General features: G+C 37.3%; 1 protein-coding gene across 4 annotated transcripts; it reads right to left on the reverse strand.

The window, feature by feature from the left end:
* Nucleotides 1-5,486: 5,486 nt before the first annotated feature.
* On the reverse strand, nucleotides 5,487-58,025 carry LOC129060838 (carbonic anhydrase 1-like). 4 transcript variants are annotated; one of them, XM_063726635.1, is made up of 9 exons: nucleotides 57,902-58,006; nucleotides 32,979-33,061; nucleotides 18,806-18,866; nucleotides 15,435-15,632; nucleotides 14,129-14,247; nucleotides 10,704-10,799; nucleotides 9,675-9,737; nucleotides 6,871-7,026; nucleotides 5,487-5,934 (listed from the first exon to the last, which is right to left on the reverse strand). In XM_063726635.1, the coding sequence occupies exons 3-9, from the start codon at nucleotides 18,840-18,842 to the stop codon at nucleotides 5,818-5,820; spliced, it is 786 nt and encodes a 261-aa protein (XP_063582705.1). In that variant the 5' UTR covers nucleotides 18,843-18,866; nucleotides 32,979-33,061; nucleotides 57,902-58,006; the 3' UTR covers nucleotides 5,487-5,817. The 4 variants fall into 4 exon arrangements, with proteins under 4 accessions (XP_063582705.1, XP_063582706.1, XP_063582704.1 ...); XM_063726636.1 differs by lacking the exons at nucleotides 32,979-33,061; nucleotides 57,902-58,006 and adding exons at nucleotides 28,877-28,930; nucleotides 32,088-32,176; XM_063726634.1 differs by lacking the exon at nucleotides 32,979-33,061 and having other exon boundaries at nucleotides 57,902-58,025.
* Between the last annotated feature and the right edge of the window lie 14,064 nt (nucleotides 58,026-72,089).

Consider the following 72,089-nt stretch of genomic DNA (forward strand, 5'->3'; position numbering starts at 1 on the left):
AAAGATTGATAGAGCATTATTTTAATCTGTACTTCTTTAAGTTGGGTCATTTAAAAATGTATTTATTTATTATTTGTATTTCTTCTTTACTAAATTGCCTCTTTATGTCTTCTTGACATTTTCTCTTGGAAATTCAATTTTTATGTTAAAACTTGTGAAAGCTTTTTACATAGTGAGGACATTGTTCCTGTAGATGCCATTTATATTGAAACATTATTCCCAGTTGTCATTTTCCTTTTTATTGAATTTTTTTATTGTTGCTGCTTTTACCAACATATTTAATTTTTCACAGTTCAATCAATTATTCTGCCATTTCCTGGGTTTGCCTTTGGTGTTTTTGAATAAAATTCTCCTACCAGATATTATTTAAATATTTATGTATTTTCTAGCATATTAATGATTTCCTTGAAAAATTTAACCCGTCTTGGACATATTTTGATATATGAGATCAGGTTCTAACTATTTTTTTTAAGTAGATAAATGTTATTCTAGCAGAGTATGATTCTGTTATGCATGTTTGCTTCTGCTGGTGATTTAGATAATCTAATAACATAGTAGAAGGTAACATACCCAAATAGCATAACATGCTTCTACCTGTAAGGGGTATTAAAATATTTATTAATGACTTGGGATAGATATACTCTAGTTTTTGAGAGAAAAAAATAAAGCCATTTAAAGTTTGTTCCTCTGTAACATAACTGCTATTTCTGTCTTCTCATAGTTAGGGGATTAGCATACAAGATGCCATTGTGAGAAAACTCTAGTTATTGGGGGAACCTGCCCCCAATATTTCAACGTAGGTTCTTTCTATTTTCCATAAGTGTCAGCTGGCTGAGAAACAAAGAGAAAGAGTACAAAGAGAGGAATTTTAGAGCTGGGCTGCTGGAGGTGACATCACATATTGGTAGGACTGCAATGCCCACCTGAGCCTCAAACCAGCAAGTTTTTTTATTAAGGGTTTCAAAAGGGGAGGGGATGTAAGAACAGGTAGTAGGTACAAAGATCACATGCTTCAAAGGGCAAAAAGCAGAACTACTAATAAAGGTCTAACAAAGATCACAGGCTTCTGAGGGAACGGGACAAAGGGCAAAAGCACTGATAAGGGTCCAACAAAGATCACAAGGCAAAGGGCAAAAGCAGAACTACTGTTAAGGGTCTATGTTCAGCGGTGCACATATTGTCTTGATAAACATCTTAAACAACAGAAAATAGGGTTTGAGAGAAGAGAACCGGTCTGACCACAAATTTACCAGGGTGGAGATTTTCCCCACCCTAGTAAGCCTGAGGGTACTGCAGTATCTCAGTCCTTATCTCAACTGCACAAGACAGACATTCCCAGAGTGGTCATTTATAGACCTCCCTCCAGGAATGCATTCCTTTCCCAGGGTATTAATATTAATATTCTTTGCTAGGAAAATAGTTTTACGATACCTTCCCTACTTGCACGTCCATTTATAGGCTGTCTGCAAGAAGAAAAATATGGCTCTTTTTGCCCGATCCTGCAGGCAGTCAGACCTTATGGTTGTCTTCCCTTGTTCCCTAAAAATCGCTGTTATTCTGTTCTTTTTCAAGGTGCACGGATTTCATATTGTTCAAACACACATGTTTTACAATCAGTTTGTACAGTTAACACAATTATCACAGTGGTCATGAGGTGATGTACATCCTCAGTTTATGAAGATAACAGGATTAAGAGATTAAAGTAAAACAAGCGTAAGAAATTATAAAAGTATTATTTGGGAACTGATAAATGTCTGTATTAAAATGAAATTTTCACAATTTATGTTCCTCTGTCATGGCTCCAGCTGGTCCCTCCGTTCGGGGTCCCTGACTTCCCACAACATCTAGGAAGTGCACCTGTGATCTGAGAATTCTAAAGTCTTCAAACACAATCCCTTTGTTCACCAGTTCACTGTTTTGGTACATGGTGATAGTGTGCACATATTTTTAAGACTCTAAGGTTACTCCTTATAACTTACTTCTTTATTGAAAGCAAGATTTTGTACAAGAATCCTATGGCTACTTCACATTTCTTTCAAGCATGTTATATTTCTATTAAAATATTTTTTATTCTGTTTATTTTTTTCCTTAGCTTTAAGTCTAGGAACACAAAATCAGCTACCTTTTGTTAATTGGTTAAATACCTACATCCATAGTTCCATTTTGCTGAAGTAGATATACTCATGTATACAGTAGCTATGTCTGTCTGTCTGCCTATCTCTTTGTGTATCTACTGAGATTAAGAATTGGTAAATCTATTAAGAGTAATAAGAAAATCTGTGCAGTGTCTCATGAAGATGAGTGGGTAAATAAACATTTGGGGTTTACAGATAATCAAGAAGATAATGCTTATAAAATAAGTATTTCCTTATGCTTTCATGGTCTTGGATGCAGAGAATATTGATGGCTTTTAAAATGATTTTGGCCCTTTATTTATCCAATGATATCTTCCTCAATCAAACTTTCTCTTCTATGCCCTTTTATTCTCATTTGTAATCTTTTATTACCTACTAATAAACAATTCACTAAGGTTTGGGTTCTCTTTCTGAAAAAAATCTTTTTATATCTCTTCTACAATGAAACCTTATATTAACCCAAAGTAATATTTTTAGAGGAGAAAGAAAAAAAAAGATAATTCATGAATGATATCAGAAATATACTGTCACTCCATTTGTAGGTATGTGTTATGAAGGATGACACAGAAAAGCAAAAATAAATATTACACTAGGATGCAAGATCAAGAGAGACTTGGAGTCCATTTTTAACTTTTTAAATAGTTTAGAGCAGGTGTCTTTTCCTGAGGTCCAGGAATGACTTTGTGATGGGGAAGGAAGCAAAAGGCTGAGTTTCTAAACATTCTAAGACTCAGTGCAAAATTTTGGCTATATTTGATTATGTAACATTTTTGGTAAGGGAGAGAAGTTTCATAGCTTTAATCACATATTGGTAGGAATCTGCCACCACAAAACAGAGAAGGACCAAGGATAGGGAGTTCCTAGAGTTATAATAAATAGATATCTGCTCTTTTGAGTCATGTAAGGAAATTAAATTTAATGAAAATATTTCTTTTTCTTTCTTTCCTTTGCCCTAATTCCTATTATGATGAATTTAATGTATTTTGAGTCATTTTGCTAAACTTTACTTAAATGAACAAAGTAGAAAATATTTTGGTCTACTTGGACTCACAATTCAGCAGAAGGGTGCCATAGTGATAAGGGTACATTAGGGTGTTTCTGAAGGGCAAGTGAAAAGACAGAAAACAGCATGGAGTAGGAGCACTCTTTATCCTTGAGCCCACGCTGGGCCTCACCAGCTGGCTTATCATTCTAGATGCCAATAGATGTGGTATAAAGAAGGTCAGCTGCCAAACATCATGGAAAAACCAGAGAATCCTTGCAGGATGTTTAAATTCTTTACGTAAGTTGAGAAAGGATGAGGACATACAAGAGGAGGGTGAGTCAGTGACACATATGAGTTACACTCTCAGATGATCCAGTGCCTAGTTTTCATACCTTCTCTCAAGAGCTGTTTTTATCAGCTACTTCAGAGAAATTAATAATGCATCTCATGAGTTCTGCCAAATATATGAAATTCTGGCAGAGGCAGTAAGGAGAAACATGCTCCCCATTTGGCATTTGCGTTAGGGATAATGTTTGATGGTCATCATGTATTTTTTGTCACATCTTTGCCCTGTCCATAATAAGACTTACAGACTTATATCTAAATGCTGGAATCCATTTTAACCTTCTTAAAAAATATATGGACCATCAGGTCAATTGTTTTTCAGATCCTTCCTGTGAAACTTATTTCTAAATTGTTTAATTTCTTTTCAGAAAATGTTTTCAAATGAACATCTTTTGCAAATGTGTTTCTCAACTTCAGCTCATATCTCTCTTTCTTTGGGTCTCACCTTTTGAGAGACTTTTATAACTTTGTAATTAAAATCCTATCAATACAACTCATGTGAAGTAATAGGATCCTAGGCCAGGTATAAGTGTTGCAGGCTTTCTCAGTATTTGACAATTACAGAGTATCATACACAGTTGGATTCCTTTGCAAATAAAGTATTTTATATTTAGAGATTGCATTTGGGGGCAGAGCTAACGTGTTAGTTGACTCCATTATATTTGTATTTATTTTTTTCAATTAATAAATTCTAAATTTCCCATCTTTGTGTAGAAAAACAAATCAATTTTGATTAAAAATAAAATAAAAACAAATTACATTTTAATAAAGAGGATTCACCTAAATTCTAGGCCCCAAGTCAAATATTTCAAAAGAAGTCTCTTAGTATGGTTTTTAGGTGTAAAACAAACACAGCCTTTGCAGAAAGGCTTATTAGGGCAGTGAAGAATCTGCTTAATGTTTTTAAAGTAATTTTACTAAAACGTACAGAAATGAACAACTGGGCTTGGTCTCTACTAGTTCAAATGAGATAACTAAAGTAAATCACAAGATTAAACACCGGACACAGGATTTGTAGAATTCTGGATGTAGATACGGCTTCGGCAAAATAGGAGGAATAAGTTCTAGTGTTTTACAGCATAATAGGGTGACTATAATAAACAATACTTTATTGTATATTTTAAAATAGCTGGAGGAAAGGATTTTGAATATTCTCAACACAAAGAAATGATAAATGTTTAAGGTGATGGATATGCTAATTACCCTGATTTGATCATTACACATTGTATACATGAATCAAAATATCACACTTCTAGCCTGGGCAACATAGAGAGACCATGTCTCTACAAAAAACATTTAAAAATTAGGCTGGCATGGTGACATGCATCTCTAGTCCCAGCTACTCAAGAGGCTGAGGTGAGAGGATCCCTTGAGCCCAGGGGTTTGAGGCTGCAGTGAGCTATGATCCCACCATCGCATTCCCCCTGACTGGCAGAGTGAGACCTTGTCTCAAAAAACAAACAAACAAAAAACACCACACTGTACTCCATAAACATGTACAATTATTGTGTGTCAATTAAAGATAAAAATAGCATAAGGTGAAGTGCACATCTGACTAAAAGATTGCATGATGTTTCTATAGGATTCTAAGCACAAATGACTTCTTTAGCATTTTTATAAACCATTCACTTGTGACTTTTCTTCCAATTTTAAAGTAAGGATTCTCCATGCAATCTAACTAGTTGTAATAATGGCAGAGAAGCATTGTCCTTGCTAACGTGGGGAGAAGAAGTGAAAGCAATATCTAGAAGCATCATCTTCCTATATAAAAGATAATCATTTTGATCACAGACAACACAAATGGTGGCAATGTTGGGCCAGCATAACGATATTAAATCCAGTTGTCATCTCAGCTGTATTTTTGTCTTCAGGAGTAAGCAAACTAATTTCTCAATATTTCATCTCCAGCTGCTCCTAGGTTGTTATATTTGAGGCAAAATACTCTTGCAAGTAAAGAATTTAAGATTTTTGAATGTAAATGGAGTAGAAACTTAAAGGTTTTAGAAACTGCACAATAGAAAGAAAGAGATAAAATTATTTTATTGGTTCAAATAAACTGGAAAAAATAGACATACAAATCACTTAGTTGTAATTTTAAAGAATTCCTCAAACTAAACTTGAATTTAAGAATAAGCTTATGCTTACAGATTACTATTTGCTAGCTTACTAATTATTATTTGAATTAAGCAGTAAGAACTAAAATTTAAGTTTCTTAGTTTTACAGATTGATTTGAAGGCATGCTGTCTTGCTAATATTGAAATAAATTTATTTCTTAAAAATTATTATTTTACTGGATTATGTCAGAAGCAGGGCTGTGTTCTTGAGGAAGGACAAGCTTCTTCTCAGACTCATCAAAATGAAGCTCTCACTGTTCTGCCCTTCAGAGGTTGGGTTGGGCGGTTGTTGTGCTGAATGGGGACAGCGTTATCACCTTCAATATTTGATAGAAGACTGCGGAATTGTGCCAGCTGGAAGGATAAAATATTTTTAAAATACAAAGTTTTTAAAGTTACATAAAGCATTTTATTTACAGGATTACCAACCACTGATATTTAGAAAACTGAGTTAGAAATTGCAGTAATATCACTAATAGGAAGAGAGTAAGCCCCAAATCCTTTATATTCATTCCTTTGAACCAGGCATTTTGCTTTAATTATTGATAACTGGGTTAAAGTATCAACTTTTCAATTTCAGCTGGGGGTACATTGGGTGAGTGACTTATTAGCTTGGTACCTTAGTTTCCATATAGTACTTACTTCACTGTGTTGTTGTGAAGATTAAATGGGTTAATACACGCAAAGCCCTTAGAATGTTGCTTGACATATAGCATGTGCTCATTAAATGTCAGTTAGCAACAGGCTGCAATGCTTGTCCTGTAGGTTTGTTATGAGAATCGGCTAATAAAATATATGTAAGGCACCTAATAAACGTGGTTGAGCAATGAATGATACTATAATCACCATTATAAACAACAGTTAATGAGATATTTTGTTGAATATTTAAAAGTTTAAACTCCACAAAAGGAATCAAAATATTTTGCCAACTATCAAGGTATGCCAGCTGGGAGCCACAATTCCCCAAAGTCTTATTGAAATGTCCAGTCACAGTTTTTCCTTTATTTCTGAAATGCTTAAGAAGATATTTAACAAGGTTGGACTTTTCCTTATTAAGGAGGAAAGAGTGGTGGGAGTCATTTTTTTTTTCTGCCAAAGGCAAAAAAAAGTATTATAATGCATTTTTGGATAGTTTAATAAACCTATGTCCCCAAATTAATATTTTTAAGTTGGGAGGAAAAATGAACTTCTCACAAAGCTGACTGAAATAATAATCTCTCTCACTGATACTATCAATTAAAGTAATATTCCTGCTACGCATTCCCAGTTCCCATTCATTCATAGCTCTACCTGCTCTGAGCTGGCACTGATGCTCTCCTTAAAGATGATCCAAGTTACACTCTCATAAAGAGGAGGATGAGTCAGAGAGCCAGGGTAGGTCCAGAAATCCAGGGATGAAGGAAGGAGAGTAGAGGGGTCAAAATTTGTGAATGGGGCTCGTTTGCCCTGGAAGAAAAGAATACATCATTACAGCATGATATAAAATACTTAATATGAATATATGTGACATATATATGCTACATTATCTTGTTATACATTATTTAGAGATTTTAGCTAAGAGTCATTGATTTTTCTACTATTTAGTATTTAATGACTGGTGTGTTTGTGGATATAAACAACAATATCAACAGAAGAAAAAAAGATGAAAAATGTGTTATATGTAAGTTTTTGACCAAGACGTTTCCTTCTTCATTTGGTTGCAGATAAACAAAGATTCAAAAACCTTTTTTACAATCTATATCTTTAAAACATATTTAATTTCTAGTATAAAGCTTTTGTTTTTTCTCTAGGAATGATGCCAGATTCTATTTCAATGGCAAAAATCTTTATTGACATGCATATTGGTTGTTTTAGTTTTATTCTATTTATTCCTATCATCTTTTCTGATTATTACTGGTGTATAGGAAATATACTGATATTTGTATGCTAATCTTTTATGCATTCTGTATTTTAGATGATTCTTCTGGAGTTTTCAGGTGGATGTTAGTGATGATATCAACTGCACACAATGATAGTTTTTTTTTGCTATTTCAATATCTATCATAATATGTACTCTTTCATTATTTTGTTGCACTGACTAGGACCCTTATTATAATTTTCAATTGTGATGGTCACAGTGGCACCTTGGTCTTGTCCCTGATTGAAATGAAAATGCTTCAAGTGTTTCACTATGAAGTTAAATGTTGATACAAGTTTCTAGGTAAATTCTTTATCAAATTCAATAAGTTTTCAGACAGTTTTCTTTCATTTTGTTTCATCCTAAAGAAAGGGCATTAACATTTATCAAATGATTTTAAGCATTTAACAAGTTGATCATGAGGTTTTCTTCATCTTTAACTAGTTAATATAATGAATTAATTTAAGATTTTCTAATATTGAGTCATTCTTGTATTTTCCCAAAAATACTAGTTCAGAAACTCTACGAGTTCAGAAACTACTCTTTTAATACACTGTTGAATTTGATTTGTTATAATAAATTTTAGGATTTCCTTTAGCTACATTCCTAAGAAAGTTTATCCTATGTTTTTTGTTTTGTTTGTCTGTTTTGTAGTTTTCATACCCGGTTTTGGTATCAGATTCCATTAAATTGATGGGAAGTTTTCTGTCTGTTCCTTCATCTGGGCAGTTTAGTTAACACTGGCATGATTGTTTCTTAAAAGTTGAGTAACCCTTTTCCATGAAGTGGTCTGGGCCTAGTCTTTTTGTTTAATAGATACATTTTGACTACTGTTTAAATTTACTTTTAGGTTCTCAGTCTATTTAGGTATTCTAACTCCTTTTGAGTCAATGCCTTTACTTCACATTTTCTTGGAAAATTATCCATTTTATCTAAATTTTAAAATTTACTGCCATAATGTTATAAAAAATTTTGTCTCTTAAAATTCTCTTCTATATCTTTAGTCACAACCTATTTATTTCTAATAATGTTTCATATGTACTGCTTTTTTTCTCTTTATCCAGCTTCCCCAAAGTCTGACTTTTTTGTTGTTCTTCCAAAGAATCAACTTTTCAATTTATTGATAAAATTTTACCCCTTACTTAGTCATCATTTTTCTTTTTAAAATTTATTTATTTATTTATTTAAGATGAAGTCTTACTCTGTTACCCAGGCTGGAGTGCAGTGGCACAATCTTGGCCCACTGCAACCTCCACCTCCTGGGTTCAAGCGATTCTCCTGCCTCAATCTCCTGAGTAGCTAGGACTACATGTGTGCACCACCATGCCCAGCGAATTTTTTGTATTTTTAGTAGAGACAGGATTTCACTATGTTGGCCAGGCTGGTCTTGAGCTCCTGACCTCAAGCAATCTACCCGCCTCGGCCTCCCAAAGTGCAGGGATTACAGGCATGAGCCACCACACCCAGCCATCATTTTTCTTTCTTATTTTATTCTTTTCTGCTTTTATCTTCACTAATTATTTCCTTATATTTTCTTTTCATTTTTTTTTGATAACTCTTGAGTTGAGGGCTTATTTTTTATCTTCTGTCATTTATACTTTATAAGACACTCATTTAAGTTTAATCTTTTCTAGAATCAGCATAAATCAGATTTATTTTACACAAATATATGACAGTTCTCCATGCTGCAAAACATGACAAATCTCTGATTTATGGTTTAACTGCTTACCATTAAAACAATAAAGCTGTTTGTGTATATCAAAAAATCCATGTTTTTTTGAGTTGACAAGACTTACGGTTATCAAAGATTGTATATCAATCATATCTCAAAAGAATGTCCTTTACTTCTGAATTTTTGTACTGCTAAAAAACTAGAGATATCTTTATTTATGAAATGGAAAATTACAATTTTGTTAGATATAGTTTTTCAAGCAAATTTAAATGGCTATGTAATCTGGTTTTCTACAGGCCATATTCTGCTGAAATAAATAAACCATAACTATGAAAAACAAAAAACCAAAACAATTCCCTGCATTAGAGACTTTCTCAGAGGTAGGCAGTATTGAAGTAGCACCTTGATTTTCAGCTGGTAGCTTTTGCTATGGCCTTCCTACTCCCCAGTTTTAATACTTCATTAAATGATTTCCATAGATCTGTAAATTCTTGATCTCTGATTTAAACTACTTAGTGTGTTTACCTTGGTTTTAATTGCTTGGAGGGCATCAAGTACTTTCTGCAGCTTTGGGTTGGCCTCACCAACCTGGAGATTTAAGAAAATAAAGTATGCGATAAAGATTATTATCAATCGAACACTGCTTAACTAAGTTTTGAATTTTTTTTCAATTAACAACTGACAAGAGGTAAGGTATTTTCTCTCTGCTTTAGAAGGGGAAATTTTTCAAGCTGTATGTCTTTGAGGGCCTTTGTACTCTATAAATTGTTTATAATATGTACCTACAGATAAAGTAGCAAACTAAAAGCTTGATTTAAACTGAATTATTGGCAATATGTTCAAAGTTATACAGGGCAAAATCTAGTAATTTATCAAAACTGACACAAAAACAAATCTCTTATTTTGGTCTGTTATATTAGTTTTCATTACTACAGTATTTGGCATATTGTAAGTGCTCAGTAAAGGTTAAGTAGAGGTGCTATAATTTCAAGAGTTACTTGGTTACCCAGGCATACCCAATTTAATAATAACTTTTTCGTGGAACTTTTCAGGGATTCTTCTATAGAGGATTTGAACAACATCTGCCATTTAAAAAATCAATTGAATGTTCTTTGCAAGAAAAAATTCTCTTACTATTTCTTTCCTAATGAGATATTAAATTGTTAAATTTCTGAATCTATGATTTCAGGTTTCCTTATTAATATTTAATAATATTTCTTTCCTGATGAGATATTAAATTAATAAATTTCAGAATATACGATGTAGGAAGTTTAGAGGAAGAGGAATTTGGAAGAGATGGAAAATAGAAATTCCTTTTTCCCTATGAACACCGTTCTATCTCACCTCCACCTGAAACTCATTTCTCTCTTTAAGAGGGCAGAGATAAAACCAAGCAATAAAATACTAGGGAACTATTTGTTCACCTGTAGTCATCAGTTAAATGGAAACTTTAAAATAAGAAATTCTAAAATATATGTTACCTTATATCCTTCTATTTTGAGGTCTAATTGGTAAGACAGTGGAAGCAGAGCTGTGTAATTATCTGTAACTCACCTTCATCAAAACACCAATAACTGCCAAACCATCAGCCTTTGAGACAGCTTCAGCAAGGCTGGAGTACTTTGCAGAATTCCAGTGAGCTACGTGAAGCTAAAAATGATACTATGGTTAATTAATTATTTATACCAGTGTGATGAAAAAAGGTAAGTTATAAGTTAACTTGTTACCATATGATGATGTATCTTGGCTTAGACACATAAAACTTATGTGAACCTTTATCCAGTGGATTAGAAGAGTTATGTTCTCACTCGTAGGAAGGGTTATCTGTGTGCCAAGTAGAGATTACAAAACCTGGAAGCAGTAAGCAAAATGTCCTTTCCTATGATACTGTTATTGGATATTACGCCTTTAAATGTATCTCTCTTTGTTATGAAAAGATCAGGAAATATGACTAACTAGTTTTTGAGAAAATAATTGAAGTAATTTTCTCTCACATGAGGTACTTTATAGTAAATTTATGAGAAAGGGTTCCTGGAGTACCTGGGAGTCTTGGCCAAGAACAGATTCTTTCGGGCACATTAGTGCCCTTTCCAAACACCTCTCAAATAAATATCTCCAGCTTAATGTCTCTGCAAACTCTAGATTTGTACATCCAAGTATGTATATACGTATTCTTGATTTATTCTTGATATATCTACATGGATGTCTAATAGATATTTCAGACTTAATCTGGCCAAAATAGAACTCTAGATTTTCTTCTTGCCATACCTGCTTAATTTTACCTTCTTAGGATAAGGTTTTTAAATTGCTCAATCAATAAGTACAACAATTATCATTCATTTCTTACTTTCCCCACCTATTAACATTCACATCTTACAGATTATACTTCGTCACATGTTCACAACTTTGAGCCTTTGCATTAGCTTCTAACTTTCTCTGGAATTTCCTTCCCCATGATCTTCAAATGGCAGACTTTTGTCTTGAATTAGGGTTGAACTCAAATGCCACTCCTTAATTCCTTTCTGATCATCCAATATAAAGTAACCACCACAAATAAAAACAGTTCTATCCATATCACTTATTTAATCTCTCTCCTTCCTGTTCTCCTTCCTCCCTTCCTCCCTCCCTCCCTTCCTTCCTCCCTCCTTCCCTTTCTTCCTCCCTTACTTCCTTCCTCCCTCCCTCCCTTCTTTCCTGCCTTCCTGCCTCTGAAATTTTTATTTTCCCTATCAAATGCAAGTTCTGATAGCAAGTACTTTTTAAAAACAGTATCTCCCGCCTGTAATTCCAGCACTGTGGGAGGCCGAGGCGGGCAGATTATGAGGTCAGGAGTTTGAGATCAGCCTGACCAACGTGGTGAAACTCCATCTCTACTAAAAATACAAAATTAGCCGGGTGTGGTGGCACATGCCTGTAATCTCAGCTACTCAGGAGGCCGAGGTAGGAGAATCACTTGAACCTGAGAAGAGGAGGTTGCAGTGAGCCGAGATCGTGCCTCTGGACTCCAGCCTGGGCAAGAGAGCAAGACTCTTTCTCAAAAATAAATAAATAAATAACAACAAAAAATAAATAAAGACGGTATCTGGCATATTGCAGGTGTTCAATGAATATCTGATGAATGAAAAAAGAATGATTAAGACAGTATATTAAGAGGGATCACTTATTGCAATTTCCTCTGACCATGCCAGTGTAGATTCTGTCCCTTCTTGTAATTAATTATTCTTACATCTGTATTCCCATGCTTCTTTGTGAATAGTCATACTGCCATTTACTGCTATATTTAATCACAATAATTTATGCCTATACTTCCCTGCTTGAAAAGCGTTTGCTTGTGTCTCTATGGAAATGTTAAGTAACATTATTCAGCACATGCAACATGAAAGGTGCTGGTCTAAGTGTGCTCTGTATGGGTTGACTCTTTTCATGCTGTCAACAATTATTAAGATAGATACTAATGCTATATTATCTAGATTCTCTATATAGGAATATTGGAGTGTAGAGTGATTTATTCGAAGTTGTACAGCTAGTAAGTGGTCGAGCTTTGATTCAAACCCTGGCAGTCAGCTGGGTACTTGCATTCTTAAGCAACAGGCTGCACTGCCACTCAAACCTATTGTCTTATAGGTATCCCAAGAGGGTTTATTGAACTGAATTTAATCATATGCTAAACTTTGTGGCTGTCTCTCATATCTAGCATGGATTATATTGATTTTTCTCAATTTAGATGAGAGAGTCACTAATTTAATTTTCTTGGATACTACCAACAATCCTTCCAAAAAGATAATACTAATTTAGGCTCTTAGTCCATTTCATTTTAATCTGCATTCAATTTTATGGAGGGGAAAACCCAATTAACAGATTTCTGTGCATTGAAAGGTGTTAGTCATGCTTTACAACACAAGGTAAAGCAAGTTTTATTTGTATACAATCTGCTGATATTCTATCATAATAAAAGATACACATACTTTGTAACGTAGCAGTCTTCCCTGTAAAAATCTATCCTACATAATTACTTTCACTAGTGCACAAGATATATGTACCGATATATTCACTGAAGCATTTTTAAATAAAAGCAAAAGAAACCAATATAACAAAAATCATATGTTGTGATTGTTCATCAATAGAAGGCAGTTAAATAAATTCTGATGCATTCACCCAAATGAAATACTATGGTGACAGTAAAAAAGGTGGAATTCAATCTTCTGATTTTTAAAAATTGTCATGATAATTGAGTAAATAGAAAAAAAGCAGATTGCAAAATTATATATATTATAGAATTCATCTGATGAAAATAAAACTAAAAAGTCAACCTGCATATATGGGTACACATGTATTATATAATTCATACATCTAAAGTAAAGAGCAAAATTTCTCCCATTTTAATCTCCCAGACCCTCTGTTGACAGTTTGGTGTACATGTCTCCATTTTTCTTTGGATATACTGATAATAATGTCCTGAAATAAATCACAAGCTTCCATGTGAGAGCAAGTTAAGAGCCAGGGAAGCTCAGACCCTCATCTAGGTGTATGCTGTTCGGTGACCATTGCTATGACCATTGCTCTTAGTAGAGTCTCATTGAATTGTCCTGGCTTGGCCACAACGATACTGCTGGTGTATCCAAACTTGAACATTTAAATAAAGAGGAAATGGTGGTGTGTTCCATTTGGGGTTACAGCTTTAAAGGAGAGCAGTGCCACCCTTTGAAGCTAGCTTTGATATCAAGGTAACAGTTTTTGAGGCATTCTCAGGGAAAGGTGAATCTTGGGCTCAGTAGTTTAGCTGCCTCTTTCCACATGAAAATTTTCCCTCTCTTGCCAAACATTATGTGTCTGTGCTTGATTTTAATGGAACCTGGGAGTTCCTTACTGGAATACCCATTCCTTTGGAGTCATTATGATGTTGTCTTAGAAGAGAAGGGAGAAGCTGCTTCTGGGAGTACTCTCAGGGTAATTATCTCTCACTTACTAAATTACATTACCTCGGCAGAATATTTGACTCCATCCACTGTATGTTCTGAACCATGCTCATTTGTACTGCCCCAGTGAAAATGGAACTGAAAAAGCCTATAGCTGTCGGAGAGAGGTCCACCTTTCAGCACTGGAAGAAAAGGGAACCGATTGTTAGCCTGATGCTCCACAAACTCTAGCTTATCTTTGCATTTAATATAAACTAACACTAAATTGTGTTGAGTAGAAGTGAAAACAAACATTAGTGCCTAGACTTTCATCTTGTTTTCCCCCACATCCATGAGGATGACAGTCATATGTATGGTGCACCCTTGACTGTGGCATTGATGAGATATTCCATGAATTATACACATTTCCCAGCACACGAGCTACAATTTTACCTGTTTCTAACTCCTAGAAAGCATATTGCCATGTGAGTGAATTACATCATTACAGGGCTGTCCTTGAATCTCCTTTAATTTGCAAGTTTATTCCTTCATTCTTTCAACAAAGACAGTATGCATCAAAAATCTTTAGTAGTTTATTTTGAGTAATGAACCATTCATCACCTACTATGTAACTGGTGAAGACACAACAGTATATCTTGACAGCTTTGTTGAGAATCCCTGCCCAGGGACCAAGAGAGAGTACCAGTGGGGCAGTGGGGCACTTATAAAACTTTGTTTGGAGAGACTATCCAATGATAATATTAGTTAAATGCACATAATACCAGACCTAATCTAATATTAATAATGGACATAGCCCCAAGGTGCCTAAAATATAGGCCTCAGAAACTAGTAAAAATATTTAGCATTTTAAATCTGTAGAACTCTTTTATGGAATTGTCATTTAATAAAATATTCAATAAAACTTCGTGAAAAGCTAACTCTGTAGCAAAATTTGTTCCAGATTCTGGAGTATAAGGATAATTCAGTTACTGCTTTGTTTTTCTTTTCTACTGTGCTCATTCATACTCATCCCAATTAGAAAATATTTTTCTTTTTAGTTGTTCTTTTTGTAATGACTGGTTCACAAGACCTTTCTGGATAAATGCTGTTTATTCAGAGACAGTGAAGTGAGCATACAGATACTGGAATGACGAGAAGAGACGTGATGGTGACTTTGAAAAGAAAGACTGAAAATAGAGAGCTGGGAGTTCCAAAAATTTTCTTTACCACCTGGGAGTTTTCCAGAAGTCCAAGATGCCTCAGTAGATTACAGAATGCTGCACACAAGCACAAAAGACTTAGAATGGGTGTCATATTTTTCGAGTACTGTTTTTTAAATTTCCCCAGTAGACTGTAAGAAAAAAAATATCAGAAGGGTCCTTCAGCTCACCTGATCGGTTGTCGTTGTCCTCAAAATTTACATGGAAGGAATGTCCCACATTGATAATTTCTTTGGCTGTGGCTGGGTTGTAGGAGAAACTAATAGGTTTCAGAGAGGTGTCATGTTTGGCTTCACTGGTTTTAATGTCAACAGGGGACTGGTTATTTCCATTGGCAATGGGATACAGCTTGCTCCATTGTTCAGGACCTACCAGGACAAACACGTGTAAAATCAATGCTTTATCAAATGCTTGATTCCAAGTTTTAGGAGTATAGTTACCTGTTTCCTTATTAGATTAGGGTTTATTTAAGTGTATTAAATGATATTCTCTTAAGATTAATAGAAATTCTGTGTTTGAAAATGTCCCGTTTCTTTCTTTCTTACTCTCTCTCTTTTTCTCTTTCTTTCTTTTGCTTTCTTTCTTTCTTTCTTTTCTTTCTTTCTTTCTCTCTCTCTCTTTCTTTCATTCTTTCTTTCTTTCTTTCTCTCTCTCTCTTTCTTTTTTTTTTTTTGACAGAGCCTTGCTCTGTCACCCAGGCTGGAGTGCAGTGATGCACTCTCGGCTCACTGCAACCTCCGCCTCCCAAGCTCAAGCGATTCTCATGCCTCAGTTTTCCAAGTAGCTGGGATTACAGGCACATGCCACCATGCCTGGCCATTTTTTTTTGTATTTTTAGTAGAAATGGGATTTCATTAAGTTTTCCAGGCTTGTCTTGAATTCCTGACTTCAAGTGATCCACCTGCCTCGGTCTCCCAAAGTGCTGGGATTACAAGCATGAGCCACTGCACCAGGCCCCTTTTCTATGTTGTACTATAAAATAGTGTATTTGTCAATACTACTAATATAGATGTATACTTATAGTCTATAGAATCAGACCATACATATTTTATTATTAGCAATAGATTTCTAATACAAGCTTACCTCATTTTGTTGCACTTCACTTTATTGTGCTTTGCAGATATTGCATTTTTTACAAACTGAAGATTTGTAGCAACCTTGCATCAAGCAAGCTTATTAGGGGCATATTTTCAACAGCATGTGTTTATTTCATGTCTCTGTGTCACATTTTGTAATTCTCGCAATATTTTAAACTTTTTAATTGTTCATACATCTATCATGGAGATCTTTGATGTTACTATTATAATAGTGTTGTGGCACCATAAACCATGTCCAAGTAAGATGATGAACTTAATCTGTAAATGTTGTGTGTGTTTTAACTACTTTACTGACTGGCTATTCCCCATCTATCTCCCTCTCTATAAGTCTCCCTATTCCCTGAGACAAGAATATGGAAATTAATCTGTTTAATAACCCTACAAAGACCTGTAAGTAAGTACTCCAGTGAGAGGAAGAGTCACATGTTTCTCACTTTAAATCAAAAGCTAGAAATGATTAAGCTCAGTGAGGAAGGCATGTCAAGAGTTGAGACACGCCAAAAACTAGACCTCTTGTGCCAGTTAGCCAAGTCATGAATGCAAAAGAAAAGTTCTTGGAGAAAATTAAAGGTGCTACACCAGTGCACACACAAATGATAAGAAAGCAAAGCAGCATTATTGCTGATATAGAGAAAGTTTGAGTAGTTTGGATAGAAGATCAAACCAACAACCACATTCCCTTAAGCCAAATCCTAATCAGAGCAAGGCTATAGCTCTCTTTAATTCTGTGAAGACTGAGAAAGGCAAAGAAGCTGCAGAAGAAAAGTTAGAAGCTAGTGGAGGTTGGTTCATGAGATTTAAAGAAAAATGCCATCTCCATAACATGAAAGTGTGAGGTGATGTGGCAAGTGCTGATACAGAAGCCACAGACAGTTATACAGAAGATCTAGCTAAGATAACCAATGAAGGTGACTACACTAAACAACAGGTTTTCAGAGTAGAAAAAACAGCCTTCTTTTGGAAAAAGATAGCATCTAGGACTTTCATAGCTAGAGAGGAGAAGTCAATGCATGGTTTCAAAATTTTTAAAAACAGCCTGACTCTTTTGTTAGGGTCAAATGCAGCTGTTGACTTTAAGTTGAAGCCAACACTCATTTAACATTCTGAAAATCCTAGGACCCTTAAGAATTATGCTCAATCTACTCTGCCTGTGCTCTATAAAAGGAACAACAAAGCCTGAATGACAGCACATCTGTTTACAGCCTGGTTTACTGACTATTTTCAAGTCCACTGTTGAGCTCTACTCCTCAGTAAAAGAAGATTCCTTTCAAAATATCACTGCTCATTGACAAAGCACGTGGTCACCCAGGAGCTCTGATGGAGATGTACAAGGAGATTGATGTTATGTGCATGCCTGCTAACACAGCATCTATTCTGCAGTCTATGGATCAAGGAGTAATTTCAACTTTCAAATCTTATTTAAGAATATACTTTGTAAGGCTGTAGTTCCCATAGATAATAATTTTTTTTTATGATGGATCTGAGTAAAGGAAATGGAAGTTGTCTGGAAAGGATTCACCATTCTGCATGAACATTTGTAATTCATGGGAGAAGGTCAAGTTATCAACACTAACAGGAGTTTGGAAGAAGTTGATTCCAAAGACATGGATAACTTTGAGCCTTCCCAACCTTCAGCAACCACTATCCTGATCAGTCAGCAGTCATCCACATTGAGGCAAGACCCTCCACCATCAAAAAGATTAATACTTGGCTGAGTGCAGTGGCTCATGCCTGTAATCCCAGCACATTGGGAGGCCAAGGAGGGCAGATCATGAAGTCAGGAGATTGAGAGCATCCTGGCTAACATGGTGGAACCCCATCTCTACTAAAAATACAAAAAAATTAGCTAGGCGTGGTGGTGGGCACCTGTAGTCCCAGCTACTCTGGAGGCTGAGGCAGGAGAATCACTTGAACCTGGGAGGCAGAGGTTGCAGTGAGCCTAGATCATGCCATTGCACTCTAGCCTGGGCGACAGAGCAAGACTCTGTGTCAAAGAAAAAAAATTAATACTTCTGAAGGCTGAGATGATCACTAGCATACTTCAGCAATAAAGTATTTTTAATTAGAGTATGTAGATTTTTTAAACATGCTATTGCACACTTAATAGACAACAGCATAGTGTAAACATAACTTGTAAATGCCCTGGGAAACTCCAAATTTTATGTGACTTGCTTTCTTGTGATATTTGCTTAATGATAGAGGTCTGCAATTGCAACTTCAGTATCTCTGAGGTATGCCTGTATATACATATCAAACATGTTTTGTAGTCAGCCGTGCCCCAAAAGACAATGCTAAGAATACGTGCAAAGATAGTATAATTATTTAAGGCAGACAGTTCAACAATTAACCTATGGCTGTACAATTACTTTAAATGCTTAATATCTCTTCTGTTGGAAATGGGAACAAGCTATCATTTTGATCTATATAAACAGGAGAACTCTTACCATTTTTGTCATCATATCCCCAGTCTGGACTTGCCATTATCTTCTACTGAGTTTTCTTTTCCTGAAAACAAAAATAATACCTGGAATAATTAACTGCAACTGTGCATGCAGGAGATGCCTTAAATCCATGCTTGGGCATTTTTATAGAAACTTATTTGCTTTTAATAGGCCATTATTTCATCATCTCTGCTTATCAGGAAGTACACATATCTAAAAAAAGGTGTTGTAAAAAATTCTACAAGGGCTATGTTAGTTTCAATTGCTTAATTTTCTTATATTGTAAAAGAGAATTATCAAATCCTAGATTTTATAAAGCCAAGGCCTGTTTCACTCATGTTAGCAGAAGATATGGCTTAATATTATAATATGTAATTCTTTAGATTTTCTAAACGAAAAATATTTTGTACACTCAAGATTTCCAACTCTACCTTTGTTAGTTACTTAAGCAGTATAAGCAAAAGTAATTTATCAGGAGAATAATTTGTGTGTTTACAGGCTGATCTGAACTAGTATCTTAATGTTAATTTAAAATCAGATAATTAAATTACTAATCATTTGTAATATATGTTATTTATAATGGCACATTTTATAGATATGCAGGGTAAGAATAAAGTCCATTTTGGAGTAATATTGGAATTCATAAATGGAGAAGATTTTATTAATATTAAAGTTGAATATAACACAATATTTATTTTATAAATCAAATAGGTCTACTAGAATAAAAGTCTTATTTTTAAATAGCTCTATATAATTTATAAACCCCTTTCTTATTATTTTATTTCACATCACACGTACATACAAATGCTATATAGTAAGAATTAGCATTTGTAATTGAGAAATGTTGAGGTACTTTGCCACAACTGGCAACAAGCCAAGAAGCCAAGACTTCAGCCTCCTAATCCAGTTCCCTTCTTCACTATACCTCCACCAAATGCCACACTAATTCCCCTCCTATGCTCACAATACTCTTAAGTCCAAGTTAAGCCTGGACCAAGATGAGAACTGATGCCAACTGAATGATGAGAAGGTACACAGGACTTTTCAGGAAGGCAAAGAAAACTGATTAGGATGTGCCAGACTCTGGCCAGTTCTACATGTTCAAAGCTCTAAACATGCTCAAAGAAAAGAAAACCAGAAAAATAAGCTTCCATAGTGATGCTTTTTTCATGCCATGACAGTATTCCTCCTTTCACACGGTAAGGATTGTCTGAGCTGCTGCAACCCCTGAAAGAAGAGAGGGATCACGAGCAATTTTCACCAAGGCTGACTGGAGACACGTTGTTTGCTCCTTTGCAGTTAGTGATGGTTCATTATCTCATATGCAGAGTGGGCTGTGGTCATGAACATCCACAGAGTGGGAAGAGGCTCAAGCTCCCATTCTATGGCTTTAGTAAGCATAAGAAGGTATTGTTTAAAAGGGAATTCCTTTTTTTTTCAAAGTACTGTTTATTGAAGGCCCAATAGGGATCAACTGCTGTGCTAAAAACTTTATGTGCATTAATTTATTTAATTCTTATTGTACCAAAATTGGGCATTAAAATCTGTGTTTTAGGCTGAGGTGGGAGGATCTCTTGAGCCTAGGAGGTCCAGACCAGCTTGGGCAACATAGTGACACTCTGTTTCTGAAAAAAGAAAAAAAATTGAGTTTTACATTAAAAAAAAATTGAGGCTTAGAGAGGTGAAGACACCTCAGGGTTACAAAACTTGCAAGTGGCTGCTTATATCCCATAAGCCTAGGGTTTAAACCTAGATCTGTGTAATTCCAAAGCTAATACATTTGCTTAGCCTTCCACTGTCAACAATTGTCCACTGACCTCCAGTTGATTCTATTTTCTGGAGGATTGGATTAGGTGATGTAGCTTGGTTTGGCTCAAGATGACCAAGAGTCAGCTTCGTCCTTGGGCTTTCTTCACTCCAGAAGCTCATGGAATGACAGGAGCAGGCTACCCCCTGCCAGGTAATTTACCTCCTAATATTGTATACTTTGTAAAAAGTAACTTTAGCTTGAACTACTCTATTAATCAACAGATTTGAAAAACAGCAACCCCCTTTCATTACACAATTATGCGATGATTCGTCACATAAATGCTTTAACATCCATATGGAATGGGAATTTATTTAAAGTTTTAGGTGCAGAATGACACTGGACCCTCACTATTATCACCTTTTATTTTATTGTGTACCCAGGGTGTGTTATTGTACTGGCAGAAAATTATTTAGAGAAAGGATATAAAGTTTAATGAGCCTTTATAAGTCCAAACACCCTTCCCATTTACCTTTATCCTTCTTTTTCTGCTTGCAAATTTTGCTTCTCTCAGCTGAATCTATGCCAAATTCAAGATGTTTAGTTTTGTATTCACTTCACTTTCACCAACAGCCTCCTCCCAGTATACTTTTCCAGAATGATCTTTGGGTTACTTTTGCCTACCAAGAAGGAGTTTAATCTACACAGACTCTGCTCTTCTAAACTAAAAGTGTATATATATATATATACTTTTAAATTTTATATATAACTCTTAAATTTAGATATATAATATAATTATATATTATATATAGTATATAATTATATACTATATATAGTATATAATTATATATTATATATAGTATATAATTATATATTATATATAGTATATAATTATATAGTAGATAATTATATATTATATATAGTATATAATATATATTATATATAGTATATAATATAATTTGAATTTATACATATATAATATATATATTAGATTATTACATTTATTTATTAACACCAATTAATTTCACCTAAAGATTTTTTAGTAACCTAAAATGTTTTTCAAAAAAGCATTTCTTCAGTGTTTTTAAGTATATATTTAAGTCAGTTTTAAATTGTATTTGAGAGCCTTAGTATTTCTTATTTTAGCTTTTGTTCTTCTAGTTCCTTTGATACTTTTCATCTAATTTTTATTTTAATATTTAAAAATTAAAAACATGAACTCTTCTGGAAGCAAATAAATTATGTTGAGTTTCAAATTTAAATTTGTACTTAGAAAATAACTCTGGTATAAAAGGAACAAAAAGTGAAAAAGAGTGCCATCCGTGCCTAGTTACGGAGGAGATCTGCTAAATGCCACTGAAAGGAAAAATCCACACCTTGGCAGGACCAAATTCCAAAAAGCCATAGCTGCTCTACAATGCTTAGAGTTCCACAACGATAAGTGGCTTTCCTGGGATTCATATTTTCCCTAAAATGAGGAATTATATATTGTGAAAATAAGTGTCATTGTTGACTACTAAATTTGGCCTGACTCTCACATTGCCTCCTAAATTCCCTGCCCCTCCAGAAATGGTATCATTTGGGGTGGCAAGATAAATCTTATTTCCAGTGGAGAAGTGGGTCATGGAAAATGGTGATGTTAGCCTAGACATTTCTGCATTGAGACAACTAGAAATTCTGATTAATCAACTGAAGTGGCAGGATGGGTTATCTGGATTTCACAGCTATCGTTTTCTCTCAGTTGGGCTTTCTCATCACCTGTAACAAAGCTGTGTTGGTAGCTTTATTCCTTCCAGGGTTTGTATTTGTCTCCATCCATACCGAGCTTGTTCCCATTTTAGGACCTTTGTGCTTGCTGTGCTGCTGTCCAGATTGCTCTGTACCCAGACCTTTGTATAGCCTCAAATATCTCCTGCTTAGAAATGACTTTCCTGAACTCCAAATTCACATGTCCTCCTTTTCCCAGTCACTCCATGATAGCATTCTGTCTTATTTCTTTCATAGCATTTGTCACATCTTGTTTGTATTGTGAAATTAATTTACTTGCTTAATGTCTATAACGATCTCTAAAATGGCGTCTCTATGATATGATAAAGCCTTGATCATTTTCTTCACCACCATGTTCTCTTCACCTATAATATGCCTGGAAAACAGTGGCGCTCAATAGACACTTATAGAGAGAATAATTAAATGGTCATTTTTAATTTAAACTATTGTATATTTTTAAAGATGTAGAAGAACAGAATGTTATCAGGGACTATGCTTACCCAAGTGCACTGGTCTGAACTCAGGTTGTGTGGTACATTGATATTTGGGCATGTGAATGAGATTTGCTATACTCATGTTTGTTTTTGGATTAAGGAAAAAGCCTTTCCCCTCTCAGTTCTATTAATGGGAGGAATGAAGTGACCCGTCTGTGTCTGTCAGTCATTACTGGGAGAATGAGAACACTGATCTTTGTAAGTGTCAAGTTTATGACACTTTGTAAGTGTCAAAATGTAACTCTTCAAATATAGTTTGAAATTTGACATATAAATTTCAAAAATCCATCACTTTTATGGCTTTTATTGCTGTAACTAAAGAAAAGTTTCAACCTTTTATTTCCTGTCTTGGAATATTTTATTTTTAACACAGTTGTTAAATCTGCTAATAGGTGTTTTTTATTAACAACCAAGTCAACTCTTTATATGTAAACATTTTAATACACAGCATAGAGGCATTCACAATGTCCTACAATTTCATGCTTTTGAAAATATTAAATTTTAAGTATATCTCATTGACTGTCATGCTTATTGAAATTACCAGCTAGAAAGACACACTGTATATTCAGAGAATGTCTAGTGAACTTTTATGTTAATAATTAGGAATCTCTTCTACTGCATGAATGGATAACTTGGGCAGGTTAATAGTACTATCCCTGTATTTATTTTTAAAATTGAGAATATACTATTTGTATCTTATCTTCTATAACTATTTGGGAAATTAATGAGTCTTGTAGAACAGATGATGACACTATTAAGTAACATTTTTCACCTAAAAAGAAAATAACATTCATTAATGATTAATAAAGCATAAAATTCTGCCAGGCATGGTGGCTCATGCCTGTAATCCCAGCACCTTGGGAAACTGAGACAGGTGGATCACCTGAGGTCAGGAGTTTGAGACCAGCCTGGCCAACATCATGAAATCCCGTCTCTACTAAAATACAAAAAATTAGCCAGGTATGGTGGCAGGCACCTGTAATCCCAGCTACTCAGGAGGCTGAGGCAGGAGAATCGCTTGAACCCGGGAGCCAGAGGTTGCAGTGAGCCGAGACTGCACCGCTGCACTCCAGCCTGGGCAACAAGAGTGAAACTCCGTCTCAAAATAAATAAATAAATAAATAAATAATAAAATTCTGCACAAATATAAATGATCGACATAAGCCTCAAAAAAAAAAAAAGAGTTTGATTTTAACTCTCAGGCAAATAGATGATGATATAAAACAAAATAGTTCAAATATTGCATGTGGCCTGAAATTCAAACACTTGCTACATAGATACATGTTTGCTGTAGATTAAACTAAATCTTATATGTAAATATGAAAAGAGATAAGTTCTCAAGTGTAAATATTAAGGGAGGTGAAAGTCAGTTCTATTATTTACCTTGTAGTAACATCCTTCATGCATCTGTTTGGGGGTTCTAGCTACCTAAAATCATTTTAAGATTAAAAAAATGTCTTATTACTCCTGAAATCAGCTCTTAAATCCTTTTATCAAAGACTAGATTTCTAAAATACATTTGTAATGACATGTCTTTTCTTAATCCAGTGGTTCCCAGTGTACGGTTTGTAAATCACCTGCTTCAGAGTCACCTGAAGTGATATTAAAACACAATGTGTGTGTCTCAACCAATCCTTTATTTTTGTGAATGGCCTTGGCCAGTTTAGATGATCAACAAATAAGCTCTTTTAGTAAGTATTGGTAGCTTTGTTAGAGGTATCTGGGAGTTAGATGGCTCCATCCTCACAATCTAATTACCAAGAGGTGTATTTCAGTGAAAGCAAGTCTTCAACAATCGAATTTCCCAAGTGTACATGTGTTATAAGCAAACAGCCAGAAAATAGTCATATGTCTTGCCTGTAATTTCAGGCGGGCTGGCTGCAAGTGAGGATCACCAACCAGCACCTTGCATGAAAAGCTCACTCCAAACAGACGTCAATGACATCAAGACCACTTTTGGGTCAGGCAGCTGAGTTCAGTGGGGCTTAGACCTCACATAGTCCATCAATGACATTTTAGTGCTGGGCTTCTCCACTCCTATGTCTCGTTCATACAAGACATTTTCTGGGTCCAGAAAATTTTTCCTTCGCAGTTACTACTCTTGATACCTCTAATTGTACAAAATTCTTTCTAACACCTTTTATAGTAAATAACAAAACTTTAGGTGTTGATTTCACTACAAATAGCTAAGTAGCCACCTCTGAAGAGGGCAGGTCCTGATTAGGACACTATCAAGCATTCCTATTAGGCATTAGATTATATGAACACAAGTTATTTATACTGAAGTGATGTATAATTATAACACTACTGAATCAAAATCTCTGCATGCAAGACCTGGGAATCTATGTTTTTAACAAACATTTCCAGGTAATATATTAAAAACATATTTGTCGACTTTCACAAACATTTTTAAAAATCCTAAATGCTGTTTTCTTGACATGCTTTCTCCTTTAGGAAGAATACTGAATTAATATTCACTTCAACAGCCACTTCAAAAACTACTCACTGTTTTTCTAAATTAGATTTCCCCCATAAGATTTCTTGAATTTTTAATGCTTTTACTAGTACCTAACCCCAGTGAATAAATTTTTTTTTCATTCATTTTTTGTGATACCCTTTTAACTATTAAGTCAGTATGCTAAATACAGGGTGGTGACTTGCTCTGCAGTAGTTTTTAAATCAAATGCTCAAGTCAGAGCCATGATTAAGTAAAGACAGATACAATAACTAAATGCCTTCTAGTAATGGAAATACCAATTGTTGCCTGCAGGAGATTGTCATTTTAATTTACTCTTATCTGATCTTTGTCTTAGTAGATCTACCAAAGAAAAGTGGCAAGTGCACTATTTGAACTAATGATTTTCAGAACGACTCATTACTCAAGGGCAGGGTTCACAGAAAAAGTACATTACAGAGGTCCTCTTTACTGATCTTAAAAGAGCAAACAAAGACATAGAATGAGGATGAAGTAGTATCTACAATGTTCCTTTAGTCTCTAGACTGTCTTTTGCTTCAGAGTTATTTTTAAGAATTAGCATTAACGGTAAAATTTTTTTAAATCTGTCTAACCCAATTTCTTTGAGTAATGCTGTTTCTTTGTGATAAACCTGGGTTAATAAGTATAAAATACCTAAAAATATTTTCTAAATGAGGATTAATGATTAATTGCACATAGCAGATGCACAGTAAAAGATGGCTTTTATTTTTTACTGAGTGTGCTACTATTAATAGAAAACTGTGTGGGCTATGGTTGAAACTTAAATGCAGCCAGGTGTTAAGGAGGACACATGGCTATGTCTGAGCTTCCAAGGATTTGATGATGTACATTAGCTGCTCAGCCTTGAAATCAAGGGACATAATCTGACCCCCTCACCCTGGAGTTTTTCTAATAAGTGGGGAAGGAATAAACGGAATGATTACAAGTGCTTTCTGATTTTTAAAAAATCTTTTTATTTTTAGCTTCTACACTAAGGACACAACAGGTGCTTTTAAAGAAAGAAATATAAATAGTTTCTTTTAGAATAGCCCAATAGAATGAGACCATTTTACTCCAGAACTTTTTTTAATCACATGATCTTAATTTATAATTTTAAGAAATTCAGAGGCTGAGAAAAACAAATATCAGTATTTCCATTTCAAAAGGAAGAAAGAGGCTTTCACAGATGAGAAAATTAAGCCACTTGTCCAAAGTCAGATGAAACTGTTAAAAGTGGAATGTCAAGTCTTTAAACTCTGGGTCAAGAATTCTTCCCACTATGATAAATTATAAAATCAAACTAACAATAACTTTTTTTCATTACTTTTTACTTTATTATCACAAAAGGGTTTAGTCACATGGGAAGCTATTACCTCAAAACAGTCGTTGTAGTTTCCCTAAAACAGACCCCATAACTTTGGCTTGATTTTGTCCATGGGTGCTGGTGATGGGGTATGGACCATCTTTGGAGAGAATGCATGCTGCATGCTGTGGTTTTTGCATCTCCACAGCTAGTCTGCCCAGCCCACGAAGCTATCACATGCATCCCTACTGAGGCTCTTTCAGGGCCTACCATTTCCACATTTCTGTGGAGAGACCAAGCTACTTGTGATTTATGCTTCCTGATTCCAATGTAGCTGGTGAATGCATATTCTATATTTCCACAAAAATCTACTTTATTTCTTCCAGTCCTAAGTGTAAAGGATCAGCCTACAGGATGGAACAAAATAGGTCCTCCTCCCTTCTATTTCTAGAATAGGAAGGAGAAAAAGGCAAAATTATTTATTAGGGTCTTCACAGAAAAATTTCAGAAAAGAATCCTGTCCTCTTAGCTAAAGGCAAAATAGCAAGGTTTGAATGAAAGTCCTTCCTGATCCTGTTTCCTTTATGCAAAAGGTTACTTGGGCAATTAATTTAGCTGGTCAAAGCCATGTCTTATTCTGAATTTCCTGTTTTACTTTCTAAAAAATTTTTTTTCAAGTTGCTCCAGGCAAATGAGAGTTACCTAAACATATACAATAAGCAGATTTCTAAGATGGGTTTAGCTCTAAGTAAGTGAAGAATTTTCAGGCCTCTTAAAGATCTTTGATATCGAGTAACTCTTCTGTCCTCAGTGACTCCCACAGAAGGAGTGCAGGGCAGCTTCTCCTGTGGTTTCTTAGGGCTCTTTTAGCTTCTGGAATCAGAAAACTCTGGAGAGGCTGCTTAGGCAACAGTTTTCAAGTGTGACTTGAAAGGCTCTGCATTTCAAAACCCCAGGGTTATGAGTGAAGAGGTGTTGAATGAAAGGCTCTTAATTGCATCACCTTGCACCTAGTTTATCTGTCCCTGTGATGGAGTTCCTTAATATGCAACACTTGGACATTGCAGTAGTCCTAATTCTTTTAAGACTGTCCCAGACTCTGCCTTTAACTAGTTGGTAAAGTTCCACATAGCCTTTGTGCAACTGCCTGAGGGTTGCAAAATGAGGGGATGACATGTTGGCAAGTGCCTCAGTTTTCCGTCATCACCCAGGAGGCAGCCAGAACCAGTCTGGTGAGAAAGAACTCCAGGAAAAACACCTCCCCAGGTTCATGTCAATAATGCTTTTAAAATGGAGATCCGCAGATTCCAGAGGAGTTCTTATGGGCCTTATAGGCTAAGAACCAAGCTCAGTTAAAATGAAGCTTATGAATGTGGACTTCTTAGAACAAATAGGGCTGATTTCATGCAGTGATTCGATCTGGGGAAGAAGAATTCTTGGCAATGTTCTCAATTCCTCCTATTGGTAATTCCTAGCTTGCTAGCCAGGGTTCACGTTTGATGTTCTTACAGTGCGATCTTTTGTCACTCCTATCTCAGGCTCCAAGAGTCCTCATACAGTCCCCTGCAGAGTTGGACAGCATTTTACTGCGTGGTTGCTTGCAGCTGGCAACAGCTGTTACTACACTTTTTTATCCACATTTATTTTTGTGTGTTAAGATTGTGTTTCTAGTCCTCCCCCAACTTCTGATAATACACACTTGACAAATTGTTTGCTGGTGAACATGATATTCTTAGTAAAGCCCAGTGACTTCTTCCAAGGGAGCATTGACTGTTTATGTAGTGGTTTTATGTAGCCACTTCTGGGTATGGCACTCACTGTGCCATTTATTTTGGTTAATGTTTTTAAAAGGCTCATTTTAACTTTAAAATCAGAGGTGGCAAATGAAACTTTGCTTAAGGATTCATGTCCCTAAAGTGTAATGTTGGAGTGGCAAGGAAAAAAGGAATCATCTTTTAGCAGCAGCTAGGTATAATGAAGTTTGCAGAAAAGAAAAATAGAGTGTATTTTATTAGATCCAACATTGACAGCACTGCTCTAGCATGATGGACATGCCTTCTGTATGAGATGAGTATGACATCCACTCAAAAAACAGCCCAGTGGGGAGAGAAATGCCAGCAATAATAGATGTGACCTTTTAGTGCCTTGGCCATTGGCATCACCTGAGGGTAATCCTAGATCACCCATTTTTACATTTGGATGTAGCTGAGACTGACAGGGCAGGTGTCCTGCCTAAAGCAACTGATTTACTGATTTACGAGCAGCTTTCAGTCTCCTTCCTACTTGCCTCTTGCAAAGTGAACTTGAAAATCCAGTTCTTTTCACTACCTCTGTGGAAAACCTAGAGGCAAGCACAGGATTGATTCTTTGTTACTTGTAAGGCTGCTGTTGAAGTAATGCAAAGGTCGATGATTAAATGACATACCATAAAGATTTTTAGTATTGTTATTAAACCCAGTAGAATTAAAATGCAGCTACTGATGAAAGACTTGAACTGCAGTGTCTAGATGAAGCTGATTCGAGCACAACTTAATCCCCTCATCATAATATGAACAAGGAACAAAACAAATGGTACCATGGCAGTTGGGCACTGTCTCAGGCACCACAACTTCTGGTCGTTGAAATTAGCTATGGGTTGATTTTGTAACTCATAGTTGCATATTACCATTAATGTCACCAATCTGTCTCCTTAAACACCAGGTCTGCACCCAAATCATTCAACCTAACCTCAAGGGGTGGATGGAGACAGTGTGTTTTGAAATCAATGATCCATGGCTTCTTAGGGTGTTAAATTTGGGCTAGACAGCACTGAGTGTGGGAGGGGAGAGAATCACATTTGGCCCCGCTACATGTTAAAAGTGGCACTTGCAGAATCCTGGCTCCCTCTCTCTACATCCTCAGCAGGAAAAGTGCTAAAACCATTTGAGGGGGCATACCTTAGTAACATCCTGAATAGATATGTGTGAGCCTGTCTTTTCTGGAAGCTAGATTTAGGTTAGCTTGAATGTCCAACCAACACCCGTATGCCTGCTTTCCATTCTGTCCTGTGCCATCTGGAGCAACTCAGCTCTCTGGACCTTAGCCCCAGTTTTCCAATCTAGACTGTGACCTTGCCTTTGACCTGTGGTGCGATTCTTGTGCCTCAGCCTGCAGGTAGCTGGGACTACAGGCATGTGCCACCATGCTTGGCTAATTTTTGTATTTTTAATAGAGACGGGGTTTTGCCAAGTTAGACAGACTGGTCACAAACTCAGCCTAGCTTCTAATCCAGGACCTCTTACACCATCCTATTCCATGATCTAATGCTGACCGCTTGTTGAGTTCAGGCTCAAGTGACTGCTTAGACCAGAGGCTGAGAGTTTAGGCCTGAGAAGAATACTGCTGAAGGACCCACGTCCCAGAGGGGAGAGTACAGGCTGCTTTGAGCCAGAAACAAAGGGCACTGTGTGCTCTCCAGTGGTCAAAAATTTGAGGAGAAATATCTGGCTTAAGTGGGAGAAAAGTGAAAGCAAGAAGAACATGAGCCAGTAATCTTGTGCTACACTAATAACTAACATGAGGCTATAAACTTGCAACTCAGCTCACTTGGGCAGCATTTGCATCTTGAGTTTCTCACACATTGTGAAAAATCACTCAGGGATATTTTTATTTATGATCTTAATTTAATTTTGTTGGACGGGTACTGTGTTCATGTGGTTTCAAATTCAAAGGTATAAAAGGGTACAAAGTAAAAAACAATCTTCTCCCATTTTCTGTCCCAGTGAAAACTAAAGTTATCAATTTATTTCATACATTTAAAGAGATATTTGATGCATATACACGGGTATAACTGCATGTATTATTTTGCTCTTTTGAAAAAAATACAAATAATACATACTGTATATGCTTGTTTTGTCCCTTACTTTTTCCCCTTAATACATTAGAATTTGGCCCTATTACTACACAAAGAGTAATTTTATTTCTTTTTGTTTTACATGTTTTGTTTTACTTTTTTTCCTTAACTCATTATCTTGGAATTTGGCCATTATGCAAAGAGTATTTTTTTATTTGGCTTTGCAATGTTCTTTTTATGGATTGCCGTTGTTTATTTAGCCATTCCTCAATCAACGGGCATTTAGGTTATTTCTCATTGTTATAAACAAAGTTGAAATGAATGGTACATTTCCTTGTATATGGAGAGGACTTGCCCTGGATACAGGAAAAGGGGCCTAGTAATATGAATACCTTATAAATAAATACACAGATTTTTGTTCTTCTCAATGACTTCTCACTGCTTAGATTCTAATAACTATCCTGACAGGGAGGGAAAGGTAATACATACTTTTTTTTTCTTTTCTTTTTTTGAGACAGAGTCTTACTCTGTCAACCAGGCTGGAGTGCAGTGACTTGGATCTCGGCTCACTGCAACCTCTGCCTCCTGGGTTCAAGAGATCCTCCCAGCTCAGCCTCCCAAGTAGCTGGGATTACAGGCCCGTGCCACCACATCCAGCTAATTTTTTTTTTTTTTTTTGTATTTTTAGTAGGGATGGGGTTTCACCATGTTGACCAGGCTGGTCTCAAACTCCTGACCTAAAGTGATCCGCCCACCTTGGCCTCCCAAAGTGCTGGGATTATAGGTGCGAGCTACTGTGCCTGGCCCATTTTTCTTTCTTTTTTTCTTTTTTCTTTTTTAACATAAGGAAAAACATATCTAGAGAGAGACAAAGTAACAGCTTTCTTTAAAGGGAAAGTTGAATGGAAGGAAATTCATCTCTTAGATACACCCCAGAGTACCACTTTTTAACAGAGAAGTCCATTCTTCCTTCCAGAAAAAGTGCTAAGACAAAATCTTGTTGGGATGATCTGTTTTTAGAGTGCTTTAAAAAATATCTGATTCCTCATACATATACAAAGTAAAGGAAAACAAACAGCTCATAGAACAAGGATGACTTTTACATGATTGATAGCAGATTCAAGATGGAGTCACCAGTGGAAGTCACTGAGACAACAGAGAAGAGAGATCTTTCATGGTGGCGAACCAGCTTCTGATTGAAAGGTGTGTGTGGTGGTGGGGAGGCAGGAGCAGTCTCATTGTCCTTATAAATAGCTCTCCAGGACAACTTTTGTGTTTGATATAAAGAGAGAAAACAAGTTTGTGAGCACAGTCTTAAAACCAAGGGAGCATACCTTAGTTACATCCTGGAATAGATATGTATGGACCTGTCTTTTCTGGAAGCTAGATTTAGGTTAGCTTGAATGTCCAACCTGTACCTGTATGCCTGCTTTCCATTCTGTCCTGTGCCGTCTGGAGCAACTCAGCTCTCTGGACCTTAGCCCCAGTTTTCCAATCTAGACTGTGACCTTGCCTTTGACCTGTGGTTGGTCTTATTTCACAGCCACTGACTGCTGCCTGTGTCAGGATGCATGTCCCTGCTCTGCCCACCCCCTTCCTGCCAGCTCAACCCAGCTTCTACTCCAGGACCCTCTTATCTCACCCTTTTTCATGGCCTGATACTGACCACTAGTTGAGTGCAGGGTCAAGTGACTGCTTGAACCAGAGGTTGAGAGAAATGCAGCCAATCAGAGCACTGAGATCACTGACTGCTGTGCGAGAAAAACTGTAGCTGCAAAGGAAGAAATGGTACACATGAACACTGAGAAACATCACCCCAAAATTGTTTTTCTCTAACTGAGGTATGAAGGTGAATATACAAAGAAAGAAACTTTAAAGCTCAGTGAGAAAGCAACTAAATGTACCTGTGCACTTATTTTTTCATTTAAAAATTAAAAACAAATTTTTAAAAGACAGGGTCTTGCTCTGTCACCCAGGCTGGGTGCAGATCACTGCAGCATCCAGGTCCTGGGCTCTAGCGATCCTCCCGCCTCAGCCTCCCAAGCAGCTGGGACTACAGGTGCATGCCACTATGTCTAGTTCCTTTTTTTTTTTTTTTTACTTTCAGTAGAGACAGAGTCTTGCTATGTTGCTCAGGCTGGTCTTGAACTCGTGGGCTCCAGGAATCCTCTTGTCTTGGCCTCTCAAAGTAGGGGCATTATAGGCATGAGCCACTGTGCTTGGCCCAGATTTAAATTTTTACTTTAAAAAGTATATATTTTTTATTTTAAAAAAGTGATTAAGTGTATTTTATTTATTTTGTTTTAATGTAACTTGAAGCTAAACTTACTGTGTGAACCAAGCCATTTTGATCAGTGATAAATGGCAGGTCTAGTTTTTTTTTCTTCTTCTTATTGAAAGATCAAGAACCTCAGCCTGCCATGACTTTCTTGGCTTCCTTTACTAGCATTTAATCCTTCTAGTATTTGACATAATTCCCATGAAAACGTGCGGACTGAATATAATGTCCTTCATTTCACAAATGAGTAGATTTAAGTTGAAATATTTTGTCACTTGCCAGAAGTCAGGGTGGCAGTGTTGATATTTGATCCTACTTTTTGTGCCTCCAGCCCAAGAGTTTTTTCCATGACAATCAGGAACCTTGAAATTAAAAACACATTGAATGTTGTCATATGTTGGTAAGAATAAAATACCAAAAAGTAAATGCCTTCTACACACAGCTTTTCTCAGGTACTCACTCTAACCTTCTATTTGTGCAATTGGAAGCAAATATATCAGCCTCATTGAGCTTCAATTTTCTTGTTTGTGAGGTAGAAATAATAATAACAACCTTAAACAGTTGTGAGGATAAGTAAATAGTATATATAAAGTGTCTCATGAAAAGATAGCACTCAGTGAATGGCAACTTTCCTATAATGATAATAATAATTATTATTGTATAGGAGATCAGGTAGGTGAAAATGTTTTATAAATTGCAAATTAATAAATGCAAGGTACTCTTATTATAATTGTTTTCTTACATTTAAAAATATTTATTCACTATTTTTAAAATACGTTTTAATGGTTGGATCCATTTAGTGTATTCACTTTAGTGCTATTCTAAGCCATTATTTTAGGAAATTAAAAATTTAGAGTTAGTTTAAGTGAAGTGAATACGAGTGCTTCTGAAAAGTGCTTTCCTTTTTTTTCATTTCTCTTAATCTTAAAACTAAATGTCTTTCTGCAAGAAGAAATAACTTGAGACTTCTGTTGGGATCAAGTATGATTAATAGCCTGAAATCAGGAATAAAGCTGCTTTATGGAAGAGTAAGAAAATAAGGTGCAGATAAATCTCCTAAATTACTCTTTGTGTACTAGAGGAAAACAAAATAAAATTTCCTCAACCCTTAAAAACTTTGTGAGCTCTAAAACCATTCACAAACATAATTTATTATTACAGAATCACAGTTGCACACCTGAAAACCCTGGGGCCACATGTGTTTCAGAATTCAGAATTTCTCAGATTTTTGGAAAGCAATACAATGCAAACACTATATATGAATTCCCTTATCAGGGTCTGGGGGAGTACCCTGTAATTGAACATGTTACTATTTTTGGAGCAAAAGTATGAATAGTCATAGTACAGGGAATAAATAAAGACTATAAATAGCTTCGTGTCAGGTCAGGTTAGGCCCACAGATGAGTTCAGGTCACATCAGGTCATGTGTTTTCAGGAACAGTTTTGGTTTTCAGAAATTTTTGGATTTCAGAGCTGGAGATAAGAGACAGTGGAGCTGTATTTTTTTTTTCTTTTCTTATTATTATTATTATACTTTAGGTTTTATGGTACATGTGCGCAATGTGCAGGTAAGTTACATATGTATACATGTGCCATGCTGGTGTGCTGCACCCATTAACTCGTCATCTAGCATTAGGTATATCTCCCAATGCTATCCCTCCCCCCTCCCCCCACCCCACAACAGTCCCCGAAGTGTGATGTTCCCCTTCCTGTGTCCATGTGTTCTCATTGTTCAATTCCCACCTATGAGTGAGAATATGCGGTGTTTGGTTTTTTGTTCTTGCGATAGTTTACTGAGAATGATGATTTCCAATTTCATCCATGTCCCTACAAAGGACATGAACTCATCATTTTTTATGGCTGCATAGTATTCCATGGTGTATATGTGCCACATTTTCTTAATCCAGTCTATCATTGTTGGACATTTGGGTTGGTTCCAAGTCTTTGCTATTGTGAATAATGCCGCAATAAACATACGTGTGCATGTGTCTTTATAGCAGCATGATTTATAGTCCTTTGGGTATATACCCAGTAATGGGATGGCTGGGTTGAATGGAATTTCTAGCTCTAGATCCCTGAGGAATCGCCACACTGACTTCCACAAGGGTTGAACTAGTTTACAGTCCCACCAACAGTGTAAAAGTGTTCCTATTTCTCCACATCCTCTCCAGCACCTGTTGTTTCCTGACTTTTTAATGATTGCCATTCTAACTGGTGTGAGATGGTATCTCATTCTAAGCCAAAAGAACAAAGGTGGAGGCATCACACTACCTGACTTCAAACTATACTACAAGGCTACAGTAACCAAAACAGCATGGTACTGGTACCAAAACAGAGATATAGATCAAAGGAACAGAACAGAGCCGTCAGAAATAATGCCACATATCTACAAGTATCTGATCTTTGACAAACCTGACAAAAACAAGAAATGGTGAAAGGATTCCCTATTTAATAAATGGTGCTGGGAAAACTGGCTAGCCATATGTAGAAAGCCGAAACAGGATCCCTTCCTTACACCGTATACAAAAATCAATTCAAGATGGATTAAAGACTTAAATGTCAGACCTAAAACCATAAAAACCCTAGAAGAAAACCTAGGCATTACCATTCAGGACATAGGCATGGGCAAGGACTTCATGTCTAAAACACCAAAAGCAATGGCAACAAAAGCCAAAATTGACAAATGGGATCTAATTAAACTCAAGAGCTTCTGCACAGCAAAAGAAACTACCATCAGAGTGAACAGGCAACCTACAAAATGGGAGAAAATTTTCGCAACCTACTCATCTGACAAAGGGCTAATATCCAGAATCTACAATGAACTCCAACAAATTTGCAAGAAAAAAACAAACAACCCCATCAAAAAGTGGGCGAAGGACATGAACAGACACTTCTCAAAAGAAGACATTTATGCAGCCAAAAAACACATGAAAAAATGCTCACCATCACTGGCCATCAGAGAAATGCAAATCAAAACCACAAGGAGCTGTATTTTTATCCCCACTGTGGAGCGGGTCAACACAAAGGTAACGTGTCTGGTAGGAAGATCATCAGATCTGGACTCAAGTAGGCCTGAACACCTGATCTACATTTTAATCCTCGGATTTATTGTGGAAATTATTTCACCTCTGTAAGCCTCTGTTTCCTTATCTGAAAATGGGGAAAAGAATCCTATCTTGCAGGATTGTGGTGAGGGTTAATGATAATATAGGCCAGGTGTCTAGTTACCTGGTACTTACAGTATGATTGATAGCTGCTATCATTGTTCATGAGAGGTGGTATCTAATGAAATAGAATAAAATCTCTTTTTTTATTATTTCAAATTTGAAAGTAGCAGGGAAAAGGGGTAGAAATTTTGTATATGAATTCTAGCAGACTTCCTAAAGGGAAAAGGGGCAAGGCCCCAAAGCTTTGTCTCTGGGACTTAACATTTATTGAAACCTATTAGGCTGGACAGAATAGCAACTGTTCTCAGCTCAGAGTCAGGGAAGTTCCAAAGAGTCCAAAGAACCCCTGAAATGAAACACCCAGGAGGGTAGAAAGAACTTGCACAGTGGGTTGGTCCCAACTGAGAGACAGGCAAATGTAGTCTGGGCCCATGAGGAACTGGACATAGGAACCTGTCTCACCCTGAGCATCTGTGGTCATGTGTTCAACCTGCATGAGTGACTATGTGAATTCATTCATTTATTCATTTAGCAATTGTTTTTGAATGTCAACTTAGCATAGATCTATGAAAATATCCAAGAAACATACAGAAACAACTCTATCTTCATTAGCATTATAGTTTATGAGGGACTTAAACAAGGAGCAACAGCAAATCACCCAAAATTGTGGTGAATTTTCTAAAGGGATAAACTAGGTGGGCAGTGGTAAGGGCAGGAATGGGCTACTTACAAGGAGGAAGGCAAGAGGAGAGAGGACAGCCATGACCAAGGTTGAGGTATGGTCAGAACACTCCTCCTCTGTGACACCTCACTGCTGTGCTTTCTTATCACCAGCTTTCAGATGGAGTGCCATCCCCTCAGAAGGCCTTCTTGACCTGGCTGAACTTCATTTCACTCTGCACTTTTGCCAATCACTTTCTACCCATTATCCGAGTTTATTTTTTCAGAGGTTTTATAACCTTCTGAAATTATCTTTTCTAGTTTTGCATATATTTATTATATGCTTTCCCTCTTTAGAAGGAAAGACTCTTGAGAGCTCTGAGCATTTTGTCCAGTGTCTGAGGGTGCCTAAATATTTGTTGAATGATTAAAAGGAAGACTATGAAAAGACCTTAAAGCAAAAAAGAGCCCGGTGCATTCTAGGAAATAAAATGAGGCATTTGGGTCTTGTTGATGCTAATGGCCTCCAATGAATCCTGCCTTCTCTTATCCATGCCCTTATGTAGTCTCCTCCCTTACTGACTCAGGGCACGGCCACATGACTTATTTGGCCAATGGGACATCAGCGAACAGCACAAGCGAAGGCTTGATAAGTGCTTGTTCAGAACACAGATGAGCCATGTGAGAAAGTCCTGCTTGGTCTGGTCTCCTTCAAGAGGAAATACCACTTGGAGAGCAAGGTGCTGGCATTCCAGCTGTCCCAGCTGAAATTCAGCCACCCAGCTGAAATGCGCTCAGTGAGTAAGTCCAGGTAAAACCAATAGAAATATCCACCCATCAACCCCGTAACAGTGAGAAGAAAACAAAAGTTGTCACTCTAAGCCACTGAGTTTTTGGGTGGTCTGCTATGTGCAAAAAACCTGAAACAGAGCCGAGGCATAGCGAGCAGGCGAAGGTAGTATTCGATGGTTTAGAAAGCAAAACAATCGTTCAGAACCTTACACACGTCAAGTTACTGTATGTTAAACACAATGGAAATTAACAGGTTTGAAGGAAGGGAAGACTTATTACTGAAAAGATCAGTTAGGAGGCTATTCCAGATATCTTTTGCTGCTTTGAGTAATGGGATATGGTGGAAGAGACCCGGCACCAGTTCCCAGGCTTAGGCCTTATCAGACTGGTAGCCTCTACTTCCCTTCTTTAGGAACACTCTCTGGGAGGCCTGAGCATCTGTTTAGAAAGCTAATTATTCTGCTGGAGCAATTACATGGAGAGGCCCATTTACCCGGCTCTGCCCCGAAATTCAAGAGGAGGAGATATACCTTATCTTTCTATGGGAAGAGTGCAGTCCACCATAAGTTCCCGGATATTGTCTCTTAATCCTCACAATACCAGTATCATGTAATTAATATCACTCAAATTTTTACAGATGAGAAAAATGAAGTTTAAATGATCTATATAGCTTTGTCCAAACTTTCACAGAAGTGGAGGCGGCATTTTAACTTAGGTCTTCCTAATTCCAAAAGCAAGCTATTGTCAATATAAGATCTGGATGGGCACTGGGTTGGCAATATATGAGAGTTTTGGTGGCAGAAAGAGAGGAGGTGAAAAGTTGTGTTAGAGTTAGGGAGAAGATAAAAGGAAAGAAAGCGATATTCCAGGAAAGCAACTTTTTCTTCTTACTACTCTTCTGCCAAATTGTAGATGACCCTCTGTGACAACCATAACTAAGTATGAGCTCTGAAGAACAACACATCCTTATTCTATCTGGTTGGTGTACAAGGGTAATTGCCATTGAACATAATGGCAGAAACCATAATTACCCTTTTGCACCAACCTAATAAGTTTTCCACACTTACTATTGCTTCAAATCCATTTAAAAGGAAAAATACTTATTGAAGCATAGTCATTAGTAGCTAAAAACTAGAAACCACTTACATATCAGCAACAGGAGAATAGACAAGTACACTGTGGCATTGTTATACAGTAGAGTATAAACAGAACTATATGCTCAACATACATAATTCTCAAAAACATAATTAATCAAGAAAAGTTAAATTGGAGAACAATGTATATAGCATAATACCAATTTTATAATGTTTAAAAATATGCATAGCAATGCAACATGTAACTTACAAATTCAGACTAGGTAGCAATCACATGAACAATACACTCGAGAAAAATAACTACCTGTTCAGGTGATCACAGTTGCCTCCAGGAAGGAAAAGATAAAGCAAGAAAATGGGAAATCTAGATTAAAGCTTTAATGGTATCAATAATTTATTATTATTATTTTTAAATGAAGCAAATATGGCAGGTAGAAACAAAAGGAACTCTTTTCAAGGTGATTTTGGTGAGATCAAAGGCCAAAGCAAAGTTGTGTGAAGGCTTAGGTGGTAATTTACAAAATCTTTAGCCCATTAGTTCACCAAGTACAACATAGGACCTTGAACACAGTGAGAACTGAAAGAAATGAAGTGTCACTTTGTACCTTGATGCTGTGCAGTTGGGAAGGCACCCACACACTGTACCCTACTCAGCAAAGCCATATTCTCTTAATGGTTTTCAGAAGCCAAGGTAGAGAGGAAGTGCCTTTTAAAAATAGCTTTTGAGGCAAGAAAGGCCATAACTGGAAGGCCAGATGGAAGAACAAGAGCAGACTTGTTTCTGAGCACATGAAACATCCAAGAATTAACATGGTGGGTTTTGACTGGAGTGGAGTATGGGGAGAATCTATTCCTGCAGGCCAGATCTATGAGTCAGTGACTTCGTTCGGTGGATGAGTCCTAGGGAAATTCAAGTAACTCTTAAAAATAGAAAGACCTGGAACTGCTAACGAATGAAAAATAAGATTCAACCACTTGTAAATGATGATATCAGGACTCTTCTTGTGTTAATTGGTGGAGAGGGTTTGGAAGAAGAGACACTGAACCTCGAATAAAAAGGAAGCCCTGCATGGAAATGACATGAGACAGGACAGGGCAGCTGGAGAAACAAAAGACTAATTTCATCAACAGTTATTTTCTGTTTATCTTTGTTTGTGCAAGAGCACAGAAGAAGCTGCTTGCAACAGTCTTTCACATATTGTTGATAACTTGGTAGGTGCTATAACAAAGGCTTATTCCACTAATGTGCCTAAAAATGTAGGCATGTATCTTATCTCTGTGCACTGGCCTCTTTGATATACTCTGGGACATCCAGATACCCTGAAACCTGAGTCCCGGAGCTTAAAACCCACTTATTGGTATTGTGTATGATTTACCAATAAGGAGACTAAATTCCCTGGAAGACCATGGAAAACATGTGCTGATGTTCCAGACAAATTATGTTTTCTGGTTGTAGCATTTGGTTAAAAAGAAGACACTGAAAAAGCAAGCTATGAACATATAGAAAGAACGGTTCAAGTCCCATTGAATCTTTGTTAGCCAGTCTTTGGGAACAAATTCCATAGCCCTTCTTCCATAAATCCTTCTAGAAAGATAAAATATGAGATTTTGTAGTCTTTTACCTCCTCTAACCCTAACTTGCTTGAAATATCTAGTAATTTTTCATATCTTAAATAGAAAAATCAAGCCAGCCAGATTTTATTTATAAGAAGATGAAATACCAGTTTTCCCTGAAAGTAGGCCTAAATGTGAAACTAAAGACACTGCTGACCTTTCCTTGTCAATCTAAAAGATAAAAAGTTTTTAAAATGGCCTGGGCACTCAACAGTAAAGCCTTTTTAGAAAACAACACAAGCGTTGGCTGGGTGTAGTGGCTCAGGCCCATAATCCTAGCACTTTGGGAGGTCAAGGCAGGAGTATCACTTGAGCTCAGGAATTCCAGACCAGCCTGGGCAACATGGCAAAACCCCATCTCTACTAAAAAATGCAAAAATTAGCCAAGCGTGGTGGCATGTGCCTGTAGTCCCAGCTACTTGGTGGACTGAGGCCGAAGGATTGCTTGAGCCTGGGAGGTCAAAGCTGCAGTAAGCTGTGTTTGCAGCACTGCACTCCAGCCTGGGCGACACTCCCTGTCTCTAAATAAATAAATAAATATATGAATAAACGATTAAAAATGATACAAGCATAACTCTTGTTTCTCATCTCCGGTAACTGTAAATGGCATTATACCATCCCTATTTCTTAAGGAAGAAACCTAGGAGTCCTCTTTGAATATTTCCTTTCACAAAATCTATTTATCAAATCAGCAGCAAGTTTAATAGCTTCTTCCTCCTAAACGTAATTTAAATCATCTACTTTTGCACCACCATCTGCCATCGACCATTTCTCTCTTGCAGAACCACCAGGCCCTGGGGAGACCACACTCCTGGAGAGAATGTGGGTTCTGCAAGAAGTAATTGATCCTTTCAGGAAATGCACCTTTTCCCTCTAAACACAAAGCAAACCCCCCAAAACTGAGAACTGGACCTTAGAGACACATGGTGTCCCATCCTGAGAGTGGATGCCAATAATAAATCTGAGGCTCAGGCCAGTGGGAGGGGAAATCTGAGTCTGTGACTCTTCTGCTCAGACACTCTCAAGGGAGCTGAACTGGTTCATGGTTGCTGATGACCACTGGCTACTGATCTCTTTAAGGAAAGATTGTCCAGTTTAGGAATTTAGGACTCCCCCAAATCATCAAATAATGAGTTTATGAAGACCACCAGATACCCAAGAAGATAAGCACTGTATGTGTCAAATACATTTGAAAAGATAATAAAGAAGAAAATGTTAAAGAGATATCAATGTGGCCAGGCACCATGGCTCACACCTGTAATCTCAGCACTTTGGGAAGCTGAAGCGGAATGATTGCTTGATGCCAGGAGATTGAGACCAGCCTGGCCAACACGACGAAACCCTCTCTCTACTAAAAATACACAAGTTAGCTGGGCATGGTGGCAGGCACCTGTAATCCCACCTACATGGGAGGCCGAGACATGAGAATCACTTGAACCCAGGAGGCAGAGGTTGCAGTGAGCCATCACACCACTGCATTCCCTAGGTGCAATGTGAGATGCCCTCTAGGTGACAGAGCAAGACTCAGAGCAAGACTCTGTCAAAAAATAAACTAAAATAAAATAAAATAACAGACGTGAAGTATTGAGCTTGATGTCTAACACTCAGTGGGGCTTACTATGTGGAAACTCCATGTGGATTGCACCTCATCCTTTCTTCACTGGACCAGCGCTATTAGCACCAATTCACCAGCTACTATCATCTGAAGGTACACATCGATCATGCAAGTTACCTTCTCTGGGCAGGCAATCCACATCTTTATGGTATTGAGTTTATGGCAGACCATACAGAGAGGTAATATAGTAGTTTTCTACTGCTGCTGAAACAAATCACCAAAAGTTTAGCCTCTTACAATACAAATTTATTCTCCTGACACTTCTGGCAGTCACAAATCCAAAATATGTTTTTGGGGCTAAAATCAAGGGGTTGGCAGGGTTGCATTCCTTCTGCAGTCTCTAGGGGAGAATTCGTTTTGTTGTCTTTTCCAGTTTCTATATGCCTCCTACAGTCCTTGGCTTATGATCCCTTCTCCATCCTCAAAGCAAGCAGTATAAAATCTTCTCTCCCTCATCTTTTCTTCCTCCTTCTTATAAGAATCTTTGTGATTATATCAGGCCCATCTGGATGAATCAGAATAATCTCCCATCTCCAGATCCTTCATTTAATCACGTCAGTGAAGTCCCTTGTGTTGTGTAAGACATTTTCAAAGATTCTGGGGATTAAGATGTGGACATCACTGGGGCCAGTTATTTAGCCTACTACAGGTAGGAAGCAAGGGGAAACTTCTCAAGGACTCGTTTAGTGATGGTGGCGTTTGAAGGTTGTGGTGGTTGGGGTATTGAGGAGGAAACAGGCCAAACAGGAAATAAAAGATGATTTTTGGCCCTGGGTGTAATTGAATTGGCATATTTTGAGGGGGTGGGATTCAAGGAAATTAGCTTCACTGAGAGCTGAAAAAGATTCAGGGATTTTGCTTTCTAAAAAGCAAAATTGGGAGTATAATTGTGGTGTGTAGGGGGAGAGCAAGGGGAGTTAGTGATGGTTGAAATAATAAAATGTACAAATAGTTTCATTACTAAAGCTTATCATTCTCTGGATATTGATGGATATCATTCAATTGGCTGTAGTTGATGTAGCAGAAAAGAGTCATCCATCGATTCTATTGATTCTATTGAAATTTTTAGGCAGATAACTTATCATATATTATTTTGATGAAAATATCAGTGCTGATATTAGCAATAGATACATGAGAAGAAGCAATTAGAAAGAACTAAAGATGTGTAGTTTGGCAGAATGATTATCAATATAGTCATCTATGTGAACTGTTTGCCTGCAATTCCCTTGTGGCACAATAGCACGAAAGCAAGTCAGGGTGATGTGAGTTTTATAAGGGCTGTGAAGTCTACATAGGTTTGCTCAGTCATCATGGTTGCTGTTTTGTGTCATGTCCATTCACTTATAATTTAAAGAAAAAGTAAAGGGAACATGTTTCTTTCTCAACACTTTTGCTTTTGGCAACCTCTTGTTGCTTTTACTACTAATGAGAGAAATTCCTGTTCTTTAAGAGTTAATTTTAAAACAAAACTTTGTCCACATCTTTCCAATTCCTGGAATACCATTCACAGGAGCACAGCACAATAAATAATTCTGTTCATGCAGGTGATAAATGCTGTTGAGGGCTCCGCTTGCTAACCATTTAAGAAATACAGATTTACATATTTTCAAGGCATATCTGTGAAAATGTCAGTTCTTTAACTAAACACTCATCTACACAGCCTTTCTGCTGAAGGGAGCACCACCTGAGTGACTTGCCCACACTCTGAGCTCTTCCTGCCTCCAAATGAATTGGTGATTGTTCCCTTCCTGCCTCCAGTGTGTTGGTTACTGTCGCCATCCTTATCAATGGTAAGGGTCTAGGCCCACTGGTTTGGAGTTATCTGTGTCTCCTTCCCTTTCCTTAGGCTCTCGTGGTAAATGCTGCCAATTCTATCTTCACAACCCCTCTGGTGTTCTTTCCTTCCTTCTCCTTTCATCACCATTGCCTCTTACCTGCTGACATCAAATCACATCCTAACTGATCTCATTGTCTAAGCCTTTGCTCCCTCATATACAGCTAAAGACCTACTGCAAGAATGATAGCCCTGAAGCCCTGTTCCAGTCACCTCATTCATTGTCAGGGAATTTTCGACAGCTTCCCAGTGCTTTGCATAATAGGCAGACACCACAACCTAGCAGGCAAGGGCCTCAGATCTACTTTTCCAGATTTTTATTTCAATAGTTTCCTTTATACTGTTTATTTTTCAGTAAAGCAGGACTATATGTTGTCCCCAAATTCCTTTTCTTTCCTTTCCCTTCTTTTCTTTTTTCTTTTTTTTTTTTTTTTCAATAGATACAGGGTCTCACCATGTTGCCCAGGCTGGTCTTGAGCTCCTGGGCTCAAGCGATCTGCCCACCTTGGCCTCCCAAAATGCTGGAGTTACAGGCGTGAGCCACTGCACCTGGCTATTAACCCCAAATTTATTCTGTGTCTTTCTCTCTTTACCTTCAGACTTTGCGATGTGCTGCTCTTTAATATGAAATGCCCAACTCTTGTCCCAAACACACATATCCACTTGTGAAAATCTAACCTATCATCAAAAATACATCTCAGATGATAGGTGTTTCTTGAATAAAGTCTTTCATCTTTGCATTGCCATAGAGTTTGTTTTACATCTTTCTTATGACAGCACTCACACGTTGAAACCGTGGTTGTATTTATGTGTATACTTGTCTCTCCACCAGATGGGTAGTAAGACTCTTAAAATCAGAGTCTGAATTTTATCAATCCTAGGAATCTTCCATTCTCTTCAGTAGATAATCAAAAACTTTTGTTAAATATTGGAATGAATAAGCAAGTGAATTGATTTTGTTAATTTATTTCTATGGAACATTAGTGATGTGGTGAACAAACACTTTGAGCACATCCAAAATAAAAACCATCTGGAACTAGAGTAACAGAATTTTTAATCAAGCTACACTGCTATAATACCCACTGAGCTATGAAAAATCTCACGCTGGAAAAGGTGCCAGAATCTTAGTACACTATTTTCAGGAAAGAGATACCATTTCTTTCCCTAAGACATGACCTCGTCTTAGTACCAGAAATGTGAAACCTACCTGGAGAATAAATAAGTTTCAATTTTTAATAGCTCATAACTCTGACAGGGCTGGGAGTATCAAATTAACTTGAGCATTATCCACCCTGCAGTGCCAGCCGAGGGGCATGTGGAGAGAAAGGTGCTGAGGGTGGGTGTAGGTGTTCAGCTTCTAGACGGTACTGGCAGCAGCAGCTGTCTCTTGGCTCTGGAGGCAGCCCTCTGCTCTCCCTCTGTGGGCAAGAGGTCCAGGATGAGATGGGGAGGTGGGTGGTCAGATGGGGTAGGGGCTTAAGAGGAGGCCTCAGGCCCTGGTTGGAGATACAGCTGAGCTATATGAAGCAGAGTAATTAGTTATGGCATCATCGGTATATAAAAGGGTGAGGGAATCTCAGAATTGAGTTATAATACCTGCTTTTGAGACAATATTACATTAATGATGACAAAGGGTGACTTCCATGAACTTCCAGAAACAAAGGATTATCTGGGGAGTAAACTTAACAGGCACTTCATTTCAGAACAACATGAAAAAATTACAGGCACATAAATCTAGAAGTAGGTAGCTCTGTCTCTACCAACATGGATGATGAAAGGTGAGATTAAATGATTCTGAACTTTGCCTGACATGATAAACCTCTATGACTTAAGAAAATGAGCACTGCTTGGCTAGACAGAGCCTCCCTAATATTATTATGGTAAAAGGAATCTCTCACATTGCAGGCTGGGGAAGCCAAAGATGGACTTTGTGCCACAGTGTTCTGCACTCATTCGTACACAGGGCTTTTGCTTTAAAATGAGCATTTGGAAGAACTGGTAAATCATTTTATGCACTTTACTTGTGTTATATTTTAATAAATTTATAAATTGTTGATTCCCTTTAAAACTTATTTTAAAACCATCTCCTCTTCACCTTCAGTATAGCCTGGGCTTGTTAATTTATTTTTAAGTTCAGGGAGAACAACTGTGGCCATACACATGAAGAAAATACAAAATATTGGGACAGATGACAATTTCCTTGCATATCCATGACCTCCCTCTTCTTGCTAGTGCCCTGCAGGTTAGAGTCAATCAGTAGAATAAGCAAGGCCTAGGGACCTCCAAAATAATGAAGGCTTTTATAGACCCAGGCAGAGGGCAGTGTCTCCTCTAGGTACAGGGTTGATGTTTTGCCCTGGGATAAGGAACTCAGAACCCTTGGCTCCCTGAGTGAGTGCAGTCAGTGAAACCCAGTAGATGTCTCTTGGTCTTTGGAGAAAAATTGCCTTTGCCAATGTCCTATGTACAGCTTGGTTCTGCAGGCCAACTTTAGCAGCCCTGGAGAGGAACTGCAACTTTGAGCAGAACTATTGTTAATCCACACAGTTAAGGAGGGAAGAAGCCCCACCATGCTCTTTCTTCTTTTTTTTTTTTTTTTAAGATTCCTTGTAGAGATGAGGTCCCACTATGTTGCCCAGGCTGGTTTCGAACTCCTGAGCACAAGTGATCCTCCCACTTCAGCCTCCCAAAGTGTTAGGATTACAGGTGTGAGTTACTGTGTGCTACCCATCATGCTGTTTCTCACCCTGAGCTTCAAAAGGTCACTTTTCCCCCTTAGCCTCCAAGGAAGACTTTTGACCTTTTGCTCACAAAATAGCCAATGGCCAACAGTGTGAGAAAAGATCATCTATGTGACCACTGTTTAGAGAAACGTAGATCAAAACAATGAGAGACCATGGGAATGGGAGGCAAAATTCAAAAGACTGATAATATTCCTGTGGAAACACGAAGTACTCCAATAATTCATTTGCAGCATTTAATTAAATTATAAATGGACATAGAGTTAGATTCAAATATTCCCCATTTAGGAGTCTGTGTAATTGAAAAATTAACAAGAGTAATTGGAAATAAATGTGCAAGGATGCTAACTGAATCAATGTTTATAAGAGCAGGCATTTCAAAATAACCTAAAGGGGAATGGAATTAAATAGTGATACTAGACAAGTGCATTTGTGATACTTTAAGTGTAAAAAGTGAATTGAAGAGCAATGGCATAATATGATCCTGATTTTGCATATAAAATTGTTTTGCATCTACACACTTATGCATTCAGTGAAGAGAGATTAGAAAGAAACACCAATCTGGTAACATTTGTTGCCTTGAAGAGACTATGATTTTAAAAGATGACAGATTGTTAATTGTTACTTGATTTACATCTGTATTGTTTGATAGTTGCAAAGAACATATATCATTTTTGTAATAAAATTATTTAAATTTTTTCTTAACCTCATATTTAAAAGTTTATAAGATTTTGAGATATTAATCTGAAGAATTTCCAAGAGACAGATTATAGAATTTAAAAATTAAAAATTTCTTGCCTAAAAATAAGCCAATATTTTAATAAAATCTTGTTTTAACCAATAAAAAAAGTTTATAAGAGGAAAAAACCATTTCTATAGTTTCTACATGTCTACTGACATGTCAATATAGCTATTGTGCCCCCTTTTGAATACTATTTTATTGCCTTATAAAATTGGAAATCTCCTAAGCAGATGAACACATGGAGAAGTTATTTTATTTTGTACGATCTACATGATAATTATACTCCTAAGAGGAAAAGAAATGTACTTGTTTGAAAAAAACCAAGGGAGTCAGGGAAATCTCACTCAACTCTGTGGCATAAGAGAAAACATCTAAATTAAATGATTGAAAAGAGAAAAACAAAGCTAGGGATAAGTTCTGAAGCATGTAAAAAATATTTGCCTTGTGGTTCCTTTAATTGAGTGGTTCTCAAACATTTCTGTGCATCAGAGGGCTTTGTTAAAACACAGATTGCCCAGCCTCACCTTCAGAGTTTCTGATTCAGTAGGTCTGGGATGGAAGCTGAGAATCTGCATTTCTAGCAAGTCCCAGGTGATGCTGATACTGCTGCTCTGAGGAACACACTTAGAGAGCCACTGCTTTAGAACTATTCCTTGTATACCCTTTGCCAGAAATGGCTAAGATTTCCAGAAGCAAGAATAGGAATAAAGGCAAGATGTACACAAGTGATATCTGATACTGGGGTTGAGATTATGTATTATATACAATTTTTTGAAAAGTAAGATTACGACTAAGCTGTCTATTACACTACATGTGCTGCGGTAGTATTTTGTATGTTGTATAAAACAAAAGCACTAAATAAATAAAAAGCATTAAAGAATAATAGAAAATTATTTATATATATTAAATCTCACTTATTTTCTTTTCATTAGTTATAAAAGAATATGAACTGTACAATTTTCCAGCTAGTTATACATATTAGAAAATAAATAAAATATTGAAAGAAGAGAGGACAGAATGTTTACGAATCATTTGTAATTTTAAAATTAAAAAATTAAATAAAATAATAATAATTATTATTTTGAGGCAGAATCTCACTCTGTTGTCAGGCTGGCGTGCAGTGGCGCAATCTCGGCTCACCACAAACTCTGCCTCCCAGGTTCAAGCAATTCTCATGCCTCAGTCTCCTGAGTAGCTGGGACTAGACGAGTGTGCCACCATGCCCCGGTAATTTTTTTGTATTTTTAGTAGAGATGAGGTTTCACCATGTTGGCTAGGCTGGTCTTGAACTCCTGACCTCGTGATCTGCCCTTCTCTGCCTCCCAAAGTGCTGAGATTACAGGTGTGAGCCACCGCACCCGGCCAAATTTAAAATTTAAAAACTCTACCTGTCTTTAGTTGTGGTACATGATTGCTTTAACAGTATGGAGGGTTTTTTTTTCACATTTTCTTTGTGTGAAACATAATATCTTTTTAATGATTGTTTCATTGTGACTGAAGTAGCTGAAATGCACAGTGTGCTCTTTTGGGTTTCCCTATAATTGTTTAAGATTGATTTTTCATTGTTCTTAAAATTAAACTTTTTTTTGGAGAAAGAGAAACAGGTAAAAAAAAAAAGAGAGAAAACTTTAGATAACTGTAACTTTATACTATCTTGGGGGCAATGCTTCATTTCTAAGGGAGTTCAAGCACTGTGCATCAGAGCCAGGAGGTTCCAGACTTGTCACTGTCATGTCAATCTTGTAACTTTCCAACAGGTCCTCCTTCCCAGAATCCAAATCAGATTTTCTACTTGAAGCAGTACCAAGCCTCTGGACGGAGTTTCGAGGGAAGGATTTTGGGGTCATGGGTTTTTTCCAGGGAGGCTCGAAAAAAGCTTCCCTTGCAGTTTGAGTTTGAAGGCTGTAGCTCAGTGGCAGATCAGGACACCTAGGAACATTTCCAAGGAAGTAGCCACTTCTCTCCCAGCCTTGAACCCTGATCTCTGGGTTCTTCCCTCTGAGAATCTCCCCTGCCTCAGTTAAACTGTGCATCATAACTGCATGGCTATTTGAGATATTATTTTTAAATAACATGTTTACTTTGTGAAAGCTCTTATGTTAGGGAAACCAGAGGTCAGCATTGCAGTTTGTTTACAGATCTGTGAAATGGCTTTGCCCTGCTACCCCCTTATTTATATCAGATTTCATCTTTCATGCTACCCTCTCTTTTCCAACTTCAGTTTCCTAATGCTCTTGGTTACCCCACTTTGGAGATCACCCCGGCTTGCCTAGGATGCATCTGTCCAACTTTCAATGCCTAACCTTGGCTAGTTAACCATCTTGAAACAAATTCATATCAATGCATTAATGACAGAAAAGAGCTTAATGTGGTAACTTCCAGTCACATCTTTGCTTTACATAGTGATTTTCAACTCCAACGATCTTAAGTAAAGAAATGCATTTTGAACAATGAAATGCGGTGGACTGGTAGGACCAGCAAGAAGGAGATGTTTAGCCAGAGCAGCTTCCCGTGGTCCTTTGCATCATAATAGCTAGTCCACGTTTGGTTGATGCAAAAGTTGTACTTAAGAGAAAGCATGTGAACAGGGTTCTCTTTTAAAAGTATACTCCAAATGGCTACCTGAAGGGGAAATGAATGGGAACCCTGGCACTATGGTGGGTTAGTCTTGATGTTTTTCATTCATCCCTTACGCCTGTTACCCATGTGAGTCTGTTTCTTATTAATTGGAAATTACTTTTACTTATGATTAAGAAACTGTTATAGTCCTGGACTTGTATGTAGAGGATAGGATTACAGTTCAACAAGTAGCCAAGTAATATATGACCAAATAAGATCCCTGGAATTTGGCTACGTAGGGTTTAATGTGTCCAGCAAACTTTTTCCTCTGTAGTGAGAAATAACATGACACCAAACCTTTCGGAATCAGGCCAGGAACTGAAATGGGGAGATGTTGAACCAGCTCTCTTTGAAGCTGAACCCTGTCATTAAGGGCTAGATGGCACAGCCATAGAATAGGTTAGGACTGTTCTAGAGAACTAGTGATTGTTGTATATTAATACCTGTAATTTATAAGCCCATAAAGATTTATGCTTCTTGTATTTTATATGTTTATTTGTACTGTTTTTCCTTCACTTTGAAAGTCTCAGCCTATCTCAGAATGGCAGGAAATCAATTGAAGTAAACTTTTGTCAGACTTCATTCAAACCTCTGGGGATACAAATGGTAGTGACTGATTATCATGGGAAGAGTGAAATTAAGAGGAAATTGAATCAAAACTCTCTAAACTTAGGCATTTTTTAATAGTACTAAGACCTTGGATTTTTTTTTAAAGTTTTAAAATCTTTTAGCTTTGTTCTATTTTATTTTTATTTTTTAGAAAGAGATATGGGAACTTTATGATCACCTTGGGTGATTTTATTGTAGTTAGAGAGTAAAACATTCTAGCTCATTTCTGTAAATATGGAACTCAGTAACCATGTCTCAGTAGAGATGCTTTTTATTTACAGAGAGTAAATAGAAAGTAATTTCAATTTTCTAAAAATTACAAGTACTGTCAAAATGTATGACAACCTGTAGTATAAGTATGTACGGATACACTATTTTAAATTTATGTCTTAGATTTTCTTTTCTCAGCTAATATTTATTTTTATTGACTTTTCTCAGAAATTATTTCATTCAGTCCTGTATTAAAAGATGCACAATTTCAAATTTCTTCTTATCAGATTAAGACACAAAATAGGTTAAAATATAATTTGCCATTGTGTTTAAATGGATCTTAGAAGTGCTAAATTTACATTTTCATACTATTCTGGATACTTCTAAGAATTTTAAATTTGATGTCATAATTCTATCACCTTTGGTTGTCTGCATTTAACATATGACACACTGTGATATTTGAATGCCTCTCTGAATAGCTCCCAGCTATAATGACTACTGCCATCTTTAGGATGGATCCACAGATTCTGGATCTAACTTATGTGCAGTTAGAGGGAGTTTAAAGGAGATTTAAATTGCCCTGCCAACTCCAATGACTCTTCATCCTTGGAGTTTGGTTAGCTGATTCTGTGCCTTGGTCCTAGTAATTGGGGGTTCTAGTTCCCCTAAAGATCTGAACTCATGCCACAAATTGTTTCAAGACCTGTTTCTTTTCCTAAAGGTAAGCCTCTGGCTTGATAATGATTCTGCCACCCTAGGCATTCTAGGTCTGTTAGTCTTAATTCTTTTGGTCATGCATTCCTTTGAAATTATGACAAAAGTTAGGTTTGTTTCCTTTGAAAGTGCACATATTCTCAGGTGTGTGTGCGTATACACACACGCTCACAATTTTGAATACAGTTTCTGGGCTTTCATGAATCCTAAGGCAACCCCCAAAGAATGGGGTCTCTGAATATTGCAGGCTTTAATGCCATGTGTAGTACACCTAAGCAGAAATCAGCCCAGCTGGGGCAGCATCCTAAATCACATGCCATTGAAACTTTCTTGCCCTTTGGTGCACCAGAATCTTGTCAGCAGTAGTCAGGTAGGGTCCACCCAATACAAATATTTGTCTAAAGCAATACCCAGAGAGGTAATATGATTTACAACTTAATGAGAAAAATAAAATCATTTGCTGAGCGTGAGTGAAGCTACTTTAGAGAATGAGAACAGTAAAGGTTTTACTGTGTTGATAAAGACTTGATTGCACTCAGTGAATTACAGAGCAGCAAGGTTCTGATATTTACTTTCAGTTCCTCTTCACTGAGGAACTTTTGACTTCTATATGCATTGTGACTAAAAGAATTGTGGCCTGTCTTCTATGGATGATTTTAAGCTCAACCATCAAACCTCCATTAAACACCAAGTATATGTCAGGTCCTATGCTGGGTGTTGAGGACAGAAAATGAGTGAGGAGCTCATAATGTTGTACAGGAGAAAGACAAGTAAGTAAATAATAATGAAAGGGATTGCTACTTTTTAAGTGTAGACTACGTGCTAATGGTTTCACATATATTATTTCACCAAATCTTTAAAACAATCCTAGAGTCATGTTTATTTTTATCCTCATTTTACAAGCGAGGAAACAAAATCATGGACGATGGACCATATGCCATGGTAGAACTAAAATTCAGACGCGAGCACAGAGAAGACCCAGGTTTTTGGGAGGCCGTCTTTAAAAAATTATGCACTTTGTACTCATCAGATGGCTACTACGAAACAAAAAGAAAACCAACCAGACAAAAATACAGCAGAAAACTAGTGTTGGTGATGATGTGGAGAAATGAGAACCCTTGTGCATTTCTGGTGGGAATGTAAAGAGCTGTTGCCATTGTGGAAAGCAGTATAGTGATTCCTCAAAGAATTAAACACAGAACTACCTTATGGTCCAGCATTCCACTTCTGAGTATATATCTGAAAGAACTGAGAACAGGGGCTTCTACAGATATTTGTACACCTGTATTCATAGCAGCGTTATTCACAATAGTCCAAAGGTGGAAACAAACCCAGTGTTTATCGTCAGATGAATGAATAAACAAAATGTGGTACTATATATACAGTAGTTTCCCCCTTAACCAAAGCTTTGCTTTCCTCTGTTTCAGTTATGTATGATCCACCACAGTCCAAAATTATTAAATGGAAACCTCCAGAAATAATTAATACGTTTTCAATTGTATGCCATTCTGAGTAGTGTGATGACATCTCACAGCATCCCACTCCATCCTGATGGGGCCGTGAATCTTCCCTTTGTCCATCGTATCGCCTCTGTACACACTGCCCTCCCCTTAGTCACTTAGTAGCCTTCTCAGTTATCAGATTTGCTGTTGCCATGTTGCAGTGCTTGTGTTCAAGTAACCTTTATTTTACTTCATAATGGTCCCAAAGCCCAAGACTTGTGATGCTGGTAATTTGGATATGCCAAAGAGAAGCCATCAGTCCTTCCTTTAAGTGAAAATTTGAAAACTTTTGGCTTAATAAGGAAAGGAAAAAAGTCATATACTGAGGTTGCTAAGATCTATGGTAAGAACAAATCTTCTATCCAGGCAATTGTGAAGGAGGAAAAAGAAATTCATGCTAGTGTTGCTGTTGCAACTCAAACTGTAAAAGTTACAGCTACAGTGGAAGATGGGTGTTTTGTTAAGACGGAAAAGACTTTAAATGGGTGGGTGGAAGACATGAATAGAAAACATGTTTTGATAACAACCTGTTGCACCAGAAAGCACTGAGCATCTACGAAGACTTCAGCAAGCAAGAAATGAGTGACACCACACCGCAAAGGGCTGGTTACACAGATTCAGAAATAAGGAAGATCAGTAGTAGCCTATGGCTACATCACAATGCTTACATCATTCACCTCCTGTCATCTCATCACAGAGACATCACAGCATCTCCCATCACAAGAAAGGTGAGTACGGTACAATGCAATATTTTGAGAGAGAGAGACTACATTCACATAACTTTTATTATGATATATTGTTATAGTTGTTCTATTTTATTATTAGTTATTGTTGTTAATCTCTTCCTATTCCTAATTTATAATTTAAACTTTATCATAGGTGTGTTTGTATAAGGAAAAAAAACATAGTGTTTATAGGGTTCGGTACCAGCCATGGTTTCATGTATTGTCTTGTAACGTATCCTCACAGATAAGGGGGACTACTGTATATACAAGGGAATATTATTCAGCCTTAAAAAGAAATGATACATGCTGCAATATGGATGAAGATTGAAGACACTGTGCTAAGTGAAATAAGCCATATACAAAAGGACAAATACTGTGTGATTCCACTTATATGGGATAACTAGAATAGTCAAATTTATCGAGCTAGAAAATAGAATAATTGCTGCCAGAGCTCGGGGAAGGAAGGAGTGGGGGGTTATTGTTTAATGAATATGGAGTTTCCATTTGGAAAGATGAAAAAGTTATGGAGATGATGCGCGATGGGGGTTGCACAGCAACGTCAATGTACTTAATGCCACAGACCTGTATACCTTAAAATGTTTAAAGTAGTAAATTTAATTTTACCACAAAAAGAATACAAAATTAATAATAAAATTAGTGACAAAAGTGAATATCTATTTAGAACAAGAAAATGATTTATAATAAATCAAATATTTTATAAAGTTAAATATCAAAAATATCACATAATCAAAAAAACAATATTTTATATTCAGCCAATGCCAGACAGAATTCTCTAATAGCTTTTATCTATATTTTAATTTCATAATTCTGGATTATCTCTTCATATAACAAAAATTTTATATTATTTTCTGTAGAGAGAATAGAAAGATATTTCAGTCTTATTTCAAGCACAGTTGATTAAAATTTATGTTTGTTCTTATTAATACTGGGATTCATAAAATTTCACACACATTTGAAGTACTGCTATAGGTTTGCGTCTTAATACACAGGATTCTTTAATTTTGTACTATTTTCATCAAAAAAATTTTGTAACGTATGATGTGGTTTTAATTGTACATAAGACATTATCAGATACATTCCTGACAGAACCTGTCTTAACTAGGTTTTCTGGTCAAATTCTAAAACCAAATTCTCTGTCTGCAGCTTTACACACTGGATGATTGAAATTATTTTCCCTGGATTAGCTTTGTCTCTGTGCATTTCACCATCTGCTTCTCTTCAATAACCTACAAATTTCTGAACCTGGGAGCCATTGGGAAGCACACTTTCACTTTTTGATATGACTTCTGGCCCTGCATATTTGTTTTGGCATAGTGGATGCTACCCTGAATGGCTAGCAATAAATTATCAATATACAGATATGACTGACACCCACATAAATATGTCCCACTAAAGCCAAACTGAAATTATTCTCAACTCAACTTCCCCCATTTGGGTCTCAAAAATGCCCACAGACCCTCCAATACCACCTGATACAGGAAATATGATGCCGGACAGTCAGAGTAAAATGATAATGGGGTTGACTGATTGTGGTTAAATATCTTTTGCAAATTTTATTTAAAACATATGATTGTGTGAACACATTTCTTGTGCCCTTCTGGGATCTTGGAAGTAAATCAAGCAATGAATAGTCTTACATCTTAAGCATCATTATTTTTACAATATTGCCACCTCTGCCTAAGTCTGTCTCACTCCAATATTTTTGCTTCTCTCCACTGTGCTATTCCACCTTAGATAACTGTAAAACATTAGGACAAGGGCAATGAGAGAAACCTAATTAGACAGGAAGGACACACTAAGGAAAGGCACATAAAACAGCCTGGAAGGAAGGCTTCGGAGGGAAGAACTCACCTATCTCATGCTGGCCTGTCCTGGCATTGCACTGTTTTATTTTATGTATTTTGTTACCACTTTCAGAAAATTAACAGCACAGCTCTGCTCAACTAGCACATCTAATGCCATGTCCCACCCACCGGCCCTACACTGACCAGTGGTGCCTAAAATACCTGTTTTTTTCCTTTTCTTTTGAAAAAAAAAATTAGAACAAATAGAAAGATTAGAACAAATGTTGGCATGATAGAAACAAGGAATAAAATAGGCAGAAACATCCCAAGGGAAGATCTACATGCTCTAAATGAGTTTGTGTCTCTTGGAGAGAAATAAAATCCAGAGCACAGAGAAAGTTCAGATAAGATGGATGAACCTCAAAATAACTTGAGGTGCAGTGAAGACTCAGGCAGAACAACTGTATCCTGGCAATTGCTATCCCAAATTTCAAAAATAGAATGGTGGATGTAGGTGAGCTATAGATCATGAGCTTGATGCAAATGTGGGTAATATTCTAAGATACAGTGTTCAGTAGATAGTGTTAATCACGTAGGGAATGGCCAATAAAATGACAAAAGGATTCTTGATATTGAACTGGATATAAAACACGTAAAACACAAGTTGACCCCAATCAGGCAATAAAGAGATTAAATTCAGTCCAGTACTGAATAATATCCTACAGAGGGAATTTCAACTATCAAATTACACAGTTATAAGTTATAAAAGAAGCTGGGCATGGTGGCTCACGCCTTTAATCCCAGTACTTTGGGAGGTCCAGGCTGGTTGATTGCTTGAGGTCAGGAGTTTGGGACCAGCCTGGCCAACATGGTGAAACCCCATCTCTACTAAAAATACAAAAATTGGCTGGGCGTGGTGGCGCATACTTGTAATCCCAGCTACTTGGGAGGCTGAGACATGAGAATTGCTTGAACCGGGAGGCAGAGGTTGCAGTGAGCAGAGATCGTGACACTACACTCCAACCTGGTTGACAGAGTGAGATTCTGTCTCAAAAAAACAAAAAAGTTATGAAAGAGGTAACTTTAAAAATTGGGTAAGGGGGCCGGGCACGGTGCCTCACACCTATAATCCTAGCACTTTGGGAGGCCGAGGCAGGCGGATCATCAGAGGTCAAGAGATTGAGACAATCCTGGCCAACATGGTGAAACCCTGTCTCTACTAAAAATACAAAAATTAGACAGGCGTGGTGTCACATGCCTGTAGTCCCAGCTACTCGGGAGACTGAGGCAAGAGAATTGCTTGAACCCAGGAGGCAGAGGTTACAGTGAGCCGAGATTCCACCACTGCACTCCAGCCTGGCGACAGAGACACTGTCTCAAAAATAAATAAATAAATAAATAAATAAATAAATAAATAAATAAAATAAAACTAGGTAAGGGTACACATGATATACTAGACTGCATGAAACATTGTGAGTTTGGAAAGCTCTGTTACCTCAAGGAGATGCCCAGCAGATTGACTTTTGGGTTGTGTAGAGGCACCCTGGCCATGTGTGGTACCTAATTAGGTCCCTGACCCTCTCTCAAATTCTTTAACTGACACTTCAACCCTGGCCTTGATTCTCTGATACAGTATCCTCAGCCCAATCAGATCATACATCTTTCTATTCTCTTTATTTGCATAAGTGGCTTTACAATACTGGGAGAAGAGAGAAATAACTATAAGAATGTTGAAGTTAGTCAAATCCACAGTATTAACACGTTTGTATTAACTTTAGAAATTTAATTATTTAATCCTTGAGATAACCTATGAAAGATTGTTTGTTAAGTTACTTGAAGCATTTAATATAACCTGATATATTAGAAAATAAGATATATGAACCATATAATTTCAATTTTAAAGTACAAGAGCATTTTCTTCAGTCTATACACAGTGTTTGAATGTTCAAGAGAACATAACTTAGTACTGCATACATTTGGTTTATTACTTTTACTGGAATTGCTTTAATTATTAGAACCCCCTCCCTCCTTTTGTAAACTTGCAAGATGTATAAAAGATACTAATGTGTCAGGCATTTGAAATGTTTGAGAGATTCAGGTAGAATAAATTTGTAATTGATATAATATATAATATTTAAAGGAACTTAATTAACCAAGTCTATCAATTGCATTAATTGTTTAGGGGAATTAACGTCAAATTGAACATTAGTCATGGAATAAGTTTAAATGGTAATTTATATTGGCCGGTTGCGGTGGCTCATGCCTGCAGTAGTCCCAGCACTTTGGGAGGCTGAGGAGGGCAGATCACCTGAGGTCAGTAGTTCGAGACAAGCCTTGCAAACATGGTGAAATCCCCTCTACTAAAAATACAATAATTAGCCAGGTGTGGTGGCATGTGCCTGTAATCCCAGCTACTCGGGAGGCTGAGGCAGGAGAATCACTTGAACCTGGGAGGCAGAGGTTACAGTTAGCAGAGATGGTGCCACCGTGCTCCAGCCTAGGCTGCCAAGTAAGACTCTGTCTCAAAAAAAAAAAAGGTAATTTATATTATCCTTTTCAGATTTACAGATATCTGCTTGATAAATATAAAAGGTTTAGAAAAACTATAAAGGCTTTTTAAACTTTACAGCTTTCATTCATTGAATAGTAATTAAGATGTAGGTACGACTGTATTTTATAAGATTTAAAGATTCTTTTGGCTGTCGGACAAAACACTTCAATGCTCAGCTAGATGAAAGGCAGAAGTCTTTGTTACTTACAGCTCCAAATGAGAGAAGGCTGCCACAGAGGACCACGCAAGGGGTTGCACCTGAGGACCGGGTACCACAAGCTGGAGGGGGAAAGGGCAGCTTATGTAGAGCAAAAAGGGTGGGGTTAGCTAGGTTGAATAATTTGCATAATTTTCGCAGGCTTTGGGGCATGGGCGCTGTCCTTAATTGTCTGATATCTGGCCCTGTGGTGATTAGAGTGGGTACATAGTGGCCCCGGAGTGTGAGAACCTGATAAGGGAAGTGGTTGGGGTGTGGATTTAATCAGCTGCTCAAGAGAGGAAACTGACCAGCCTCTAGCAGAGGCCTCCATACTAGGTCAAGACAGCACAATAATCAATAAAAATACCATATATAAAATATATTTAGTCACTGACTCCTTTATATCTTGATGTCGATTTTGAACTCAATTATTTGGGGTATTTGAGTGGCCTGAATAGTAGAGGAGACTTCTACAGAATAAGGCCTAAGTTGCACCAAACAGCATAGAAAACATTTTATTATGACAATAACAAGGAAGAAACCAAGTAGAAATGTGACAAGTCCCTGAAGGCTGACTTGTAACCAGGCTCCCATTTGTTTGGTGTTGGCCGGGAGAATACATCAGTCATGGCAAGGGCCTTTAGTCATATTTTGACTGGATTTCAGAGTGTGTTAAATATGTAAGGCATGTTTTTTTTAGGGTGATGGTTTTGTGATCTAGGCTTTCTGTTAGAATGACCTCTTGACTGGTGGTGTTAACCCACCTACAACCAGAAGCTCTAATAATGTTACGAACACCTCTTTGACTAGTTAACATATAATCAAGGACAAATTTACTGTCAAAAAACATTTTTGCCAAAGCTCCCTGGTCTAGCAGAACTAATATTTGCTGTAATTTAGAAATACGATATACTCGAATTTTGGACATTTGTAGGGTAGCGTCAATTATTTTTGACTGTTGGGCTAAAGCAATGGTCCTTGTGGCCATTGCAGCAAGTCCCAGAGCAGTGGTGAGTCCCAGTATTATAGGTACGAACGTGGCACATCAATGACATTTGGCTGGGTGGGGAAAGAATAATTAACATTTATATAAATAGGAATGCCAAGAGAGGCCAGAATGCATCTCGTGGCTTCCAGTTTCAGAGTAATGGAAGGGCAAAGGAGAGGGGATAAACACCCTTGTTGGTTGGGGCACAATATTGTTTTGTGGCATTACCTTTAGATTGGAAAATTGTACCTTGATTTAGGTAAAGGGAAATTACTAAAGAATAGGACTGGAGGAAGACAGTGGCTTTTGTTGGGCATAAGGTGAGAATATGCAGTTGTTCATTGGGTAGCCCATCTGTGGTATGTATTGAGGAAATATGAGTGCAGTTGCCACTTGCCATGAGGGGGCACCACAATACAGGACAAAAGGCCGTTTGGAAGTGGTTTTCATTTCTCAGTATTTTTCATCTCTGGGGAAATTATCAGTTGGGTAAATGTGTGGTGTGGGATATGTGGAGGCAGGGTGATGAGTTATGGATAGTCAGTGCAGAAGAGTCTACTTCAGTCAAATGTGTTTGTATTTTGGATGTCCGTATAAATATCAGAGAAGCTGGGACAGTGGGTTTGAATTTTACTTATGTAGTCTTTTAGAGGGCAAGAGGAGAAGATGCTGTTAGGATGGAAGAGATGGGGGTGGGAGTAGGGATACTGACAATGAGAAAGTGAAGGGGAAGAGGATGGAAGGGAATAAATGGTTTGACAGTGGGAGACCAGCAGATGCTCCTTTTACTCCTGGGAGAGCACACAGGGTAGATACTTCAGTTAGGTTACCCTTTAGTCAGGAGAAGTGGGTGGGATTAGCAGGAACCCGAATCTTAGAAGCATTAAGGAGGCATTGGACTTGGTCTCATAAGGGCTTAACCTGGTATAGAGTGGAATTACAATCACAGGGAGCAGAACTTAGAGTTTTATAGGTGTCTGTAAAGTCTGGAAAGTTACTCCAGTTTTGTGGGTCTTGCTTTTTTAAAACAGAAGTCAGCAGTGTAACCAGCTACTGGAAAACCAAGAGCCTCTGGTCTCCTGTGAATGGCAAGACATTCCACGTGCTGGTGTAGTTGGCACTGCTCGTAGTTGGTTGGGAGGCAGGAGGCATGTCATCTTTAATGGCGTGGTCTTGAGCTAGGGCAGTGTCGGACTAGGGTATCCTTCCCAAATGGATACCCACTAGGGTTGATGTGGGCCGTATTTTTGTGGCTCTGTTGTGTTATAATGAGGCTGAGTCATTTGTAGAATTTGAATACAATGTTGGGTCCTGGGAGCTTGATTCGCAAATGTCTTTTAAGTCAAAGGCTTTGTGGATGCACAGCTAGCAAAGATGCTGACATCCAGAATACTGCTATAATTGGACCAAAGTGCCACAATCTGAATGGTACAATCAAAGTCTCAATTAAAGGCAGCTAAGTGTCCCTACAAAGGACAGGATCTTGTTCCATTTTATGGCGGCATAGTATTCCATGGTGTGTATGTACCACATTTTCTTTATAGTCTATCATTGATGGGCATTTGGGTTGATTCCACATCTTTGTTATTGTGAATAGTGCTGCAATGAACATACATAAGCATGTATTTTTATAATAGAATAATTTATATTCTTTTGGGTGTATATACCCAGTAATGAGATTGCTGTGTCAAATGCTATTTCTGGTTCTAGGTCTTTAAGGAATTGCTACAATGTCTTCCACAATGGGGGAACTAATTTACATTCTCACCAACAGTGGAAAAGCACTCCTATTTCTCCATAGCCTCGCCAGCATCTGTTGTTTCTTGACTTTTTAATAATCACCATTCTGACAGGTGTGAGATCATATCTCATTGTGGTTTTGATGTGCATTCCTGTAATGATCAGTGATGTTGAGCTTTTTTTATGTTTCTTGACCACATATATGTCTTCTTTTGAGAAGTGTTTGTTAATGGGCTTTGCCCACTTTTTAATGGGGTTGTTCATTTTTTTTCTTATAAATTTGTTTAAGTTCCTTGAAGATTCTGCATATTAGACCTTTGTCAGATAGATAGATTGCAAAAATTTTCTCCCACTCTGTAGGTTGCCTGTTTGCTCTAATGATAGCTCGTTTTGCTGTGCAGAAGCTCTTTAGTTTAATTAGATCCCATTTGTCAATTTTTGCTTTTGTTGCAATTGCTTTTGACATTTTTGTCATGAAATCTTTGCCTATGCCTATGTTATGAATGGTATTGCCTGGATTTTCTTCTGGGTTTTTTTTTTTTTTTTTTACTTTTGCGTTTTACATCGAAGTCTTTAATTCATCTTGAGTTAATTTTTGTGTAAGATGTGAGGAAGGGGTTCAGTTTCAATTTTCTGCATATGGCTAGCCAGTTCTCCCGGCACCACTTACTAAATAAGGAATCTTTTCCCCGTTACTTGTTTTTGTCAGGTTTGTCAAAGATCAGATGGTTGTAGATGTGCAGTCTTATTTCTGAGATTGCTATTCTATTCCATTGGTCTATGTATCTGTTTTTGTACCAGTACCATGCTGCTTTGGTTACTGTAAACTTGTAGTATAGTTTGAAGTAGGGTAATGTAATGCCTCCATCTTTGTTCTTTTTGCTTAGGATGGTCTTGGCTATATGGGCACTTTTTTGGTTCCACATTACTTTTAAAGTAGTTTTTTTCTAGTTTTGTGAAGAAAGTCAATGGTAGCGTGATGGGAATAGCATTAAATCTGTAAATCACTTTGGGCATTTTGGCCATTTTCATGATATTGATTCTTCCTATCCATGAGCATGGAATGTTTTCCCATTTGTTTGTGTCCTCTCAGATTTCATTGAGCAGTGGTTTTTAGTTCTCTTTGAAGAGGTCCTTCACTTTCCTTGTTAGCTGTATTCCTAGGTATTTTATTCTCTTTGCAGCAATTGTGAATGAGAGTTCATTCATGATTTGACTCTCTGCTTGTCTACTGTTGGTGTATAGGAATGCTTGTGATTTTTGTACATTGATTTTGCATCCTGGAGCTCAAAGCCATTATCCTCAGCAAACTAATACAGGAACAGAAAACCAAACACCTCATGTTCTCACTTATAAGTGGGAGCTGAACAATGAGAACACGTGGACACAGGGAGGGGAACAGCACACACTGGGGCCTTTCTCGGGGGTGATGGCAGGGGGAGGGAGAGCATAAGGATAAATAGCTAATGAATGTGGGGCTAAATACCTAGGTGATGGGTTGATAGGTGCAGCAAACCACCATGGCACAGGTTTACCTATGTAACAAACCTGCATATCCTGCACCTGTGTCCCAGAACTTAAAATAAAATGAAATTGATAAAAATAAAGGAAGCTGAATATAAAAGCTCTCAACAGTCCCTGGTTTTTCTAGACGTGTGATGAGAGGGGTTCTGCTGTACACAGGTTTTAAATCATATGGCCTGATTTGAGTGCATATGGTTAATAGGGTGTCAGGTTGTTTGCCAATTAATATATCTATGGCTGAGGCTGTAACTCCAGTATTAGTCTGTAGGAAGCCCTCCAATTTAACCAATTTCTATGTTCCTTTATAGTTCCTTTATAGTAATTGGTTAAATTGGTCGAGTTGACAATGAGACCGGGGTGCCATTTCTGTGTTGTGGGAGAGCCCAACCAACACTTTCCTCCACAAAAGTTTACCTGAAACACTCAGACAAACAGGATTCTGCCCTACATAATAATAAAGAAACACTGCTTCCAAAGAAGTTACAGACTCCTGGAATAGGCTTCTGCCAAACACAGGCTATGAGCAGAAGCATGGGGAATGCAGACCCTGCAAAGGGCAGCTCAAGTGGCTCATCACTCCTAATGGTCTAAGGTGGGCCCCAGCTGTACTAGTGTATAGCTTTGGAGTTTAGCCACTCAGCACTGATCATTTTTAATATTCCAACACAGGAATGTGGATAAGGAGAGACTTGGAAACCACCGGCAGGCACAGCAGCACCAGCTAAAGTGCAGCTCACCAACAGGCAGCAGTTGCATCCCTAGTTGTGCTGGTGCGGGTCTGGAGCCAATGAGTAAGCCAAGAGCAGACCCTCACACCCTGCACCCTGCCCCCGCAAGGAGCTACCCAAGAGTCCACAATCATGGCCACACCTTCCTGCTCACAGTACCAATTGTTTATAAGATTTGAAGACTTTTGATGGTGGACACTTACAGGAGTTGTGTCGGGGACCGAGTAACTGAGTAACTGCAAGCTACAGGAGGCAGCTTACGTATGGCACACAGGGTGGGGCTAGCTTGGTTTCATAGGCTGTCTGTGGATTGGATGATTTAAATAATTTTGGTGGGCCCTGGGGTTTAGGGACTGTCCCTAGTTGTTTGGTGCTAGGTCCCAGGGCAGATTAGGGCAGATGTGAGTGTGAGAGCATGATAAGGAAAGTCTTCAAGGTGTGGAATTACTCAGCTGCTGGAGAAAAGGAATTTATCAGCCTTTAGCCAGGGCTTCAAACTGGGTCAAGACAGCACAATTACAGAAAAAAAAAAAAGAAAAAAAAAAGAAAAACACAATAAGAAAGAAAAGAAAACCCTATATTGTAGACTAAGAGACTATTTCTGTGCATAAATACCCTCATAAACATTACAAACCAAAAGATGGAGGTAATCACCAAGAGCCAGCATTGGTTCACTAAGAATGAATGATACAAATTTTGTGTTTTAGATCAGGAGTCCCCTGATCTAACAGGTCACAGTACAGGTCCCTAGCCTGTTAGGAACAGGGCTGTACAGCAGGGGGTGAGTGGCAGGCCAGCGAGGGAAGCTTCATCTGTATTTACAGCTGCTCCCCATCACTCACATTAATGCCTGAGCTCTACTTCATGTCAGATCAGCAGTGGCATTAGGTTCTCATAGGAGTATGAACCCTATTGAGAACTGTGCAAGCAAGAGATCTAGTTTGTGTGCTCCTTATGAGAATCTAATGCCTGATGATCTGTCAGTGTCTCTCCGCACCACCAGATGGAAACTTCTAGTTGCAGGAAATCAAGCTCAGGGCTCCTACTGATTCTACATTACAGTGAGTTGTACAATTATTTCATTATATATTACAATGTAATAACAATAGAAATAAAGTGCAAAATACATGTAATCTGCTTGAATCATCCCAAAATTATTCCCGCCCCCACGTCGGTCTGCGGAAAAATTATCTTCCATGAAACTGGTCCCTGGTGCCAAAAAGGTTGAGGATCCCTGTTTTAGATTACCATGTACTCTCTTGTGAACTAGTGAGTTTCCTGCCATTCAAATTACTTTAGAAAAAGCTAAAAGATTACTAGTTACTAGTAACTCTTGTAATGTAATATACTATTTGTACATCAATTTCACATACTTTATTTCACAATTTTCTTTCTAAGCCAGATTCACAGTAAATTCACTGACCACATTTTAAACTTATTCCTTTGTAATTCCACAGACATTTATTGAAAATTAAAGATGTGCCAGTCAGGAAACAAGTGTTGGTACAAAAATATGTCAATTCATTAAAATCAAGCAAGACATAGCTATATAGAACAACATAGCTCATTTAGAAAATACATGCAAACAAAAAGATACATATAGTTGCATTATAATGAGTGCTTGTGCAGGGGAGAAAAATGGGAGATGGTTATGGGGATACAAAAAAGAATAAGTTAAAAAGTAATATAACAAAGGGGGAAAAGAAGAAAGGGACTTTCCCAGGAATAATGGCAATTTCCCCTGAACTGAGAGATGTGATTAACTTGACCTTCTGCACCTGCAGAAAGTACATAAATAAAGAAATAAAACATAGTCCCTGTCCTCAAGAAACTCACAGCTTGGTAGGCAGACATAGGTAGAGACAAGTGATTGTAACACACGATTAATTCGATAAGCACAGAATGTTTAAAGAGGGTACCTTAGACAGGCTTCAGGTGCCTGGGGTAGGAGGCTCTTGTCAGGAGAGATTTCTCTGGACAGGTACTAGTTAACCAGGTGAAATGGTGCAAAGGCAATCCCAGGCAGAATATAGGATATGCAAATGCACAGTTGAGAGGAAGAGAATGATTTGGAAAATTACAAGTACAACTTCGAGAGACTGATGTTGTTGTCATATTTATTCATTCAAAATTATGTATTAAGCACTTACTATGTACCCAAGTACTTAACATGTTCAATTGAGGTTCAGAGGGTTTGTATTTTGCTTACACAGAGGTAGAATGAACTGGAGTTGGACTCAGGCCCAGGCCTTCTGACTTCACAAATATCGTGTGCTCTTTCCCCTCAGGCCCCCTTCCACGAATGCTGGAGAAAGAATTTATTAAATTAGATAGAGAGTTGGACTAGATGACCTGCAAACTTTGAGACTGTGTTCAATGAATAACATCACTAGAGTGCTTTGACTTTGCAAATAATGCTTTGATGGTTTCTGACATTCGTGGATGGCCCATTTATGACACCTGTCTGCAGACACTTTAAAGATAGAGCAGTTGTTCTAAAAAGTTTCTGAAATAATTGTGCAGTGAGTATCAACTTCAAACATGCACAGGGAATGTTTTAATATCCTGTTCTTATGTAAATGCCAGGACCAGGCTGGCTGAAGGTCACAAGAGAGGACACAAGCTAGGCTGAGAGATTTTGACCTGGGCAATATTTGAGAGCCATAGACAACTGCACTTGTTAGGGGTAATGACAATGCATTGGTCTAAGACTGAGGCAGACATTCAAAGGACAGGAAAAGTTTCAACATCAAGACAGTAGGAGTCTTGATGTTGGAGATTACTGATCCATTTGTCACCAAAAATAAAAAAGGACTCTGACTCAATCCAATGATTTTTTTCCATATATTTTAGTGATTTCCCTGTTGATTTCTTAAAGGGAATGTGTGTGCTCACTAAAATGCATCTTTATATAAATTTATTTATATTTTAGGACACAAGTTTAGATGTATGCTCAATGAAGTCTCTCTAAACTTCTTTAGAGGTTAACAGGAATAGGCAACCAGCACATAGAAAATTTAATCCATAAATAATTAGAATGCAATCAAGTTAACTTCAAGTTCTCTTCTTTTTAAAAATAATACCTGCAAAGCTATTTTCTTCTACTCTATGCAGCTTTTAACAACAAGCCAAAAGCCAGGTAGAAACCACAGGAGAAGAAACAGAGAATCTAAATAATTTGCACACTGTATGTTGAGCTTTTACTTTAGCTTAAAGTTGGTTATAAATACCCAGAAGGTGATTTATCCTACTTTTATTGTAATTATAATGCTTTAAATATGTGTTATTATGCAAACATATTAAAGACCTTAGTGTGATTTTCTGAATTAGTTCTGAAGTTAGAGTGTCACTAAAACTAGGCATCCCTCTTCTGTAAGAAAACAAAAACAAAAACAAAACAAAACAAAACAAAAATACCTCCAAGACTAAATATGTTCTCCATAAATCTCAGAGGAAAGGAAGAGGTGAAAGTTGATTACCCTAAATCATCATCTCAAAAGCTGCCAAGTCTGCAAATGTACAGTCAATCTTGCTCTTGGACTCAGTGCCATGACTTGATAGAATTCACACTAGGCTCTGACCTCAGATTTTAACTGCCCATTTGGAACTATCACTCAGAACTCAGGACTCTGAAGCTAGGGTCTAAAAATCTTTATCAGCAATGATGGCATTTCTCTCGGCAGACAAGTGACTCCACCTGAAATTTAAGTCTGGCTTAAGGCTATATTTAATGTCCAGTATCATATCATCATCACTGGCTTTTTCTGACTACCTTGCCTTTTGGGAAATGTGATCATATTTTTATATAACACTGAGTTTGCTTCTGACAAAAGAGAGACAGGTGAAAAAGGATCAGCCAAATCTTTAAGAAGATAAATAATAAATTAAAGCAATCTAAGATAAACAATATGGTGAAAATGTTCCTCTTTTATATACACAATTTCACATTTTTAGTTATTTTATTCATTGGTAACATGTCGAGAAATATTAATTATTGGGAGCCCTGCTATGTGAAAGCAAGTCATCTGCTAAAGTAACAAGCTCAACCATGGACTAGCTGTGGTTGTGGACCATTGACAAAACTCCCACTACTTCTCACATTTAGTTTCCTTATCTGTAAAGTAGTGACTATAAACAGCAACTGCATTAGGTGCTTGTGAGGCTTCAGTAATATAACGTTTTAAAGTACTAACACAACACTTAGAACCTAGCAAGTTCTCATTAAACTGTGGCTACTATTTTTTTTAAAATATAAAGACTGTACGTTTGCATGCATGACTTTTGTGTTTCACTAGTTTTTCTGTCTCAAATATTTGATGAAGAATGGCAGTTTTTCACAATCACAATTTTGAGGCCAGAGTCCATTTAAAGATTAAAGAACTCCTACAAATTTTCATTTTGTTCGTAAATTTAGTGATTCTCACATAATTCTTTCCTTACCTTCAACAATCTCCTGAAATCTGATATAATACAATTTAATAAGACACTGTATATTTCTAGTTTAAGTAATTTGGAAGAATTATAATTGTAACTATTACCATAAATATGCATATTATGGAATATTCATGTTAAATTCTTCAATAGCTCTTTTTATAAAATTTCTTTTAGACTTTCAAGAGTTTAGTGGCAGATAAAAAGATTAAGTAGTTGGGAACTGATCAACTCGCTCTTTCCTTTTTTATTTTTATTTTTGAGATGGAGTCTTGCCCTGTTGCCTAGCTGGAGTGCAGTGGCACCATCTTGGCTCACTGCAGCCTGCCTCCCGTGTTCAAGTGATTCTCCTGCCTCAGCCTCCCCAGTAGCTGGGATTACAAGTGCTGGCCACCACACCTGGCTAATTATTTGTATTTTTTAGTACAGATGGGGTTTTGCCCTGTTGGCCACGCTGGTCTTGAACTCCTGACTTGAGGTAATCCACCACCCCCGTCGGCCTCCCAGAGTGTTGAGATTACAGGCGTGGGCCACCGCACCCGGCCAACTTGCTCGCCCTTTTCTGAAAGTCAGAACTATGCAGCAGATCATAATTTCCTTTCTGGCCCTGGCTTCCATTTGTCCATTCTGTAAATGTATGGTTTTATACCTAGACTCTCAATTCTATTTATTTGGTATAGATGTCTATTCTTGCAGCAGTATCACACTGGTTTCATTACCATTTCTTCATAGACCGTTTTAAAATCAGGAAGTATGCTGATTTCTTCTTGAAACAAACAGATTTTTAAGGCTCAACATAGTTGTAGATTATTTTCCTTCAACTCTAAATAACATCACATACCCTTGACCAAAGTACAGCATCCTCAATTAAGCAATGTCATCTGTCACAATGTCTGTAGTATGTAGCTTTCAAATGAATGTCCATGGACTCAGATAACAAAACAATTCAATAATGTAGCAGGATATAAAATTAATATATAGAAATAGCATTTATACAGAAAATAAAAATAGCAAGCTAAAAGATACAATGATACAGAAAACTTCATTTACATAGCAAAAGAAGATAAATACTTAAAACTGAACAGAGGCCGGGTGCGGTGGCTCACGCCCGTAATTCCAGCACTTTGGGAGGCCGAGGCGGGCGGATCACGAGGTCAGGAGATCGTAGTCATCTTGGCTAACACGGTGAAACCCCGTCTCTATTAAAAATACAAAAAGAAATTAGCTGGGCATGGTGGCGGGTGCCTGCCTGTAGTCCCAGCTACTCGGGAGGCTGAGGCAGGAGAATGGCGTGAACCCGGGAGGCGGAGCTTGCAGTGAGCCAAGATCACGCCACGGCACTCCAGCCTGGGCAACAAAGTGAGACTCCGTCTCAAAAAATTAAAAAAAAGAAGAGATCTCCATTAATTTTGGGTAAGATGACTCAATCATAAAGATGTCATTTCTCTCTACGTTAGTTTATAACTTTAACGCAATCTTAAAACCAGAATAGCCAGTAAAATACTGGAAAAAAAAAAAAAGCTATGAGGAGACTTTCTTTACCATCTATTAAAATGTGCTAGAAAGCCTCTGTAATTAGCACCTGTGGTACTGTCACATGAGTAGGCAGATAGACTAGTGAAATAGAATAAAAAGTCTAGAAATAGATCAAAGTAAATATGGAAATTTAATATTAATGAAAGTAATGTCTCAAATTACTAGACTAAAGATAGACTTTTAAATAAATTGCTGGGAAAAGAAGAAAGTTGGCTAGGTGCAGTGGCTCATGCCTGTAATCCCAGCACTTTGAGAGGCAAGGCAGGCAGATCACCTGAGCCCGGAAGTTTGAGACCAGCAAGTTTGGGCAACATGGCGAAGCCCTGTCTTTACAAAAAATACAAAGAGTTAGCTCGGTGTGGTGGCATGCGCCTGTAGTCGCATCTACTCTGGAGGCAAGGGTGGGAGAATCACTAGAGCCAAAAGGTTGAGGTTGCACTGAACCAAGATCATGCCACTGAACTCCAGCCTGGGCTACAGAGTGAGACCTTGTCTCAAAAAAAAAAATAATAAAATAAAATAAATAAAATAAATTAAAAAAAAGAGTTAAGTCATTTGACAAAAGATACAGTCAGACCATTTTCTCACCTCTCACACATGAACAAGAGATAAAAAGAAAGAATCCATGAAAGTACTAAAGGATGGATGAATTCTTCTATCATCTAGGTATAGGAAAACACTTTTAAACTATGATTAAGAATCCATATTCAAAAGAAAAGATTGATGAATTCGAAAGCATAAAAATTCTGTCAAGGCAAAAACACCTTAAGTTAATTGTACAAAAACCAAATAGCAAATTGCGAGAAATATGGATGTCAATAAAAATAAAGCAACTTGAGTGGGAAATTATGGAAGCAAATTCTTATTTTATTTAGTGTACCTACCACCTCTTCAGAATCTTTTGCCTTAAGTTTGGCTCACCTCAACATAATTACTCTGACACATGCTTGCAGCATTTGTATGTCAGGTTATTTTATAGGTCTATAGGAATTTCTGTCTGACAATTGCCCTCTCTCAAAGTCTTCTTAGAAATCAGTGCTGTGCCTCTCCAATAGGAAGCTGAGAGCACCAGCCCAACCTGGGCTTTTTTCTTACCAATCAGGTTTCTTTCTCTTCTTCCTGAAAAGCCATTGTTCCTTCTCTCTTTCGAATGCTTTCTTCTAATACAGTCTCTCCTCAGGGGGAAGAAGAAAAGATGAGCGGGAATAAGGAATATAATTTATAAGATAAATATGCATATATTGAGTTATGAGATGATATAAACAGCTTCATATTACTTTTAGATATAAAAAAGTAAAATATGAATATAAATTCTTATTAAAAATAAAATGATCATATGTGAAATCATACATATTTAAGTGTGTACTTCATTCTGAATTGAATTAAGTTTATGTTTGCTATATAATATGAAAATAATATTTTATATTTAACACCAGAGCTATATTTCCTCATTTAATTCACTATAATTATGAAAAAACAACCACAATAAAGCAACATATATTCTTGAATTTATGAATAATAAAACTTGTATTCTTTGATCAGTTGAATAGCAATTGAATTGAAGGGCAATTAGGGAAGTTTCAGGAATTAGAGTTGTGTGTTTTCTTTATTTTTTATTTTTTTGAGATAGAGTCTCTTTCTGTTGCTCTGGCTCAAGGGCAGTGATGTGATCTTGGCTCACTGCAACCTCAGTCTGCAGGGCTCAGGTGATCCTCCTGCCTCATCCTCCCGAGTAGCTGGGACCACAGGTGCACGTCACCATGCCTGGCCAATTTTTTGCATTTTTCATAGAGATGGGGTTTCACCATGTTGCCCAGACTTGTCTCAAACTCTTGGGCTCAAGTGATCCACCCACCCCGGCCCCTCATACTGCTGGTCTTACAGGTGTGAGCCACTGCATTCAGCCTGTGTGTTTTTTCAAAGGGTGAATTCAATTTTTTAAAAATGTGCTATATTTGGGAAAAATGACTTTATTATTTTCCAGAACTTTTTTGCATAATAGTTTATTTTTATTCATTTTCCCATTATTGGTTGAGGAAAATGAAACTTTGCTTTGCTCATTTTGGATAGTTGCTAAGAACATTTTTCCTTACCAAATTCAACTCAGTTTTGGCTTTAGTTTCCAGAATGCACATTACCTACGGGGTGCCTCCTTGACAAGTTACTGAAGATGAAACATACTAGTTCAAAATTTCAGTCTGTTTGCTCCTCTTTTAGTGAGATGCCATTAAAACAGTCATTTGAAAACTCACTCTACAGATTTTAAAATACTATTGTGGATTCTAGAACCTAGGCATACATGAAAATCTTATTATTTAAAATATGTTTAGGTCAGAAACTAGCATTTCTGTTTATAACTTCTATTCTGGCAATTATTAAAAAGTTAAAAAAACAAACCAAGCATCTCTTGGGTCTTTCCCTCCCTCTGAAACTCCTTCCTTCAATATATTCCTCCCTTCCTTTCAAATTGCTTCTGAGAGCAGAACTCTATTAATTAGATTTTGACACCTGGATGAGATCTTATTTTCCAAAGTGTTTCTAAATATAGTACATCTTAATTCCATAAGGAACACACACATTTGGGAACAAAAATCTCTTCTTTCCCCAGATTCAGTACCTCTTGTACCACAATGCCTGTTCACTTGTCCTGAATTATCACTTCCTTGTTCATTAGTCCCTGAAGAAATGTATAGTTTTTTTCTTTGCCTACAAAATTAAGTCGTCCACACCTCAGCCTCGTTGATTAGAAACTGATTAACTCAAAGATCTTTAGAGATAGAGCAATACAACGTTAGAACATGTCAGGAACACTCCTACATTTAGTGATGGGAGAATTCGAACCTAGGGTTGAATATATATATGTTAATCTTATTTCTTCTGACCATCACTACCTGTGGAGAAAGCTAAACATTTCTTATTGAATGACACCTAGAAATTAGCTTGGAAGTTGAAGGACCGAGAATGTGGACAAGATCAGCTTATACTACGCCAGGTACAGCAATGTTAATGGCTCAAATGGCTGCTAAGGGCAGTCATGATTCTTGCAGCAGTGTTTCAGCAGACTGGAAGAGAGGAAGAAAATAACTTCATTCTGTTTGTCCTTTGAGAATACTTGTGCTAAATTCTTTATGGATTATCTCTTTTAATCTTTGCAACAAACTTACGGAGTAGGTACTCTGATAGCCCTATTTTGTGCATAGTAAGGTTAAGCAGTTTGATCAATTTAAACACTTAGAAAGTAATAGCATTG

The sequence above is a fragment of the Pongo abelii genome, chromosome 7 (genome assembly GCF_028885655.2).
Source record: "Pongo abelii isolate AG06213 chromosome 7, NHGRI_mPonAbe1-v2.0_pri, whole genome shotgun sequence".
Taxonomy (NCBI): Eukaryota; Metazoa; Chordata; class Mammalia; order Primates; family Hominidae; genus Pongo; species Pongo abelii.

Excerpts from the sequence above, each read along its gene's own strand:
- LOC129060838 (XM_063726634.1), bottom strand. The coding sequence starts at position 18,842 with ATGGCAAGTCCAGACTGGGGATATGATGACAAAAATG. Across the intron at positions 15,633-18,805 it reads GGGATATGATGACAAAAATG|GTCCTGAACAATGGAGCAAG; the intron begins GTAAGAGTTCTC and ends TTGTCCTGGTAG. Across the intron at positions 5,935-6,870 it reads TCAGTGCCAGCTCAGAGCAG|CTGGCACAATTCCGCAGTCT; the intron begins GTAGAGCTATGA and ends TTATCCTTCCAG.